The following is a 70350-nucleotide window of genomic DNA, read 5'->3' as shown; positions in this document are numbered from 1 at the left end:
AAGTAAATAACTATCACATTACAATGGTACCTGTCAAGGGCTGGGATATATTATGCCAGTTGAACAAGCAGTTCACAAAGATTGTGTTTTGGAAACCAGAAAATCGGGCAAGTTTAAAGATCTGAGCAACACAAGGGACAAATTGTAATGGCAAGACGACTGGATCAGAGCATCTCCAAAACTTATGGGCTTCAGTGGTTAGTACCTACCAAAGTGTTTCAAGGAAGAACAAACAGTGAACTACAGTGAAACAGTGAGTTAGAATACCCATATGGACTCCTGTCCACTGTCCAAAGCAAATACAATGAGCGTGTGATCAGGCATCAAGTCAGATCCATTAAGGTTCCAGCTTGCAACCTACAGGACTTAAAGGATCAGCTGCTAACAGATACCACAGCACACGTTCAGTGATGAGTCAGTTGTTTTGGTGACATGGGCGAACTTGGACACTATTAGGAAGGTGGTTTTAATGTTATTAATGTTATGCGAGTGCTGTATACTGTATATGAGCGGATGTGGTAGCTCAGTGTTTAAAGGTGTTGGGCTACTGATCGGAAGGTCATGGGTTCGAACCCCAGGTCCACCAAGCTGCCACTCCTGGGCCCCTGAGCAAGGCCCTTAACCCTCAGTTGCTCAGTTGTAAGTCACTCTGGATAAGGGTGTCTGCTAAATTACATAAATGTAAATGATGAGGGTTTTGTTGTAACAATAAATTGAATCTGAATCTCATTAACTCAAAAACTGTCTGCTTACAAATAACGTCAACATAAAGTAAACCTAATAAATAGATAGCAAGAACATTAGTGCATAAAATCTAAAGACCTGAATAACTGGATTATGCTCATAAACTATATCTGAGTGAGTGAGTCAGTAGTAGAATCTATTTTGCTTTTAAATGCTTCATTTGCTGCAAGAGGTTTGAGCTCTCTTGCTTTAAAACAGTAGTAATACACCAGAATAACTCTACTAAGCGCAACAGAGCTCACCATGACTAATGTTTTGTGTACTTCATATGCCAAAGGCTGAAGTAGAAGCTTTATATCATTGTGTCATGCAGTTGTTACCTGAACTCTAAGCTGTGTAAATATGGAGATATGCTCATGAAAAAGAGCTCTTTCCCCTGCAGGCAGCTCGGTTGACAACACAACCCCAACGCAGGACCCAGGCTCGGCTGCCATGGTATCAGAGAATGTGAACACACCCTTGCCACTAAGCAGGACTGGCAAGTCTGGAAACAGGGGGTAGTGCCAATCACATACCTGCAAACATAACACACTGATGTTTTCACTTCCGTCACTCAGAGGTTCATTTAAAACCTTGCAATCTACCTCAACTATAATAATACCTTAGTCTTCAAACTGAAACATTTAAAAATGTTTACTTACTGAACTGAAAGATCAGGTCCTCTATTCAGCAGAATGTGGCTTTGTCCCATAGGGCTCACAGAGAACAAAGCAGTGCTGGGTGACACAGTTTGAGTATTTTGTATGCGTGTGATATTACTGGTTGTGTGTGGATGCGAGTGTGTGAGGTAGACGGAAAGTGTTAGAGACTAGTGATGCCCATTTGTGTATTTGTTTGTGGTATTTTGGGGTTCCGGATTCAGCTAGTGCAGTGGACACCTGGCTTTCAAAAGGGAAAAGTGCCAATGCAGCACAAAGCCAGAGCCCTGACCACCAGCAAAACAGCAGTTCCCCACAGAACAACCACCAACATCTGGCCCAGAGTAGTGCTGTAGAACAGCATTAGCTGCCCTGCCCTTAATCTGAATAGTAAAAATGAGCAACCACGTAAAGCAAAATCAGTGGTACAATCAATGTCACTTAAAAGACACTGTTTTGGAAACCACCCAAACCAGATAAGTTCTAAATGAAACTATAGTGAGTTTCACAAAGATTCTTCTGTGAATTAAAGTCTCAGAAGCATCCACGAGAATAAATGTTTGCTTCTTTGTCAGTTTCCTGTGTATTTATCCAGTTTAGTTATTAGTAACTTCTTTTCAGACACACACACATTCAGAATGTGGACATTTTCAAGATTCAGTGTGTCTAACATTTCATCTTATCTGAGGTGAAATCTCTCATGTATTACCTGTTCAAGTAGTGAATGAGCCTATTTAATCACATCTACTATTTGAAATAATAACCTCAGTTAATTATACACAATATTTTTTTATCCTTATTGTTGCTGGTTTTATGTAGCACCATGGTCCTGGAGGAACGCTGTTTCATTTCACCATGCATCAGCTGTATATGGTTGAAATGACAATAAAAGCTTCTTAACTTGATTTGAAATATGCACATATTAGTACTGCCTTAAGTATAAACAAGGCCAAAAAGACTTTGCTCACCTGCAGGTAAGCTAGAGGATGTCTGGTGTTATTGGTATCATCATTATCGTAATGCTGGCTGCTGTTCAGGATGATGCGCAGATAACCTGGATATGACGGAGCACTGACATGCCCATTTGGTGTAACAAAGAATATCTGTACGCCATGAGGAAGGATAAATAGAACATCTTTAAAGTGGTAAACCAGCTCTGCTGTTGGTGGGGAAGGACAGGTCACCCTGTTGCGCTGAGAAATGGAAACACATCCATCTGTGGCCTGTGGGGTGTAAGCTGGTGGCAGATCCCTGGGCACCTCAGAGGCCATGGCAGGGGAGTGTGGAAAACGCTGAGCTCCACCTAAAGGCTTTGTAGCAAGCACTTGTTTAGTATGGCTGCTAGATGTAGATAGGGATTGTAACGGGACTGGATAGGAATTCTGGGTATCAGAGGCTCCTGAAGTGGACTCAAGGAAAGTCAGCCGAGTGGTGATGCAGCTGAGCATTTCATTCATCTTCACTGGAATCTGCTGGGCAACATTCTGGACAAAGGCCATTTCCAGGCCATGGAGGACGTGCCGTCTTCCCAGTCGGTACAGAGCAATCGCTCGGTCTTTATTTCCCATGTTATCCTCCAGAATTCCTGCATTGAGGCATTCCTGTGCTTTCTGATAGCGCCACTGTATGATCTGTAGCGTGCCAGGTTTAGTAGCTTCCATATCTTTACGCTAGGATGGTTTCAGGATTGTGATTTAGATCATGCCTCAAGAAGAAATCAGAGACTGAATGTGAGGAAATGCACAAACACCCTGCTTACATAGTCCTGTAAACATTAGCTGACATTTATATAAGTGTGAGTTAGTTGTGGATTTCAAAAGATCAAGTAGAAAATGCGATGAATTCTAACACCATCCCTGTCATAATGAAATTCAGCTGAACATTAAACACAAAACTGTTTATTTCTTTTACCCCTGTACAAAACTAAACTGTAACAATTCATGGCAGCTTGTTTAACCTGAAAGACAAGTGTCACATTTCTCTAATTATGCGAAGGATGCAGAAGACAGATCAGGGCTTCCAGATATAACTTCCAACACCCAACACTACCACCACCATAATAATAATAATCATCTATTAAAAAGGGAGCTTATGAAATTGTACCTCCCTTTGAGTAATACGCTTATCTTTTACAACTTTGTCCTTTTCCTGTAGATATGGTTCACCTTTAGCTAGTTAATAAGGTAAATAACTGGACCTTGGATGCCTTTTAGAGCAAAGATTTAAAGGTCCATCATAGTTTAGTTTAGTCTTGCCTGAGGACCTGGAACTGTATTTTAAATAGGTACAAAGACAACAAGAGGGAGATTATACCACTTTCTATGAAGGCTACATAAAAACAAGCTGGCTGTCTATAGTCTGTCATGGATTAATCATATATTGAGTATTTTCAATATTTAACTTTTTTTTCTGTGTGCTGTTCCAGACAAGTTAATATCAAGTTTACAGAATACAATTAAGTCCTAAGAATAATTTAATGAACAGAATAATCTTAACCATAAATGTGTAATAAGGTACCCACAAGGCTTAAAGTGTTTAAGAAAAAAATAAATGAAACCATACCAGGTTAGAGAAATGACAGCTTACTCAGGAGGCTTTTCCCTTGTTACAGCCGCATGCTGAAGGCGCTGCCTGTTTAACATGAAAACTGTGGTGCGGACAACAGAACCAAACCGGCGCTAGAGGGCGCCAATTCAGGTATATTGGGACGGTTTGAATTTCAACCTTGTTTTAAAAAAAAAAAAAAAAAAAAACCCCCACACACCTTGCTAGTAATAAAACAAATATTAAAAAGGAATTGGTGTTCACTATATACCTCTGAAAGAAATGCTTAAAGCATTAACAAAACATGGCTTCCCCTTTTGTGAAGGGGAACAGAAAACCATTTTACATGCTGGGTCATTACAAATTCATCCACCTCTGGAGGATAAATCTCCATGTCCTACAGGACAAATTCAGGTTTAAGGAGACTTTTAAAAAAAAAAAAAAAAAAAACCCTCCTACATCTCCCACAATGCTTTGGGTTTTAGTCACTTATGTAACAATATAAAGGGCTTAAGCTGTTAGTAGTTCTCATCAGTTAAAACCCCTTTCCAATAAAAGCTACTTCAAAATTTAGTTAATGCAGTTAGGGTTTAAAAAACTTAAGCTTTACACCAATAGGCAGAAAGAAATTGAGTTTACAAAAACAGGTGTAAAAAGTCATTAGTTGACCAAGAAAGCAGTTTTAACCACACCAACTTAATTGTCAAACAAACAAAAAAAAACCCACTAGGACAAACAAAGTCAATTATCACCTCTTACACCCTTCAAGAAGTCACACTGGTATTGCAACTTGGTTCATTTATTGAAAAAATTAGCAGTCTGCATTCCATGACAGGTTTGAGGATACAAAAATCATAACCAATGCCTCTACAGAGGAATCCAGGCCCATGACCAGTTACACATTTTTAGACAAGTTAGCAGCATTAAATTGCCAACTTTAAGATCATTTTATGGACTATGATAAAAATCACAAATTAAAATCAATAATTTAAAAAAAGTCTTGACAGTTCATTCAGTATTTACAAAATGGAGGAATAAGCGCTGCAGTTGGTCTTCAGAGTCACTAAACATCAGTGCAGTGGCAAAGTCTCCAGTGGTTTAATCAGGGATACACGGCAGTACCTGAAAATTAAGCAACAAGTCACTGTTTTAGGTGAACAAAGATTTGTACCCAAGATTACATGTTTGACCAATTCCAACTACTGATGCAAAGACAACCCTGACTTACTTTGTGCTCCTGTACTTCTCACAAATGGCCTGTTGGGGCCGACTTTTTGCAGCCAAGTGGAGCTGATGGAGCAGAATCAGACATGGTGCAATCTCAGACAGAGTGTAGCCAGTAAAGGCATACAGAGAGTCAGGCTGTAAGAAAGTTTAATTGATTACTCAATATTGGGGAATAAAAATCAGACAAGGGCACGTTTCCATGAGCAATTTGACATGTTATCTGCAATATTGCAAAAGAGCCAAGCTGGAACAAACTCACCCATAAGGCTCTGTTAAGAGTGTAGTTTGCCAAACAGTAAGCTGCAGCTGCAATCATTGATGGAAGATAATGCTGAAATGGGTCCACTTCAAGTAAGCTCAGTTCTGAAACATACTAAACCAGGATTGTGTGGGTGGGGTTTAGATTAACCAAGGGACAAAAGTTGAATACATTTAAACAAAAAAAAAAAAAAAAAAAAAAGTTACCAAAGCAAGATTTGCAGTTTTAACACAGACAGCTTCCTCCAAGATATACTGCATCAAAAACTGGTGACTTGTTGGTGCAGTCATGTCAAAGGACAGCACTTTGAGCATAAGGTGCTCCATGCGCAGGAGCTGCTTTTTGGTGTAGGTGTCATCAGTGACATAGACGAATTCATTCAACTCTGGAGGATAGATCTCTTCATATTTCCTACAGGACGGATACAGGTTTAAGGAGTTAGGCTTTTTTTTTTTTTTTTATAAATACAAATAGTAGTTTACAGTCCCTATGATGGTACTTACGCAGCCAAAAGAATTGCAGCAGTCCCAACAAGTTGTAGTTTCCCTCGAAGAACAGACATGCAGGAGAGGAAGCGGTCCAGGTAATTCACAGCAAGATGAACAGTTTCAGAACATAGTTTGTATTCCTCAGAAACTTCTACCAACCAGTCAACCAGGATGACCCTCATGCTGTTGGTGATGTCTGGCTGCTTGTTCATGTAGCCAGGCTTTGACCTATATCTCAACTGGAAGAATTTTTTTTTTTTTAAAGTCAAGAAAGCAGACATGGTACAAACTATAGCATTTAATAGCAAATTAACAGTAATTACTGACTTCACAGTCTCTCAGGTGTTGGTGAATCTCAACTGCATACTCAGCAACAGACAAGACATCCTCAGAAGTGACCATTTCATCCTCTGGCAGGGATTGCATAGAAGCATCCAGACTTGATCCTGTATAGAGATAGTTGAAATTTTGCAAGTTCTAAGCTGACTCAATCCTTTACAGCTAAAACTGTACATTTGTTTTTTCTTCATTTTGCAAAGAAACCATAGCTGACCTGATGTGAAATCATTAACAGTAGACAAAATCTGAAGCTCTGAAGGATTAAAAACAGCAAACAGCTCTGCAGGGTGTTTAGCAGCTTGCACCTCATCTGGTTCAACCACACGAACATCAAAGTCTGAAGAGGACCAGGCATCATCTCCATGGACAATCACATTGTGCAATGCTGATCCATGTTTAGATGGAAGGCCCTGAAGAGAAGTAAGACAATTAAAACCTCCTTATTTCAGGATCATTAAAAGGCATGTGTAGATGGAGAAGAGAGTAGATCTTCACCTGGGTACTTCTGCCATGATGATCATTTGTCAAAACACCCAGAACAACCCTCTGGCCAGCCTTCACACGAGGACCAGCCACCCTTAGCTGAGCAGACATGTTCATAGAGGCGGCATATGGAGCAAGGCCATTGGAGCTCATTTTTCCAGATAAAATACCAAGCCAAGGGTTTAACTGCAGGTTCAACCTTTAAAAACAAAACAAATGTCATTTAAAGACAAGGTAGAGCAAATAGAGGCGAAATAAAAAGCTGAAACATCAAGAAACGAGTCGAAACCGCGATAAACCAACCTGTGAAACCTGGTTTAGGCGCAAAACAAACACACTTAAGAACACAACACGACTTGACCAACAGCGCCTACTCTCCAATCCTTTATATTTGCAGCTTGTCGTTTAGTTCAGTAACTCAACCAATAACAGCGCATCTGTAAAGAGAGAACCTCGTGAAGGTAATTAAGTTTTTGTTAATTTCTAAGGCGCTACTGATTGATTAAAGATGGCGGACGGTGACTAGTTAATTGCTCGTCACATAGTGACGTCATAATGACCACTTCCGCTTTCGGTGCTAAGTGACGCTACATGTAGCGACTAAGCCCGAGACTCAATCAAATAAAGATATCTTCTATGTTTAATACGATTTTTAAAATATTTGCCAATTAATATGTTTCATTTTTATTGTAATAAGTAGAGAAAAGGAACACATAGTAAGCTAGGTGGTCATATTTATATTGTTTGTGATGTACAATATGTGATCCTGTATATTTTACCGTGTCACTGTATGTTAAAGTACAAATTAGACCACGCGTTTTATATGTAATAAAAATAAATAAATAAATAAATAAATAAACTGTAATTAAATTAAGTAAAATAATGAAATTAAATAATAATAATTTAATGAACAAAATCTAAATAAATGAATCGTGAATATATATAAAAAATAAAAGTAATAAATATAATAAACACTGCATGTCCTACAAGAACGAATAAATGCACGAATAAATGAAACCACCTATCTGTAGAAAAATTAAATTGATATCAATGGCAAAAATATACATAAAACCTCATAATTTCACTAGATGTAAAATATTAATAACAAACAAATAAATCTTTTATCTTTTAAGTTCTAAATATGGAAAAAAAGACGAAATGAAACAGAATAAAAATTGTTAAGTTTTAAAATTAAAAGACTATTTATTAGAGATGAGCCGGATACTCGGCTGAAACGAGTATCCGGTACGGATAAAGCACTTCTGCCGAGTATGAGTATTATACGAGTAATACAAGTCAATATCTGTGCTCGGATTGAATGAAAATCATCATTGTGTATCTGATTGTGTCAGCGTTCTGTGATAGGCTAGTCACAGCGCCCTTCCCCTACACACATACAGATGTATTGTGTTGCTGTGTCTCGCTCTGCTCACTCACAGTCACACACAGAACAGCTCTCTGTCTCTCCCTCAGTTACTCGGGTTCGCGGGTCTTTTCCGTTAACGTTTAGGGTTTCTTCAGCTTTTTACTTCGGGTTGTAACGTTAATAATACGTACTTACTAACCAGTAGAGTTCTGGTAAACGTGGGTTCGTTCAGACGTGGTGCTTGCTTGGTAGAATGCGACTCGCATTGCGTCTCTGCCTGTCGGAGATTTTTTCTTTTTTAAACCTTCAGCTGTCTCTAACCAGTAACCAGACACTGTGTGTCTGACACGTTTTTGCTGTATTTCATAAAAACATAAAGGTAGTAAGGTTGTGTTATAAATATTACAAATTAATTATTACGGTTAAAGCCCCGCCCATTCAAAGACAAGTCCCACCTACGTCCGGGTTAGGCCCCACCCACTCCGAGTACAGATACAGATACGGATAATTCATATGGTTAACAGATACAGATACAGACTTCAAACTTTCACTGCTGAAGACCCGAGTTTGAAGATGACAGTGTGACAGTCTCCAAGTAGTTCTGTCCACAGTATGGGTCACAGGCTGTCCATGCAGATCCATCCCAGCAAAGTGCACTACCAACAATGAGACTCCAACCAAGGATAGGGCATCTTAGCTTGAGAGAGAGAGAGAGAGAGAGAGAGAGAGAGAGAGAGAGAGAGAATTATTAGGTATGCTTGTAATCATGTGATGGTTAAAGTACTTTATGTGTAAATTCAGGGACTCCAGCAAGAATAGCTATGACAGCATAACTAAAAGCCTGGGACATAATGTGCCCAACCACTCCACAGTCAACAAAACGGATCATTTCCTACTGAAACTTTAAGCAGAAGTATTAGGATCCTTTGATGGACAAAGTGTATATAACAAGTTAGCCAAGACAGGTTTCCCCAGTAAAGGAGCATTTTAACTAGACCTCAAAGTGGAAATTTTCAGTTACTGCAGCAATACCCATGTTGGCTGTCCTTCACAGACAAATAATCCAGTTCCTCGCCTGGCATCACACTTTAAACTTTGTCTGTTTAAACCTAATTGTAAGCCCACAGATTTTTTAAATATTTTCAACTAACTAAAACTGTATTGTAAAGCTCCTGAGTGTTGCAATCGAAAAACATTCGTCCTGTTGTAGGGAGATTGTGAACTGGAATCCCAACAGTGGCACAGCCATCCAAGGCAGGGAGCCGAAGGAAGCTAAATTGGTAACACTCTATGGGTGGGAGGGATGGAATACACTCTCCTGTAAATCACTGAGACACTAGATTTGTTGTGAACTCAGATTTCCACTGAGAGTGTTAAACTGGTTTGGCTTGATTTATTACTGAAAGAACTAATTTTTTGGGAGAAAAATTAAAGAGATTGGATATATAAATTTGATTCATTGGCATTCATTCAGTCTGCTCATGTCATGTTTGCAGGACATGGTCTAGAATCCAGGATAGGATAACATCTACTGTACATAGACCTGAACACCCTGGCTCATACAAAATAATTGTAAAGAATATTAGGAAGCACAACTTTGTTTTAAACCTTATTATAGTCTGTTAATATATTTAACAAATTTTTCTGTAGGGAGGTTTCCAGATGCAATTAATCATTGTAATGTGCTTTGACCAGCACAGTACTCCCTCCAAAATCAGTCAGCCCTTTAAGCACTTAATTTACTTTTAATTAAACTGTATTTGCATGAATTACTGGAGCATAAATGGAAGGCTGCAGCCTGTAACGAGCAAAGAAATGATGGGTTCAAACAATTGCTTGATTGCTGAGATTAGTTTAAAAAGCTCTGTCCTTCTTTATTATTGGATAGCTTATACTGAGGTGTCTTCATTTTCATTTATTTGTATTTGAATGTTTTAATTTTTAAGCTTGCAGTTTAGATATAATAAAACTGAACTACAAAACACAAGGCTATTTGAAATTTAAGAAGTGAGTTTATATAAAGTCTCAGTGGAAACTGGGTTCCTTGCATTTATTTATCTTAATGTATTGGGACTGGTTAGCAGCTGAGACTCTAAAGGTACAAATTGTACCTTCTTTTCATATCTAACAATTGTTTGCACATTTTTGTGATGTCAGCAAGAGTGCTCATTACAAAGAAACGTTTGAATGCTCCCCTGGACTTTTATTCTGTGCTTATGCTTTATGCCTTACTCATCAGACACCAGAAAAAACTTCCATTTCTGTGATTTCTTATGTCTACACTTGTTGGGAACTACTTATTCTTGTGTGTTTTATGACAGAATTCAGGGAGTTTTTCCTTGCCACTGCTGCCTGAGTCACCTCAGACTTGCTCATTGGGGATAAATACATATACATACGTACATACATACATACATACATACATACATACATACATACATACATACATACATACTGTGAACTATATATATCTTGAATTTTTATTATATTAATTCTTTATACTTCTCCTTATGTTTACCTTCTCCTCTATGTTTATGTTCTGTAAAGCTGCTTTGAGACAATGTCCATTGTAAAAAGCGCTATACAAATAAACTTGAATTGAATTGAATAGAATTGTGTACTTTAGATTCAGCTGTTGAATGTGCTGCCAGGCATCTGTGAGAAGGTAATTGTGCCTTCACTGCCACAGACATCCTGCGATTTCTTAGCTTCCGATTACCATGCAGGGAGCAACAGCGCAGAAACATGGCAGCTGGAGGAAGAGAAAAGAGGGTTTCAGAGAAACACAGAGTAAAAGGCAGGGGTGAGGTGTGGTGTGGAGGCTCTGTTCGTGGTCTACTCTGCCAACATGTTCCACTGTGTCAAGCTCGACTCCTCACCACGAGCAATTCATAATGTTGATTGATATGATATCATTTTCTAAGGTAAACCCTCTTCAAATACTGCACTCATGTGAAAGTCAGCAAGAGAAATTTATAGGAAAAAAAACACATCCTTTAAAGGGGCCGTAGTTCCGATTTTTTTTGTTTTCCTATAACAAATGATGTTAATATATGTGGAGATAATGATCAGAAAGATGAGCTCTGTGATGGATGTTAGGTATGTTTGTATATGCTCTCTTTTCATCCACCTCATCTTTACTGCTCAGAAAAGCAAACATGCCAACAGGTGCTAAATGCCTAGCGTCTCAACCTTGTTTTTATTTTTTTTGTTGTTGTTATTGCTGTAGGCAAAAAAACAGATTTTTTTTGCCTTACAAAAAATGTAATGACACAAGAACACAAAAACAGCAGTTACTCTTAGAAACTCTTTTCCCATAGGCCAAAGTTTCAACTATGAGTAAAGGAGGTGAATTCTGATGCCTATTTAGGTAAATTTCTCTTGGAACAGATTTGCAGAGATGCAGAGACACAGATATGCCTTGAGGATATGTCACTCTCTATTTTTCTGCGCAGGTCGTGTCAATGAGACAATCTCTATGTAATATTGATGCTATGTGTTATACTGCAGATTTATTTAAAAAATAAATAAAATAATATATCAACTTAGATTATTTATTTACCATTGGTTGAAAAGGAGTCTGAAAACAAGAATAAGGCCTCCAAGAAGCAGGTGGGGAATGTCAGCAGCATTCAAATGCACATCTCTCTACCTTTATTTGTAGTGAAGATCTTATGTGAGACAGCAAGAGTATCTGCCTTCCACCAAGTGACAGGAAATTATAAATTAATAAACATTCCTTTAAATGTGAGGTCATCAGCCATTTTTAAGTCAGAAAACCTATTAAGAATATTCTGTTCTTCTCATATGCTGGTTAATAAAATATCAGAAGGAAGATCAATCATGGTTTTAGGGGTAAAAGTGAGGGGCATATTTCAATGCTTTAAAAGTATTAAAACAAATTTATAACTCTATTAATCTCACTAAATGTACCTAAGTGATGTAGTGTGGCGAAGCATTGCTCTGAAGTATTGCTCCAACAGACGCAACAAACCAAAAAAAACATTCAGACAGCTTAGTCTAGGACTGTTTTTCCCTGTGATCAAATAGTTTTAAATTAATTTTAAAATAGCAAGCCATTTAAGCTAATTTATACTTCACTTAAAAAGGAACTTGAGCATTTTCAATCATTCCATTTGCCAGTCCAAGTTTCAAATATTTCTGCTTGTACATTCACCCATTTTTAATCAAACAGCACGAAGAGAAGCAAATTGTGCCTACATAAAAGCAGTGCCATGGAGAGTGTCTGACATTTGCACAGGCCTGTTCTTTCCTAGCTTGTTCTCTCAACCGATGTTAATTACATGTTTCATTTGTTTAAAATAAAGAAAGGTGCACAATGTCAGTGGACCAAGAGTGAGGTCTATCCCCTCCTAGTGATGTCTACAGTTACTTATTAATGCATATGGAAGCAAGGCTGTCAAGTGTCACGCATTGAGAGTGACAGTCACGCATTTCGGTCTTTTGTCACGCAGAAAAACTTTCTGAATATTTATCATATAAGCCGCAGTGCCCAAAATGTATCTGTCCGCACCGCACCTCACCGCTGGAACCGGGCAGGAATCAAGCGCGTCTCCCCTGGAGTTCTTAGTCGAGCCTGACACTTATCAGCCAATAAAAAAAAAGAGGCTACACAATAGCCAATCAGAAAATAGCACTATCTGGGTAAGATTTAACGCAACAACCAATGAAAAAAAGCATATTCATTAGCTAGGGTATTTTCGCGCTTTGGAGATGTCACGCTTGCCTGTCTTCAAAACTTGAGAGCCATGTGAAAGATTCATAGGCAGCATACAATGCAACAACACACACACACACAAACACAATATGAAAAAGCATCACATTCTAAACCTAAAAGGGCTATTGAGAGTTTTTCCAAAGTATTTTTAAAATGATAAAACCCAAATAAATCTAAGTTCTGATGGTAGATTGATCTGAAATCAGAAACAGTGTTTTTGTTTTGCAGAAATTACCAAAACAAAAGAAAGAATAAAGGATGATAGTCGGACTGAAGAGATGATGTGTGAGCAACTAAACATTATGAGTTGAAGGGGGGCTGAGGAGGAGAAAATAAATGTATGAGAGGAAAAAACAGGAGAGGGAGAGAGGAGGGAGAAAGGGAGGGGAGAAATTCAGAGTACAACAGCTGGATAGACAGAATCCAGCTCACAGCTGAGGATCGGTACAGCAGAGCAATCTTCCTCGATATCCATAAAGCCTAGAGTGTCATCTGCCTCCTGTGTGCATTTCTCATTCCCACAGGATATGAAGCGTTTTCTACTGGAGCAGTGACTCCAAGATAATGGACTTTTGTGTGCAGTAGAGGACACGACTGTCATCTGCTAAACAAAAGGTCAGTCTCTGTCACTCTCTATTACCACATAGAAATATTCCTGTATATGTGACTATCTATGTGATGTATATAATCTGTTTAAAGTCATTACTGTTGCAGATGAATTATTGTCATAAACAACTGACAGAGAGACAATTATGATGGCAGGTGTTTTTATGAACAGGGTACATTAGGAGTAATTTGATTTCTTCACTATTTAACAGAAGCTGATATGAGAATTGAGAAGACATAATGAGCAACAGCATATATCTCTCACATTTACATCATCTGAGTCAATGTCATTCTGTACTTTAATTCTTTAAAATATATTCTAAATAAATTCTTTTAATTCTTTATTTATTTCTAATAAATTATTTTATTTAGAAAAATAAAACGTAATAAATCTTCTAATAAAATCTCCTCCACTTAAAAATAAAGTGCTTATATATAATGTATTATTATGAGAATCCTAATACAATATAAACTATGCAAAATAAAGCAGCACCAAATGTCATGAGACACTTGTCTCATCATGGGTGTCAAGCATAGCTTCAAAGTGTATTGAAACTGACATTTATGAGCTCTGTTCACATCAAGCCCTTGGTGACAGAGTGGAGTCTAGGAATGTGAAGCTGCAGACGCAGGTCACAGCATCCTGTGTAATGTGAATGGATGTGTGGTCTGCTTTCTGAAATCATTCATTCTTTAAGTCTTTTTGGCATTAAGAAACTAATTATTGAACTGAAACCGCTTTTTCAACAGTCTTACCTCCACCGTGTAAGCCATTTCATTAGTGTTGATCAGACTTGGAATTGGAGCTTTGTCTGGCCCTTGTACAGATTACTGATATGAAGAGATGATACTGCCTATCTACAAGTACTGAGGTCTGCCAGTCACTGGTCTCTGATCCAGGTGCAAAGTGGTTTTGAGATCCTGAAATTTAGTGTTACACTTGGATCACACTATAGTGTTGCCAAGCTATATTCCACAAATAATAGCCCAGTCCAAGTGCAAGCAAGAGCAAGAATAAAAGCCCAAATATGATAATGAACTGAATAGGGTTCAGATTTTTAATATGTTTTATGTTCAAATGTATAAATAGAGTAAACAAAATTGGGAACAAACAATCAGTAAAAGATTTTAATGAAAGGAAAGAAACAAAAATTGGAGTTAGTCTTCATCACAGATATATTGAGCCTGCTTCTCATACACAAATTGAAAAAACCTCAAGGGTTCACAACGTTTGAGAGGATTCAATTGATTTTGTAATGAAGAAGCTTGCAAGGAGCACCCTTGAGAACAGGGACTGCCTTATAAAACAAAATGACTAGTGCCCAGATGGTAACCAGGTGACTTAAATAAATCTTGGCTCCAAATTACATTTGAGGGAGTGTGGAAAGAATAAACACTATTATTTTTCACCAACTGAAAAGATGAACAACAGATGTTATAAGGTTACAGGTTCCATGAAACTAAAATAATGAGCAAAATGCTCATTTTAGGTCACAAAAGTGAACAACATTGTCAGACGATTGAGGCTTAATTCCTGTGGCATTTGCATTTGATTTTCTCTATTCAAAACTGAGGCATTCCTGTAGCATTTCATTTGACTTCTCCAAAACATACAGACAAAAAGTCAATAAATTTGCAAAAACCCACACATAAAAATTTAATTGCATTCAATTGAGACTGATGAAGAAATGAAGCAGTGAGACACTGAAATAGTTCAGTTTGATTGCATCTGTTATTTTATCTGTGCTATAAAACCTTTTAAAATGATAGTGATTGTGAGCAATTATGATTAAATAGCTGTTTTTCCATTAAAAGGCAGATGTGGCAGATGTGTCTGCTTCATGTGGACATTCTGAGCTACCCATTGTGTAGTTCAATTAGACAGAGAAGATGCTTCTAATTCTCATGCTGGAAAGCACACGGCTCCCCGCACACATGAGCTAACTAATGAATGTAATGATGAAGATGAATCAGATTCAGAGCAGCAGAATGAGCCCCTGATGTCAAATGTGTAATCTCAGAGGACATCACTCCTCAGTCCTAAAGTCTTGCATAATAACCTCCACTCTTCTGGGAGGCTTTGCATTAGATTTTGGAGCATTTCTTTAAGGATTTACACATTTAGCCACAAACATAAGTGAGATTAGTTTAGTTCAATGCAATTTTATTTGTATAGCTCTTTTAACAATGGACAAAAAAGCAAAGCAGCTTTACAGAAATCTACAAATTGAGAATAAAACAAAGTTAAACTTAATTTATATGTATTCCTAATGAGCAAACCAGAGGCATCGGTGGCAAGAAAAAACTCCCTGAGACGATATGTGGAAGAAACCTTGAGAGGAACCAGACTCAGAAGGGAAGCTTTTCTCATCTGAGTGACACCAGAGAGTGTGATTATAAATAATGTCCTTTTTACAAGTGTATATAGTCAACTGAAATTGTCTAATCAAGAGCTTCTGAGGAATCAGTGTAATTTCTGAATTCATTATAGATTTAAGACTAATTCCTCCCTGCCAGTGCCATCAATGATAAAGACCAGAGCACAAGCAAACTGCTGCAACAGCACTGCAAAGCCAGCGCCATAGTCTGGCAGCACTGAGCACCACCAAGTGATGTGACTCCAACCATATAAAACTGGGATATATACCAACTCCAACCCTGTGAACTTGGGAGTAGCATGTATAGATCTAGAGAGAGAGAGAGAGAGAGAGAGAGAGAGAGAGAGAGAGAGAGAGAGAGAGAGAGAGAGAGAGGCACTGATGTCCGGTGATGAGTCCTGAGGTGAAGTTGGCATCCCAGTAGTGTTCAGTGGTTGTCTTGTCTTCATGGAACTTGCTTTGTGCACAGGTACATTGTCATTTTATTGTCTGGGTCCTGTAGTTCCTTTGAAGAAAAAATTAAATTTACTTTTGTGTGCTTCCAACTTTGTGGAAATAGCCATGTAATGTACAGTATGTGTGAAAACCTCTATTTCAGACATAATGCCAGAATTGGTAACAATTGCAATATTTCAAATATAAATCACCCAAAGGCTTATTATTTACATCATATCATTATCATTTCATCAAGTGCCCAAGGCACTACATATGACATTTTTGTATCATAATTTGTTCAGATATCTGTTTCTAAATTTCAGGCTTTTTCAATAAACAACCCTCCCAACATTTCTCTTACAAAGACCAGAAAGCCATGACATTTCCCCACTCAGGTGCTTCACAATCTATTATTCATAGCATGCTACTGGTTCGTGGACAGTGTTAAAAAAGTGACCTTCTCTTATTGTGTGTGTGCGTGTGTGACAGACAGACAGAGAGAGAGAGAGAGAGAGAGAGAGAGAGAGAGAGAGAGAGAGAGAGAGAGAGAGAGAGAGAGAGAGAGAGAGAGAGAGAGAGAGAGAGAGAGAGAGAGAGAGAGAGAGAGAGAAAGAAAGAAAGGGGCTGACCCTTTGTGGTCACTCAGGACTTCTAATGCACCAGCACTCTGACACACCAAATCACTCACTGGCTAATAATCACACAAATATGCATGTTGCCAGGATACAAAAAGCATAATTAAACACTATTAGTGACCTCTACAAACTGAATCTGGAGTATGTAACTGTCCTGTCCAACAATAACAGCTACAGATATATTAATAAATGATTATATAAACTGAGTTGTAAGAACTATAATGGCTCAAAAAAATCTTTGATTAATGTTTGTGATTGAAAATGTGTTGAAATTGCAATGGTAAAAACAAAAGAAGCAGAAAATAGTGTGCAACATTGTGGAGTGAGAGATAGGTTAAATATTTGAGTTAGGTTATTACACTGTGGCACTGTAGCTTAAAGCTGTTTAGAAAAGGGTTTCTCAATCCCATTCATAGAGATCCACTACCCTGCTCTCACACAGGAACCAGACCTTGAACACATCATCGTGCACTCAGTGAGCTGGAACAGGTCTACAAAATATCTAAGAATCCATGTCCTAAACAGCTTTATTAACTAAATTAGTTAATAAATACAATTAAACAAGGAACCATGAAGTGACTTAGCTCAGCTGGATGTTACTGCAAAACTCTCTTTAGTAATTTCTCTGATTGATGCTACACACAAAAAGTATACGTTGGTTTGGTTTGCCAGTGTTTCTTACTGAGTCACTGAAATGATGCGGTGTTTTAGCTGTGGCCACAAATCAATATACAAGAATGTATATTGAGGCCACAATAATATTCATTGAGGCTACAAACTAAGTATGTTGTGGTCACACCATATAATTGACCACTGTGTCACATCAGTGGCTCTGCAGTTATAACATTCTTTTAATTAGAGGATTAAAACAAGTGGTTAAAAAAACTGCAGTTACAACAGTGAATCTAAAGCTCCCAAACCTCTTAACATCTTACACACAGATGTCAGAAGCATTATTAAACACTCCATACACACAGGACACAGAATGTTTGTCCTTTTACCTGCTGAAAAGACATCAAGTCAAGCCATCACGTCCCAGGCAAATAGATTCTTCCCCGAAGCTTTAGCTGCCATCACCCACACATTATCCCCCTGTATGCCTTAGTTTTTTACATCTTGTAAGGATTAAAGACTTTAAACTGTAATGTAAGCTTACCCGTTGCTGGTCTAAGAATTTTGGACTACAGTACACTTTGTATGCACAACAGTTCACTTTATGCAGTATAGCTTTTCAATGCATTTCAGTGTGCAAAATACACATCTAAACATACATGTCAATAATCCATCCAATATATATACATATATATATATATATATATATATACATATATATATATATATATATATATATATATATATATATATATATATATATATATATATATATATATATATATATATTTAAATATACCAATATATTTATATATATTTTACAGTGTTATTTTTCAGTGTACTTTGTTTACTTGGGTCTTAATTCTTTTCTTTTTTAACATATTAATTTCTAAACCTTGCAAGAGTGTTATGTTTAAACATTCTTCTTGCTCTCAGAGAGTTGCCACACAATATTTAGTTATATTTAGTACATACAGACAAAGATTAAAGAATACAATGCTGACCCATCAGTCACTGAATGCCTTGTGTCTTGGCTGTAGGCCTTTGTGAGCATCTGTCTGGAATGGATGGCCAGGTGGAGGAGCTGAATGGGACTGAGTTGGAGGGACAGAGCTTTCTGCACTTTAACCCAACAACTCTTTCCACTGGTGCTGCTGCGGCCTCATCTAGCCGCACTGAAAGTGTCTACGTCTATCTTTCTATTTTCCTTAGCTTGCTGCTCTTCCTCCTCACCCTCCTTGTCATCACCCTGCACAGGCTGAAAAACATCATCTCTTCCAGTTCGTCCTATCCAGAGTACAGCAGTGAGGCAGGCAGTTCATTCACCAACATGGAGATCTGCAGCCTGTCTTCACAGAGATCAACAGTGTCATCGTTGTCCTGATAATGACACACATAACTTTAACAAAAAATGGCAGTTAAGATTATAATAAATGCAAATGTTTTCTAACATTAAATCATTATTTTTATGACTTATTGCTATAATGATAGTCTTATGTGACAGACCTTAGAAACAACCAATAAACATATTTAAACCAGTAATACATAAATAAAAATAAACAAAAGCTACTGTTTGAGCAAATAATTTAATTTTGGAAAAACATTACAATTCAAATGAACCACTTACGCTACTTAATAAAGAATACAATTCAGAAATGTGTACTGACTTCACTGTTTGCACTTATGGAACAAATTTCAACCATAAGACTTGAATAAAAGGTCTTTAATTTTAACAAAAATAAATATTCAATACAGTGTGTTCACACTTTTGACTGATATAGTAAAATTACAGTTTGTGACCCAGAAAAAAATAAAATAAAAAAAGGTTTCAACTGTAGCTGTCAAGTGTATAAATGTAGGTGAATTGATTATTGAAGGAGAGCGATGAAGGATAGCTATAGACAATCTTTTTATAGAAAAAAAGAGAGAAACAAGAGTATGATCCACAGTTTTGTGATACACCGGGAATGATAATTCTGATGTAGACCTTATGTAGATTCTTCCCAGGGTACACAGAAAAGCCTCCAGATCATCCACATAAAAACCCGACCCAAATGCATGCATAACCAAAACACGATTTATTAACGAAAACATGAAACATAGACGGAAAAAAATCAGGAGAACTAGGAACCTGACACAGAACACAGAACACAGAAGACACAGACAACGAAAAGACGAAGACTCCATGAAGCCACATGCAATGCAGAGTAAATAAATAGACAAGGTAATTATGACAATTAGGAATAGGTGAGTAAAGATGAGCAACACACATAACACCAACACACTGCTGAAATGCTCCCTAATGTTCCAGCAGAGAATGTCGAAGCAGAGCCCTGACACCACAACTATAATTAGGATACAGAAAACAATGTGGACAAACAAATGGATGAGTGGAAATTAAGATTCCTGTACTTCAGGCTGCCTCTAGCATACCAAATTTAATACTGTTTGCATTTTAGTTCTCTTAACCAATATACTGTTTGCTCTGGGGAAAGGTAGCTAATCACCTAGGTTTCAGCAGGGTGGGGACTTTCTTGGCCTGATGGTATGAGTTTGGTGAGATTAAAGAATATTTGAAAATATGATTTCTAAACTAGGGGGGCACGGTGGCTTAGTGGTTAGCACGTTCGCCTCACACCTCCAGGGTCGGGGTTCGATTCCCACCTCCAACTTGTGTGTGTGGAATTTTCATGTTCTCCCCGTGCCTCAGTCCAAAGACATGCATGGTAGGTTGATTGGCATCTCTGGAAAATTGTCCCGATTGTGTGAGTGAATGAGAGTGTGTGTGTGCCCTGTGATGGGTTGGCACTCCGTCCAGGGTGTATCCTGCCTTGATGCGATGACGCCTGAGATAGGCACAGGCTCCCCATGACCCGAGGTAGTTCGGATAAGCGGTAGAAGATGAATGATTTCTAAACAATTATATACACATAGGGCTTAAAAAAGTCATTATAAAATGCACTTTTGTAGTGTTATAGTTATACTGTAGTACCTTACCTTATTTTCTACCATGATTATTAAAAAGAAACTTTTTAAAGCATTACAGGATTATATTTCAACATCACCTCATCAGTCAACATCGCTCTTGTGGAATTTTCCAAATACACTCACTCACTCACTCATTTTCTACCGCTTATCCGAACTACCTCGGGTCACGGGGAGCCTGTGCCTATCTCAGGCGTCATCGGGCATCAAGGCAGGATACACCCTGGACGGAGTGCCAACCCATCGCAGGGCACACACACTCTCATTCACTCACACACTCACACACTATGGACAATTTTCCAGAGATGCCAATCAACCTACCATGCATGTCTTTGGACCGGGGGGGAAACCGAAGTACCCGGAGGAAACCCCCAAGGCACGGGGAGAACATGCAAACTACACACACACAAGGTGGAGGCGGGAATCGAACCCCCAACCCTGGAGGTGTGAGGCGAACGTGCTAACCACTAAGCCACTGTGCCCCAAATACAGTGTTTTTGTTTTTGTTTTTTTTAAAGGTGTTTAGGAAACATGGTTGAATGATGTGCCAGTACATATTTCATATTATATCATCAGTGACAGATGGAAAGTTTTTTTTTAAGCATTACATGTTAAATAGATTCACATAATATCCCATGGGATATTATGTGAATCTATTTAACATGTAATGCTTAAAAAAAAACTTTCCATCTGTCACTGATGATATAATCATCAGTGAGTTCCATCTGTCACTGATGATATAATCATCAGAGCCACCGTGCCCCCCTAGTTTAGAAATCATATTTTCAAATATTCTTTAATAATTAAGTATTTTAATGATTGTATTTAAAAATATTGTATATTAGTTGGCTGGGGCAGGCAAGATGCTGTTTCCTGTGCTGTGGATACTTTTTTTAATTTAAATATGTTATGTTATTGCTGGGGGCACGGTGGCTTAGTGGTTAGCACGTTCGCCTCACACCTCCAGGATCGGGGTTCGATTCACGCCTCCACCTTGTGTGTGTGGTTTGCATGTTCTCCCTGTGCCTCGGGGGTTTCCTCCCCCAGTCCAAAGACATGCATGGTAGGTTGATTGGCATCTCTGGAAAAATTGTCCCTAGTGTGTGATTGCGTGAGTGAATGAGAGTGTGTGTGTGTAACAGACTAGATGATGTTGAGTTCAGGGCTCCATGGTGCCAAACCATCACTAGCAGGACTCCTGGTTCTTTACGCTGAGAATAGTTCTTAATGACATTGGCTGTATGTTTGGGGTTGTTGTTGTTGTCCCGCTGCAGGAAAACATTGGGGCCAATTAGATGCCTCTCTAATGGCATTGCATGATGGATAAGTATCTGCCTGTATTATCAGTATTTAACAACCTACTTCCTGCCACAGCCAAAATATTTCAAATTCAAATGTAAGTGAAACTGTTGCAAAGTATAATGTTATAATACTGTAGAATACAATAGAAGTGAAATCATTTTCCACCCCAAAATGTGTTTTTCATTTTAATCGTGTCAAACATTAACACTGTTTTTATAACTATTTAAAACATAAAATCTTTATGGTCAGTATATTTCAGAAATTAAAGTGCGGTATGTGTATGTAACTATATACGATATTTAAACGTAATGTATTTTTTACTTAATGTAAATTGTAGCTTTGGTGACTTTAATTTTGACACAATCCTACAACTACATCCGGAATATTAGCGGCTAATTCGCCTGTTGTTGCTATGAGCATCATACATATAAACTGCACCGACTCTGATTAAACACCTTGTTTTTAAGAATTCTATTTAGCCTTTTTTTAACCCATTGTTTATTTGTACGTATTGAAACGAACAGCTTTCCATGAAGCAGGGGATGTGTTTTGTTCCGTTAGCTTCATGCTAGACGCTAGCTGTCACTTCTCACTTTGAGTTTGTTTATCAATCAAAACGCAACATGAATGAGAACGACAGCGTAAATTCTGAGGCCATTGTTAATAAAGAAGCCATCTCCGGGAACAAAAGCAGGAGTGTTAACAGTTCCCCTCCGGAGATGGACGCTGTGTTTGACATGGACGAGGAGGAAGAAGAGAGCGACGCGTTGGACACCGCCGAGCCGAGGGAGAGCGCGCCGAGCCCGGCGGAGCCATGTGACGAGAGCGCGCCTAAGCGCTGCGTTTATGACGGCTGCTCCGAGACCAGTGCTCTGGGTGCCAAGCAGAGGAAACCATGGATGTGCAAAAAACACCGCAACAAAATGTACAAGGACAAGTACAAGAAGAAGAAGAGCGACCAGGCTATGGCGACTGGGAAGATAGACGTAAGCACGCTGTTTATCTTGTAGTTACAATGTAGGGCACTTTATAGTGTACAGTTACTGACCTTTTACACTGAACTAGTTTCATGCTGTCACATGTGGCATAATGTAACATAAATCAAATAAATTGTGTTCTTAAAGTGCCTGAAGTCCAACATCATAGGGTAAATCTTTATACACTGATGTATTTGAGAAGGCAAGAATAAAATCTGAATAATATCATTCATACAAATAAGTGATTTATTATTTATGTGTCAGATATTTGGTGTATGAAAATCTAAGGAAGGTCAAACCCACAAACAGGTTCACAGTCATAATTAAAATGTCTTGTTATTCAGTGTTATGATGTTACACTTACAGTTATGCATTTACCAAGTGGGGGAGAAGCGTTTAAAATGAGGGGGTAATCGCAAAGGAAATAAGATTTCCTGCTGTAAACAGTTGTGAGAATATGACTGCTAGATATTTTAATGTGGAACAGAAAAACTAAAGCTGGCGTCAAGTAGGAACTTTGCTGAAACACTGCTGGTCAGATCCATAATTTGGTTCAAGGTCCATTGACATTACAGCAGTGACACTGATATGGTAGTGTCTTGTGTGGCTCCTGGTGTATCAGATGCAGCATGCTAGGATTCTGAACACATACTGGACACTTTATTGGACACAGGTGACCGCTCATTCACTGTGTGTTAGTTATCCATCACTTTATCATTAGGTCGTTTTTGACCACAGCTCCACTGCTGAATAGATATTTTTATTTGGCAAAATGTTCCTCACCCTGGCGTAAGTAATACAAAGTGTAGAATCTTTTCTATTTTTTATTGATACTGTCACTGATAAAATGTGCTGCATTATTATGTTCTTCACATTATACTATGTGAAGTATTTATCATGTATGAAACGGTCTGCTAAAGCTTAGTAAATGAAAAAAAGGCTATTTTTTTTGCTTTAGAATTTATTTATTTATTTATATATTTATTTATATTCAAGCATAACTACGCATCATATTAGTTTAGTAGTTGGTTTCAGTGAAACACTCGATCATCTCAAACAGCTACAGAAAAAGGAGATCCACCAACCTGACTTTTAACTTATCAGACTTATAGCAGCAATCAATGTAATATCATATCATATATAAAAAAAGGCAGTCAAGTTACCTTTAGACAGGCTGGGTTTAGTATATTAATGTACTTTAATATTTTGTATTTTAAAAACCATACACACATGTATATGTATATTTACGCATATGTATATACAATATTTCTCCTCCTATATTTTCATATTTTATATAATTTTTTATATAGTTTTTCTTATGTAGTTTATACCTTTTTTTTTTATTTATCTATCTCCTTTTGTTTTTTTTTATTTTTTTTTTATCCTAAATTGCATTCCCTATTATTCTTATACCGGACAGTTGCATAAAGCATTTCACTGCATGTTGTACCCTGTATGTATGTGTATGTGACAAATAAAATTTGATTTGATTACTGTATAAAATGATAAGGTGGGTGAGATACTCCTAAAATAACGTGCCAGTGTCTCATGGCATGAATGTATTTCTATTGAATTGTAGGAAGGCTCAGAGGAGAGGCCTGTGTCTGTGACAAAGCAGCGGCTCGGCACTATCGGAGAGAGACCTACAAGACCTTCGCTCATAGAGCAAGTGTTAAACCAAAAGAGGCTGGTGAGTTCCTTATTCTTGGCGTACACCAACATTCCAAATAATGTGACTTATTTGTAAGATACATAGATAGTCATGGATTTGGGAAGATCTCAACAGTTCAACAATACTCCCAGTATTTGGCTTACATGTTCCTATTTTAAATAGTAAGAAATAGCTGACAAACTGTGTGTATCTATGTAGAGAACAGTAGAAGAGCACATTAGGTTCTACTCCTGCAAGCCAAGAACAAAAATCTGTGATTATCATGGGCACAGACCCACAAATACTGGACCTTATCTGTATGATTGTATGCATTATGCTGCTGCCACATGATTGTGAGATTGTATAACTGTATAAATGAGCAGGTGAACAGGTGTTCCTATTAAAGTGGTCAGAGATTTGAGTATTTATTTAGCAGCTGAGCTCCATGGATTTTATATATGAGAATCACATCTGATAAAATTTAATACTTATGTATCTAAAATAAATAAATGAAATACTCTGATATACTCAACTGCCAGTTTATTGTAATGCCTCTACTGGGCAGAGGAGGCTGAGATACCGTGTAGCAACAGATGGCTACATTCACTAACACTATACATGCAAACAGTTGCTACATGCAAATTTACCTGATAAACTGGAAATGAATGTAATAAATACAGAAATTAAGCCGTTTACATACAAAAAAGTAAATAAAGCGATAAAGAAAAGCGTAGATAAAGAAGTACAGGATGTATAAAAAAACGTTAATACATAAAAAATCATTTATGAAAGTATTTACTGAGCTGTTTGTTGTCTTTTTAATTATTCATTCATTCATTTAATCCACTTCACACAAAATTCTAAACTATACTCCTCTTTTGCAGTCTCTTTTGCGAAGTCCAGAGGTCATCAGTTTCCTCCAGCAGCAGCAGCGTCTCCTCACCATGCAGACACAATCTCAAAGACATGACCAGCAAAGCTACTGAGCACTGTGTGTAATAACATTTTTTAAAAAGCTTAAAAAAATGTGAAGGATCTGGACTCAAGCTGATGATAAAATGACATGCCACCACTATGGAACTATGGTGTGAAATCACATTTCATCAGGCTATCATGATCATCATTAGTAGCAGTTCTACTGTATATAAAATCATTTTTAAACTACCATGTGGGTCTTTATCAGATGCTGTTATTTTATGTGCTATGATGCATGTAATTTAAACCAATTATGTGAAAACTATAAAGTTTCAGTCTGATTTTTTTAACACTAGTGACTTTGTGTGTTCATAGGAATTTGTTTTAACCACTTAATTATGATGATATCATTAATGCTCATATATAAAGAAGATTGTGTATTCTTATTTGTCATAATGTCAAATATATTTGAATAATTTATCATTTTTGCCCTTTGATGTTCATTTGAGTTTAGTTTTATTTGCATGAGGTTTGGTTTGTTTGCGGTTTCCTTTCAATCACAAGCCAGTTACCACAAGACTGAGAGGGAAAATCTGTATTTCAAAAAATAAGAAATATCAGGCATGTAATAGGATTCAAAATGTAGTCATGTTGCCAACACAAAACAAACATCAAGCTTCATTGCTACTACTGTTGCTTTGCCTTTCTGCGTTCCTTAGTTTTTCATCACTGTGTTGCTGTCTGAACTATTCAGATTATTAGACAGTGATCATGATTAAAAAAAATCAAAGACTAAATAGACACAGTTGTAATACTTATTTTAACAATTAGATGCACAAGATGCTTTAAACATTCTTTGTCTGTGACACTGGTACAATGAACCTGTAGTGAAAACTGCCATTTTAGACACTGCTTTCTCCTCTGCTGATCCTCAGGCTGTGCTGTGAGTTACGGAGTGTATTTTCAGTGTTAGGACACAGATGAGATAGGGTTGTGTGGGGAACCCATTTGGGTCAGAACTTTATCAAGCCATTGCAGAGGTCCATGCAAGTGGATCTCTATCCAGCAGGGAGTGCTTGTGACATCCTGGCGGTGGTATTCTGCACCCCAGCCCTGAGGGGGAAAAGACACCGTGGCATAATGTTACTATACTAATCACAATAGTATGTACAGTATGCCTTTATCAATTAGGGGTAAAAAAAATATGAAATTAATGTTATGAAACTAATAATAAAATGGCAATTTATAAAGATATATGCTAACAATTTATTGTTTATAAGGATGAAATGAAATAGAATATTTACATTTACTCTTTCAGGGTTATAGCCATAAGTATTTTAGCTTTTTTAAGCTTTTTTTTTACTGTGATATTGTGTAGACTGATAGCAAGGTAACACACTGTATTACAAGTGCAGGCATTAATTTTCTGCAAAAGGTTCTGTAAATATACACAGATATACAGTTTGAATTCACAAAATTCTGCAATCATTTGGAGACACATTTGCCAACATAATTTCAGATTAAATAAATATAACTACGGAATCACTTCAACAGGTGTAAGCAACGGTGTATGTAACCTCTAGACTCTGTATGTACACTAAATCCAATTACCTTGACAAAGCTCATTCTGATGGTGCACATCTTAGTGAGCTCGTACACCACCTCAAAGCCGTGGTTGACTGACTGCGACAGCAGCTGGGCAAACAACTGGTTGTTGAAGATCTTGAGGCTGCAGCCACTGGGGATTTTACACACGGTGGTGGCATGGAAGCCATGCTGGTAGTTGCAGTTGCGACTTTGTACGAAGATGCTGCTGTCACTCAGGCACTCGGCATACACCTCACCCCCTACATAATACAGGTGCACACCTGCCAACATTAAACAAGGTTCAGTTTCAGTCAAGGTTGTGTATTAATTATAAAAAAAAATCTGTCATCCAATATCCAGAATCTTCTATTTTAACTCTGTAACAAGACATTTCTTGCCAGATTAAAACTGAGAAAGCTCTTTTTGATCTGATTGATTCACTGGACGATGGAACCATGATGTAATAAATTAAATTGATAATGGTCATTTTTATGTATGCCTAATGTATTTTCAGATAATAACTAGAATTTTACATAACTCAAGGTACAGATGAGCGAAATGATAGATGAAAGTCATCAGGAAAGTCCTAATGGTTTAACGTACAAGATGCATTATAATGCTATGGGTTTTAGCAATAGCCACAAAGTTTAAAGAGAAAAAACATTAACAGCAAGAAAAATTTGAAAGTGGAAAAACTTCTGATTCTGAAACCAGGATAAAATGAGACCGTAAAGATGTGGGATTCATATACTCTTTCAACTCGTTATTTCGAAATTGTTTCATCACATGCCAAGCAGAAACCTTAAAACCCTTTGTTTTTCAACCATCTTGCTCTGGTTTATGTCTCTCTCAACAATGCAGCTGCAGATAGGACACACAATTGGCAGACATCCAGTTAGTGTGTGTGTGTGTGTGTGTGTGTGTGTGTGTGCATGTGCTAAATGTTGCTTTTTCTCTGTTTTTGGGACTTTCAGTGACAGAAGACAGAAGACTTTCAGAAGACAGAATGAGAAACATAATCCTAAACATTAATCCTTTACTATGTTGATGCCTCACACGAGCAATCTTGTCAGCAGATTTCAATTAATAACCCATAGTTATTGGCACAGGGGAAACTCTGTGACTTGCCCAGGTTCTGTTACACTGCACTTCCTGACCCCTTGATCATGACCCTTGTGATGACCTAACACTGGGTTAATAGGCATAAAAACAACTGTCACGATGTAAAAAAAAAAAAAAAAAGGTTCGATAAAGGATAAGGCCACCTTTGCCTATGTGCCGGCGGGTGTGTTCGATGGTGGAGTTGCGATTGACATTGGATAGCAGCCCTAAGCAGAACCGGGTCTTGTTGTTAGATGGATCTGTGAAGCCGTCCACTAGAATGCTCCGTGATGACGCGTGGAAGGTTTCACCGACTCGGTTGTTCAGTTCATAGTAAGCCACAGAACACCAGTGCTCTGGCTCTTCATAACACACCGGTCTCAAGTCTACACAAACACAACACAGTTTACTTTACTGAACAGCAAAACATCAACAGCTTTTTATATAATGTGTGAGTTCATGAAAACCTCTGTGTGGAGCAGACAGAGTGAGTTTAGTCTTGGTGTTGGACGACTCTCCAGGTTTCACATCCTGTGGTGGGCTCGTTTCCATCATGCTGTAGGGTGGTGGTGGGGTCTCTGATATTTCATGAAAGAAATATTAAGCATTCTTTATTTTTGTTATTCTTTAATTTAGCACAAGAAGACAAACAATGCAACCAATGTATAACGTAGAATAAAATGAGATACTACAAAATTACATTCTTTTTTGCCATGAAAATCAAATCCACATTTTCCACATGAAAAAATACGTAGCTGTCACACTTATGGGTTATGTCCCATTTCTAAATGTTTGATGATTATTAATATATTTTAAATAATAAACAGACCTGTAATATGGTAGGGGCTTGCAGGGTCAGACGTACTGCTTGGGGAGTTTGGGTGGCTTTGTGCACTTGGGGACTGGAGAGAACTGGATGGAGATGAAGAGAATGAGCTACAAGGCAGCGGAGGAAATGAGTCTGGGAAAGTGGCATTCTGGGGCATGAGTGGCTCATTGTGGAGAGAGGCATGGCGGAATTTGGCCAGCAGACTGTGCTGAGGGTTGAACTCACTGTGACGAGGAACCAGGACAGGAGGCAATACTGAAGAAAGAAAGAAATTAACACACGAATGAAGAAAAATACTCATCACACTGTTATAATTTTATATATAAAAAGCTACACCTTAAAACTGTGAAAACAACAACAAGAATATTGTTACATTCGGTTGGCTCCAAGCTAAGGTTTGTAAGGTAAATGAACTTGTTCTAATATATTATAGTTTCTACTGTAACAAATTATACAGGGAATAATTTTATGGGTAAAAAAAGGCTTAAGGCTTAAAAACGAATTGTCATTGCTTTGAAACAGTCAGAGGTAAAGTGGTAACCGTAAGACTTCTGAGGCAGGAATTTGATGGCATCAATTTTTAGGAGAAAAAAAAGAAACTATATAAGAAATTAACATTTGTTTACAGGCTGTTATTAAAAATTCTTAACTTTGGGATGACAACACGATTATATCCCTGATTATATCCCTCTTCTATATTTTTCTATGAAAGCACATTCAGTCATGTTATGTCCTTACTTATGTTTGTATACATACACACACACAACATGGCCAAAAGTAAGTAAACACCTGGCTTTCACATCTGTATGTGTTCTTCACACCCTATTTCAAAAATATGGATATTAATAAGCCCATTTGATGTTGCCTCCACTCCTCTGGTAAGGCTTTCCACTAGATTTTGGAATGTTGTGTGCATTCAGTAGTGAAGTAGTAGTGAAGTCTGAGCAGTAGTGAAGTCTGAGATTTGTTTCATTTGAGGAGAACTGGCACAGAGATTTAGTGGTGTTCCAGTTTAGCACCTTTAGGCAAACCATGTCTTTATATATCTCACTACATGCACAGATTCACTGTGTTGCTGCAATGAGAATGGGCCTCTTAGTTCCAGTTTAGGGAAACTGTAATGTTACAGCATTCATAGACATCCTGTATAATTGTGTGCTTCCAGCTGTGGCATGTGATAGTCAGGTGTCCAAAAACCTTTGGTTAAAAGAAATAACATGTGTTGAGGTTTTACTGGCTTAAACCTGCTTAAAATGTATTTTCTTCAAGTAAAATGACTGAAATCTACGAAAATAATATATTATAAATAAACTGATATGTAATTGTATTGGCATGTCATGTTTTATTTTATTTTTGTAGTCACTGACTATTGTTAAATTCCTTTCACTGATTTTACAGTATATGTGGGATTTGTTGGCAAATCTATAAATCTATCATATTTCATATTTAATTCTCAAGTATAACAACATGATATTTTTGCAATGTAGCTCATGACTGCATCAAAGCTCCACACACTTTGGAACAAATTTAGAGGATTTTTTGCAATTCAGCACAATTGAAAACCTGTCCTCAATGTGCTTTGTTACATCCCTTCATGAACAGAGAGCAGAGATATGATACATGAACACAGATACCTGGGGTCTCCACACGGCGGTAATGGTAGGGGTTGACACAGATGTCTTTTTGTTTGGAGCCGAATGGAAACTCACAACAGTCCAGTGCTTTAAGCTCATGGTGTGACTGTAGGTCAGGCCAGCGCCACACACGGCAGTAAATGACATGTGGCAGGCCTTTCCGATGCGAGACCTGCAGCCGTCCATCCAGGGAGCGCGGGATGGTCACACACTTGCTCGGCTGACCTGGACAACTCAGTGCCTTCTCCAGCTCCTCCATTGCACCTTTCTTTTTTTTCAGCTTCTTCACTAGTGAGTCCACAGCCTTCTCTGCCCATTTCTCCTCCTCATCGCCTTGTTTCCAGCCCAGCAATCGCTTCACAGCTGGACTTGTAAAGGAAAACAGTGATGTGATAGATGTAGTGGAGTGCATTGCCACAAGGTGAGGGAAGCTTTTGAGAGAATTAGAGAAGGAGGGGTGGTAGTTGATGCCCTGACGATGGAAATGTTCAATTTGTTTTCTCTCATCTAAAATCCAGGAGAAGTTGAGGGTGAATCCCCTGTGAAAGGGATGTCTTCTTGGAGAAGCCAAAGGTCTGGGTTTGTCCTTTAACTGACTGCAAAAACAAAACATTCATTCAAGGGGACAAGGTTAAAATGTAATCACTTGTCAAGAATGGAAATGCTTTAGGCACAGTTTGTCCAGATAATAACCATTAAAAATTGCACAAGAGGGCAAAATTATACTCCCCTCCTCATTAGACATTCAGTAGCTCGCTCTCTCTCTGGAACAACACTGGGATCTCAAGAGAATTGCTCAGCTATTACCGCTGCTGTCAACAGGTGGCAACTTCATCATTAATCATCAATACCAAAACTGATCTGACCCTCAGAAATGTAAACAAGTTGAAAATGTGATAGTAAAGGTGAAGAGCTCCTGAAGTCTCCTGATGAATGATGGTGTACAGCAACTAACCACTTTTGACTAAATAAATAAAAAGAAAGCCAGAAATGCATAAAGAAAGAAAGTAAATGGGCAAAGAAAAGGTAAAGTAAACACCTAGTAAAATGTAGTGAGTGCATTGTTGGCTCTCTGCTCTGTGAGCCAGTGTCTGGTTGTGAAAGTGGCGTCTGTGAGTCTGAGAGCTCAGATACTCTTCATCACCTGACTCGCCTCTCCCATCATCACTATCATTAACTGCACATTTCTCTCATACACACACAAACACACATGGGGTTTTACACTCATTTAAATAACAAGCTTTAAGGTATCTTCGTGTATGATGAAAATTAAGAGACTAGTAAATAAAGTTAACTGTGTGTTTTACACCATCACCTAAAGTTCATATAGAGAAATATAAGCCCTATATATACAGACAGTGTAGTTATATACCATATGGACGCACTTGTAATCACTATTCCACAAAGCCAATATTGCTTTTTTTATTTGCTCCTTTTCCCTAAACAGACTTATTATTCACCTTAAATAACAATAATACCGAAAGCACAGACTATATGTAGGTGAATGCTTACCTGTTTTAGTTCGGTGTAGAACTTCCGTGCACTGGAGCCTATTCCAGCTATGGCCGCCTTGTGTGTGTGTGTGTGTGTGTGTGTCAGTGCGTGTGTGTGTGTGTATGTGTGTGTTTGACTGGAGGTGTAGCGCGTGTGTCTGGATGGAGCCGCGGCTCCGGCTGCACATCCCGGCGTCAGCCAGGCTGGAGCCGCACTGCCTGCGTGCCGGATTCATCCGCGCCGCCGGAACTTTACACAGCGCGTGCGGTACACAGTGCACTGAACTGAAATTAACCAACAAAACAAAAGCCAATCAAACGCATTAATGTGGAGCTGACCGAAATAAACAAAGTGTGTTTTATTTGCACGGTTAAATCATTACGACAGACTGGAGAGCACTGGGGTTGGACATGAAGCTCTATATAAGCTGCACATGGCAGTTATGTCGCATCACCTGACTGTAATGAAGCTCAAGAACAGTTTATGCATTTATTACATTTTTTTTAAGTAAACCAATGCAAACATCTTGAGAAGGTATGATACTGACGTTGTTCAGTTTGGACTCACGTTTTGGCTGCGTGCCAAAAGGTTTTATCGATGGTTCTATTCCTGCTGCGGATGGATACACTTCGATTTGGCGTCCGCGCGCAGTCTGTTCTAGTTAATGACGCAAGCCCTGGACGGCGACAGAGAGTCTACAAGTTTGACATTTTCACAGTTTACAGCAACTGCAGGGGAACGAAACAATACTCCCAATAATGACAGCGCCCATATTCAAGCCCAGTGAGTGCTCAGCCGCGCTACTTTACACCACACACAGGACGGAGACTCGGTGAAAGATGATATTGGACCCTCAAGCAAACAAGCGCACGGGAAAGTGAAACGAAATGATTAAAGTCGGCCGGCAGAAAAACGGACAGATGACATTTGGGTTTTTGGAGCTTCGTGTTTTGTTGTTATTATTAATGCATCCAGAATAATTTAATAATGGTCCGTGTTTCTTAGAGAAATTGAAACTAACAGAGCAAAAATAAACACCTGGCAGCGTTTTTGATGTGCGCGTGCACTAAACAACTCAATCTGTCGTCCTAAAGGTTTCTACGATGTTGAAAACTCTTAAAATTCAAAAACCGATAAGAAAATATCGAGCAAATATGTCCGCAATGACATGATATAGCGGCTGAGAAAATGCTTAACGCTTTAAAGTAAGAAAATCGAGCATATATTGGAAATAATCAATAGATAATACCCTGTAGGACCCTATAATAAAAGATCAGAAATGTAGAACCCATAAATAACCCACCAAAGAATTCAAAGAAAATACTTGATTGATTTGTAATGCTCTCGTAATCATCTCATAACTGTGCAATGCCTATGCAATCTTATAGAGCCTTAGGTAAGCAAAGCAGCTCATGAAAGGGTTGATCAAATAGTTCCATGTTGTCTAAACCATGAATTTAATTATTCATGCCACAAAGGTTGAAAGGTTGTTTATTTGGCTGTGCACATTCAGCAAGTTCTTTACAAATGAAAACCACCACATTATTCAGAAAACAACAACAGTTCACCTGACCAATACCATAACATTATAAAAAGTGATTGCAGCTACTTCACAGTTTGTAGTAAACTCATTCATGGACTACAAACTGCACCAGTTTGTCATCATCACTAGTAGCAATTGTTTGTGGGAGTTACACACATGGCACACACTGGAGCATAGTCTTGTAAATCCTCACACCAACAGCAGCTAGGACTACTGGGATTTCCGTGGATACTCCAACCTCCAGGCACCAGTGATGTAACGCAATCTGATGAAGATGAGGTCTTTTCCCATCTGTAGCCAGCTCCAGAATGGCACTAGCTTAGACCCTGGAAAGGCCCAATGAACAAAATACACTTTAAGGACAATACCAATTGTATCTTTTCAATAATAAACATGTTTATTACATACCACTAGAAAATAAAAAAGGTAAACAGAACCCGTGTCATTAAAATTGGACACAAAATTTTGATCATAGGAAATGAATATAAATAATAGATAATGAATCAGTCTCGGATATAAGTGGCTGTTCCATCTCTAACCTTCTATCTCCGTCCAGTTGACTGCCACTTCGGCTATTGGAATCTTAAAGCACTGAGCGATATACAGAAGCTCCACATCAAATGCCCTGTTGTAATGAAAGACCAGAATAAGTAAGAAAACAAGTGCAAAACCTTAGTTTTATTTATATATATATATATATATATATATATATATATATATATATATATATATATATATATATATATATATATATATATATATAAATGGATTCAATTTTCAGTTGAGGTAGTAGAAACTTGCTGACTAACAGATCAGAAACATGCACATCTTTTTAAGTTAGTCAATATAAAATCTATTCACATCAATGTTAGTAGAATAGCCATTTTTACAACAGATTTTACTAAACAGCTTTTAGAAATCTGGATGTAGAGATAAGTCTTTAATGAGTACAGTACGTCAGGGGCGATGGTCACAAAACTCTCTGACAAACAGAGGAAGACACTATAAGAAGAACCAAACTTAAAAACAGAACATATCCTTACACTGCAGTGGAATTATTGGAATTATGATTTCAGTTGGAATTGATTTTGTTTCTAAATGTTTAAACACATCAATCAATGCCTTTATATATTATTTTTTAAGTTATAGGCATTTAAAAATCAATCCAAGAACAAATACTTTTCTGGCTTGTGTTTCCACCCAAAATCAAACCCAAAGCAACAAGCAGGTATAAAAATAAATACAGCTGCAAGCAACAATTATCAAGGTTCAATCACTTTAAGAAATTGAAATATAGACAAAAAAAAGATATGTATTATTCAGCAAGCAGGTAAGCATTTAAATTGAACAAGACAATGGCACTTTCCAAGTTTCATAATGTTTTATGTTGTAACACAGCATCTTAACATAGAATTCAGAACTGGCTGCAGTCATGTTTTTACAGCCATTTTTATATATTTCGTGTGTTTTAATCACTGTAGCACCACCATGTGGTTTAACAGAGTCAGACTGAGTGCTGTTAAGGTCTGTGGAGTATTACCCCAAGGTGTCTAGTCTAGGCGTTAAGGTTTGGTATACACAGTTTTAAGAAAAACACTACTACTATAACGATAGGCTGTCAACACTTCATACTTGAATGCCTTAAAATATAAAAATAGAGATTAAAAAATGCTTAAAAAAAGGATTTTATAAAGGATGATGTCTAAAGCAATGCATTCACAGAATAGAGAATGCTTGAGATAAATGTTATAAAATTAAAGCACATTGTGTGCACAGAACTGAGGGTTAAAATTCTTTGTAAACTGACTAAAACCATGTGTCAAACATGTGCTCCAGAACTTTTTATATTATATCTTCATATTACATTAACAACACGTGTGTTTTACCAGCGTTCCACATGCAGACTGCTGAATGTCCTCAGCGCTGCCTCACGAGTGAAGAGCTTAAAACCACACTGTGTGTCCTTGATCCCTTTAACGCAGAAGAACCACACCAAGAAGTGGAAGCCATACATCAGGAACGTCCGGAACAGAGAGCGCTGTCACAAGAACAGCAAGCAATAATATTTCAATCTTTTGGAATTCATCTTATACAATCATCAAGCATTAAAAAAAAATTAAAGAATGAATTCTGCGCCAGCGGTTTTAAATACCTGAGCCACTGCTTCTTTTTCCAGGTGAGCCCTGGACCCGCAGGAAATAGCCATGTACTCCTGAGTTAAGTAACAAAGATAAGCTTCTTATAAGAAAAGATGACTTTTACATTTCCATTACATTTGGTTTTTCTACATAGTAATTCAAACTGCAATGCAGACTGGAATTCTAGCTACATCTAGAATCTTCTTCCCCTCAGAAAAGAAATCGTTCTTTAGAGAATCACTACATTACCGTCTATTTTTATCTTTAAAAATGATGCTCACCAGTTTTGGACTGATATTATGTAATCCAGCCTCAACCTTCGCAAGGTCAGCAAACTTTGTGGCTCCGTCTGCATCAGCCATCAGGATGAGATGTCCGCGAGTGCGCAGAGTCCCCTGAGGAGAGCAACACATTACACACGACACAATCAAAACTGCAGATTTAAACATGCGATAGCTTTGCAGAAACCAGTACATTCACCTTGTGTTCACTGTGAGTTCACTCATGCACCTGATTTACTTTAGTTTGCCATTTAAAACTTTTTAGAACAGCAATACAAGGGCTGTTATTGTGCAAGTCCATTGTTACATGGAATAAAGACTTACCATGCGTACAGCACCTCCTTTCCCCCGGTTCCTCACTAGTGTCAGTACCCTCACTTTATCGTCACCGTATTTCTTTGTGTACCCTAAGCCAACCTGGAAACAGAGCATACAGTACACAGTAAAATAAACAAGACCTTATAAAAGGTGTTCTTAAGTCAGGAATAAATTCTAGTGTGTGAACAAGTGTGCAGTTTGATGCTAATTTGATCCTTAATCAGCTCCACAAAAAAAAAAATATTTAAAACATACAACTAACAGAGTGTTGTATTCAGAAATTAACCCAAAATGAAGGAATAAAGGAAGACTAACCCAAACTGTGTGCAGAAAAAGAGATAATTATATTCTCTTACTTGAAATATATTGAAAACAATTAAAAATAATTGATCTATAATAAGAGGTGGACTAAAATTATAGATTGATAATCTAATATTTTCATGAAAAAAAATCACAGTTATAATAACAGGTGAATGGCAGTAATAAAAAAATAAAAGCAAAAGTGAATGTGCTTCTGCCTTGTAGTCTGGTTCTGCTGTTCAAATTCAGCTTGCAGAAGCCTAAACCAGGTCATCAAATCAAATTAAGCAGCAGAGAGAGAGGGAATGAAAGCTGCAGCAGATCAGACAACTGACTTTTTTCAGAAAGGTGAGCCTTTGATATGCAACTTACGGGAGAGAAGCACAAGTGTTCTGATCCCCTTTACCTCAGGATAGTAGCATTGTCAAAAGTAACAGTACCGAGTAATTAGTATGGAGTTCTTTTGCACTCTCAAGAGCATTAAAGGTTTGTGTACAACATGTTTGGAGCACTGATTACTGTAGCCAATTACAGAGAGGTTGGTTGAGAGCCAATCAGAGGTGTTCCAGTCAAAATCTACACAATACCAATCAAACGCCTGAGTTTTTCTCTGTGAAAAGGAAGCAGTAGCTTTACAAAAACATAAACATTTAAAATACAGACTTTAGACACTTAAGTTCATTGGCATAGTGCAATGGGAAGATGGTGGATTGGGACATGTGGTGAGGGACACACCCCATGATTCTATGAATGGGGGCCAACATTTGGTGCTATGGCCCTGGTAAAGGAACCTCTTTGAACCGCTCATATACCAAGTGAATTAATCAGTTAGCTTTTGTTAAAAATATGAAGTCTATTTAAAATAGACGGGAGTTCTACTGCATCAGAAACAAAATACATCCAGTGATCCATTAGTGCCAGAACAACATCTTCTACCATGCCACTTTTGTGTCTGTGTGTGTTTGTTGCTTTGTATGCAGCATGTGCAGATAATGGTCCTCTGTTAATGAGTGGAAACAAACAGGCAACTTTATGGCATGTGCTCAATGAGGCTAACTATAAGCTAGCATAGCTGACAGTGATTAGATGTACTTGGTCAAAAACAAAGAGAAAAATATTAACATACCTCTGTGGTTTTGTCTTTGCTGCCATCATCCACTATAATGACCTCGTAGGAAAATGAAGGATTTGTCTTCTGTATAAATTGGATTTCAATCACCATTATTTACATAAATGTTAACAAAAACTGTCCACTGTTTAATGTTTTCCTGCTTCAGTATACTAGATTCTACACACAAGATAAACATTAGTCTTAACAAGTCTGGATAAGCTTGATAATCTAAACTTTAGCACACTGCACCACTTTTATCCGTTCAGTTTATCTGCATTGCTGCAATGCCACCTGCTGGTGATAACCACACACTGCAGTTATAATCATCCGATTCATCTTTTCTGGTCTAAATAACAGAAAGTGTGTATTTAATTTGCAAATGTATTCCAAAGAATCTGGAAGAAGTTGCATTTACAGGATTATTTATTTGATTTTTTTTAGCATGAGCATGTATTCTATCATGAGATGGAAAATAAAGATAAATCACAAATTTAGATGCAATGTACTCATTAATATTAATGTAAAACTATGGGCAAATACATAAAACACAAATATACGTGCAAAAGTAAACACACCCTTCTATTCTCGAGGTACTCCATAGCTTCTTCCATCATAGCAGGCACTGGGGAAAATAAGGAAGGATAATGAACATCATTGCAACAATGTATTGCCTCCACTTTAGAAAAGGTGCCAGTCATTAAATGGTCCTTTACTAATTAATTGCATAATGGAACGGATTAACGTGTCAAATTTGAAGGATATTAATACCATGCAATAAAAAGGCAAATCAGTGTTTTTGATCTTTCCTGTGAAATGTAGGATTTTCTGCAATCAACATCCTGCAATCACACAGCATGTTATATTGGCAAAAAAATATACAACATGTAAAAGAATGAAGCAAGCTCAGGCAGATTTCTGCTGCTGCTGCTTAACCTGAGCCTGTTTTATTTGTGTTCCAGTATCATTAACGTGATGCTGCAAAAATGAAGCTTACATCTGGATTCCTCGTTGTAGGAGGGAACCACCACAGACAGCGCCAGCGAAGGAGGATCAGACAGACTGGGGAATGGTTCCTTCAGGCCCGCTGCAGTTTGGAAGTACTTCTCCTTCTCATCACACCTCAGATCCATCATCCCAGCAGTGACATGGGCAATTACAACAAGCTACAGAGTAGACCAGACATGTCAGATAGCACTGTTCTACGGCATCCTAACACAGAGCTCCCTAATTACATTTCTGGAAGGCCAGCATCCAGAGTTTGTGGATTAACTAACTTACAGGTAAACATCAGCTTTAGCAGGTGTGTTAAAGCAGGCTGGACTCAGGTCCAACATGCTACAACTGAGGAACACTACAAGGAACTTTTTCTGAAAGACAAACCTTCGGTTACAGGCTTCTGCATACAGCTGTTAATGGTTCAACCAAAACAAAACAAAAAAAAGCTAAAAGTACCCTTAAAAGGTGCTAAAGGAAAACTTGTTTTTGTGTAAAGTCTTTAGTCTTTAAGAAGAGCCTCAGATCAGCTATCACCAGGTAATATCTGGATATTCACCATGTACCGTTTCCAAATCGTCTGTACTCATGTTTACGTCCTCTATCAGACACACAATGTTCAGCATCACTCACTCTACTGAATTATAGTAAAAGTTTTGGGAAGAAAAAGGAGCTGTGGCTCAAAAAAACTGCAGCTACATAACACTAGCAACCCAGGCTAGTGAGCTGTTACCTTAATGTTAGTTAAAGAAATAACCAGCAGGAAATTGTGAGGTGAAACTTACCAAGAGCAGGACGAAGACAGCCAGGGCCAATAAACAGTGGATTAATTCACACAACTCCATTCCAGAGTGAGGAGCACAGAGAGGGAATGTCAGTGGGCAGGAAGCACTTCCTAATAATTGTCATGCATTTAAAAAAAAAAACAAAACACGAAATTCAGGTTTAAGTCTATTGAGCACAGTGAGTTAAAGAGGAGGAGCAGTTAAACACCCCATGGTGATGTTTTGTTTCCACTCAGGCTAAAACACCTATGCGGAAGTGAACTCTGCATCTTAAACCACATCATCACAGTAAAACAGGAGAGTGATATAGAGCCGGAGGTGAGGCTGCGCCACCTGCTGGTCGGAGGACCTACTGGCGTTAAGAGGTCATTCATCATGCAAGCGTCTGGGGTACGTCAAGGCGTCCGCCATATTGGAAGGGTATATATAATGTTAGGGTGTAGAGAACATAAGGGGTATACTATATATATATATATATATATATATATATATATATATATATATATATATATATATATATATATAAATATATATAAATAATGGTACATTTTAGAATTTTTTATTTGTTACATATGTAAATATTAGCGTGTCGTTGTTTTTTATTAATTAATTATTTTCAACTTAGTAGCTCGATAGAAATAAATCTAGCTGTGCGTGTAATCCTTTCCTAAATATGCGATACGATTTAGATTCGTTAGTCATCAGAGTTAACTTGAGCTATAATTGGCAATATTCGATCACGATACACATTCATTCACGCACGAGTTCAAGGAGCGTTTTCCTTTTTCGTCGCGTTTGGTGACGTCACTTACCGTCACCACGTGGGGTTTCTTGGCGTCATGGCGGCTGGTTTCAAGTAAGTGCAGTGCAATGGCACGGATGCAGCGTACATACGATCTCCACGCTAGTAAATAGCGGACGCAAGTGTTTTCTTTGTCTCATATGATCGCCTAATGTTATGAGTTTTTGGACATAAGGTTATGTTGGATTGTAAGCAATGTATTTTGGCTATAACAGCCACCCAGCTAGACGAGGCCAGTGGCGGAACTAGAGTTTTATCCAGGGGGTGGCCAAGGCAACTTTATAACTAGCACAAATGTCAACGTAATGTATATTATGGCTAAACTGGGGAACGAACCGATCTCTCTTGTCCGATTAACCTTTTAATAGCGACGTAACTTTCGGAAAACTATTTTATTTTTCTGGAAAACTAAATCCTGAGGTTTAATCTCAAAACTTACCGAAATTTGATGTTACAGTTATTCTCCTCTACCTCTTAACCCTTTCTTGTCATTGATTGATGGATTTGAAATGTTGAGCGGCGCCGCGACCAAACGTCAAACGAAGAATTCTTTTGATAGGTGAAATGAGATGTCAATCAGCATCAAACTTCCAATACTATCAAATAAAAATTTAGGGTGGCACCTGGGGTGGCCAATCAGATGTCAGGGGTGTTCAGTGCCACCCCGGACACCCCACAAGTGTGACGCACTGTGGATGTACACACGCGTCCTCTACTACATCATTGGATCGGTTTGTATTAAAGTATTTGTGATGAGTTCAGTGATTCTGGCGCTAATTGGATGCAGTGTGTTATTGCTGTGCTGGGTTGAAATTGTGCTACTAAACCTGAAATTAGTGCTACTGTACTTTCCCCTTTCTGACGTAAGTCGATTGAAGCACAACAGCCAGGATTTGCCTTAATTATTACTTAGCATTTGACACTGACTCTGAATAAATTAATTGCGATGAGAAATTCACTGTAGCAATAGGAGAGATGGCTGCACACTGCTACACTGCACACAAATGTTCCAGAAAGAGCTGGAAACTGCATCACGCTTTATGTAGAGAAGTAATGCTGTATTTAACTTACATCGTTAGTGGTAATGAACCACAAATGATGTAGTTAATTAAGTGGTTAGAATTAAGTCATTTTAAAGTTCTGCTTGATATATAAAGTGGAACAAACATGGATGCTTTACTGTTTCATTTGTTTAGCAAAAAGAATAAAAACGTGTGTACACCTGACCATCACACCCATATGCAGTTCTTTACCAAACTGTTGGAAGCAGTTTTCTCAAATGTCTTTGTATGCTGTTCCCTTTGCTTGAACTAAGTGACCTAAACTTGGTCCACCATGACAAAACCCCTGTACACTAAGGGAGGTCCATGAAAGGTTAGAGTGGAAGATCTAGAGTGGTCTGCACAGAGACCTCAACCGCACTGAACATCTTTAGGATGAAATGGAATATTGACTGTGCCTCAGATTTCACCACTGCTCTTGTGGCTCAAGCACATCGCCAGAGCCAAACGCCAAAATCCAGGAAAAAGCTTTCACAGGAGAGCGAAGGTCAGTTATAACTGCAAAGGGGTGAACTCTGGAAGGGAAAGGAAGGGTCAAACACACATGGGTGTGATGGTCAGGTGTCCACAAAATTTGGCCATAAAATGCAACTGTCATGAGTGACGTATTTGCCTCCTTAAAACACGCACTTGTTATAGATTTCTCTACCAAATACTTCTATACAGCATGATCCATTGAAAGTGCTACTTTAACTGCTGATGCTGTGATGTTGATTTGCTGTCACATCAGAGTTGAGTACACATCGAGTTCTTGAGTAGGAGCTCCAAGTGGAGGGGGTCCAGAAGTAAATCTTTTGCATAACTGAAAATTACATATTATTTCTAAATATTAATATACAGGTCATTTAAGTTGGATTATCTCTTTAAAAATAACGGGCAAACACTGATGGCTTTGTTTTCTAGGACAGCGGAGCCACAGGAGTACCACAGAAGCTTTTTGGTTAGTCCCTCTGATGAGCTCAGGCCTATCAGTGCATGTTTTGTACATTTGGATCATAAAGCAGAAAGTGGCTAATTGTTCCATTGTAGGCTCTAATTTACTGCTACATAATACTTTTTTCTTAATTCACAGAAAGAAAAATGCCGGCCAGATGGGAGAGAACTGGGAGAGTTTAGACCAACAACGCTAAACGTTGGTGAGCAGTAATCATGTGGTGTATAGAGTACAAATTGTTTAGAACCACTTTAGTGTAGCTATATGATTATCAGCAACCTCAAAAACTAAAATGAAATCAAGAAGTTGCACATTTTTGTCTCACTCATCAATGGCAGTATTTGAGAAATTGGATTGTCTCTTTTGTACCTCATTGTGTCAGTGAAGATCTCACCTCTGTGTGGCTGCATTTTCAGAATTTATACAACGTTTCCATTGCTCAGTGGTTATAATTTGGGCTTGTACGTGGTGAAGTTTCGCATGTATAGCAGGAAGCATGAAATGCACAGACAGCGTCAGAAGCGTCTCACCTGGGCTAAAGACAAAAAGGACTGGACTGCTGCTGAGTGGTCCAAAGTTATGTTCTCTGATGAAAGTAAATTTTGCATTTCCTTTGGAAATCAGGGTCCCAGAGTCTGGAGGAAGAGAGGAGAGGCACACAATCTACATTGCTTGAGGTCCAGTGTAAAGTTTCCACAGTCAGTGATGGTTTGGGGTGCCATGTCATCTGCTGGTGTTGCTCCACTGTGTTTTCTGAGGTCCAAGGCAAATGCAGCCGTATACCAGGAAGTTTTAGAGCGCTTCATGCTTCCTGCTGCTGACCAACTTTATAGAGATGCAGATTTCATTTTCCAACAGGACTTGGCACCTGCTCACAGTGGCAAAGCTACCAGTACCTGGTTTAAGGACCATGGGATCCCTGTTCTTAATTGGCCAGCAAACTCACCTGACCTTAACACCACAGAAAATCTATGGGGTATTATGAAGAGGAAGATGCGATATGCCAGACCCAACAATGCAGAAGAGCTGAAGGCCACTATCAGAGGAACCTGGGCTCCCATAACACCTGAGCAGTGCCACAGACTAATCGACTCCATGCCACGCCACATGCCACGAGTGCTGTAAATGCTCATACTTTTCACTTGGCCCAGATTTCTAAAAATCCTTTATTTTCTGAGATACTGAATTTGGGATTTTCCTTAGTTGTCAGTTATAATCATAATTTGAAATATATCAGTCTGTGTGTAATGAATGAATATAATATACAAGTTTCACTTTGAATGGAATTATTGAATTAAATCAACTTTTTGATGATATTCGAATTATATGACCAGCACCTGTGTGTTTTTTATATATATATATATATATATATATATATATATATATATATATATATATATATATATATATATATATATATATATATATATGTGTGTATTTCTATTTCTAAAACAAAATAAACACTATGTGCTAAAATAGAAAGAGATACCTGAAAATATAGGATTTAAGCTGTTGTGCTTAAATGGTGCATTTCTGTCGGTGTCTGCTCTTATAGAATTTAGCTGTAGTTAATAAGGCAGAATTGTACCTGTCTATTACTGCTGTGAGAAGGCAGCATTTTCTGAAATACGCTCCCAATAATGTGTCCTGACAGATTATTAGGTTACAGTTTATTTTGTAGTCAGTTAGCTCCTTAACATCCACCCACGTCTGCCAATGACATGCTTATACCTTTTCAGATTTGTAAGGAGTGTGTATCTTGTCTCTTTCTCTCTCAGGATCAATAAAAACAGCAGATGGCTCAGCATTGGTGAAGATTGGAAACACCACTGTCATCTGTGGTATAAAAGCAGTAAGTAGCATTCTGCACTTGAAATCAGATTAAAAGTTGAAACCTTTTACTGAACCCACATATTTTCCACACAGGAACTAGCCATGCCCACTGCTGATGCTCCCGAAAAGGGGTTTATTGGTAAGAGTGGGTGCATCATTATTAAAGATATTTTTTTTGTGGTTGTCGTCTTTCTGAATAATGTTTTAAATATTTTGTTTGGTCTACAGTTCCAAATGTGGATCTGCCTCCCCTGTGCTCGTCCAGATTTCGGCCCGGTCCTCCAGGAGAACAGGCTCAGGTTGCCAGCCAGTTCATCGCTGATATCATTGATGAGTAAGTCTACTAAGTAAATTAGTAGATCAGTTTTAGGATTTTGCTTGAAGAAACGAAGTGTAAATGGCAGACAAAATGAGCTAGGCATTTTGAAGTACTGTACATTTGGCTATGGAGGAAACGTGTATGAATAATGAGAAGGTTTGTGTCAATTCCTTCACAATATTGTTACTGTTGAATTGAATGTCAAATCAAGCAAACTCTGAGATATTTGGTGGAGCGGGAAATTTTTATTTATTTATTTATTTTCGAAATTACTTCACATTTAGGCCGATATGCATTGTACGACGTCATCACCACACACATTCAGCCAAAGCTCTCTTCCATTCATGTGTCAAACCTGAGCTATCATAGAATTACATGTTTTTTCACTGCTAGCAGTTTAAAAGAAGAATCCTGTGCTTGCAAGTTCACTAGTTCAATTATTTTTTTCCCCAAAATTACAAAATTCTTGGCAAGTTGCATCATTAAAAAAGCTGCAGCAAAATCAAGCATTTTCAGCTGCAAAAATAACAAAAAAAAAACTTCAGCAGAATCATTGAGAGATTGGTCAGACTTTGTTCTTGTCTGCACCGTATAAAAGTATCACTTCTTCAAAGAAAGGATAACATCCTGAGGTATAATTTCCAAAAGACAGTGTCGCTTGAAAGTTTGTGAACCCTTCAGAAATTTCTAGATTACAGCATAAATATGACTCAAAACAACATCAGATTTTCACACAGGTCCCAAAAGAAGACAGTGAACCCAATCATACAAATATATTATAATTGGTAATTTTTTTATTCAGCAAAATGTTCCAATATTATATATCTATGAGAGGCAAAAGTAGGTGAACCTCTAGGATTAGGTCTCTGAGTGTCCAATTTTATTTAAGGAACACAGAGATATCAAAGTCTGAAGTTCATGACGTCTGTTTGTGGAAGGGGATCATTGCAAAAACAATGGAGATTTCTAAGGATTTCAGAAAGAGAGTTTTGTCACTCATCAGGCTTGAAAAGGTAACAATCCTCTCTAAAGAGTTTGGACTCCAAAAATCTATAATAGACAGATTCTGTACAAATGGAGGAAATTTAAGACCATTGCTACCCTCCCCAGAAGCGGCCAACCAACTAAGATCACTACAAAAGCAAGACACGTAATAGTCTGTTGGGTCAGAAAGGAACCAAGACTAACTTCTAAGCAACTAAAGGCCTCCTTTAAATGTTTTATTAATGTTCATGAGTCACAAAGAGAGACACTACTCTCCAAAAAGAACATTGTGGCCCATTACATTTGCTAAAGATCATGTGGACAATCCAGAGGACTATTGGAAAAAAAATTTGAAGGAAAGAGACCAAAATAAACTTTTTTTAAACATGAGAAGCATTATTTTTTGAGAAAGGAAAAATACTGAATTCCAGCATAAGAACCTTATACCATCTGTGAAACATGGTGGTGGTAGTATCATGCTTTGGGCTTGCATTGCTGAATCTGGGCCAGGACAACTTGCCATCACTGATGGAACAATGAATTTAGAATTCTGGCAGTGAATTCTAAATGAAAATGGCAAGACACCTGGCTATGAACTGAATCTCAAGAAAATAAATTGGTCATACACCAAGACAACAATCACAAGCACCCAAGTCTGTCTACCAAAGAATGATTAAAGAGGAACAAAGATAATGTTTTAGAATGGCCAAGTCAAAGTCCTGACTTTAATCCGAAAGAAAAATTGTGAAAGGACCTGAAGCAAGCAATTCATATGAGGACACCCACTAAAATCCGAGTGCCAAAGCTCTTCTTTACTGAGGAATGGAATAAAATTCTGAGCTGTTGTGCAGAATTGATCAAAAGTTACCAGAAACGCAGCTCTCATCCTAGCCTGTACAGAATAACAGGCAACTTTGTCAAGCAAGAGTGCCACATACACAACAATTATTTTACCTTATTACCTTATTAGAAGGATCTTTGCATTAAGACCCAAGTGTGATTTTAGCTTCTTGTAAGTACTCACTTAATAGTCGGTAAGATAAAAATAGATGAACAGCTACATTGTATAACAAACTAACAATTTGTATGAAATGTATATTCAGTACATTGTATTTGCATGGCTGTTTTGATGATTTTCTTTTAATCTAATTGAATGTTTGCAAATTGCAGCACTAACATTATAAAGAAAGAAGAATTGTGCATTGAGAAGTCAAAGGTAAGAGAAACAAATATTCTGAAATGTACTTTATTTGCAAAAAACAACTTCATTGTCAATAATTGACAGAAATGTCTTTGTATTTAATCATTCTTCTTCTTCTAGTTGTGCTGGGTCCTGTACTGTGATATCATGTGTTTAGACTATGATGGAAATTTACTAGATGCCTGCATCATAACTTTACTGGCAGCATTAAAGAATGGTAAGCAATGGATCAAATATTATACCTCTATTTGTAAATACAATTTGAAAAATGTGTTTTTTTTTGTTTTCCAGCACAGCTTCCTAAAGTCACAATTAACAAAGAGACTGATTTACCTGAGGTTGATATGCAGCACAAGACACATCTGCAGATCAACAAGCACCCTGTTGCCTCATCGTTCGCAGTATTTGATGAGTAAGTAACATACAGTCTTCAGTGTATAGCAAAACCAGAAGAATTGGCCTTGACATGCTAATACTTTGAGAGGCTGAATGTATTTTCTTTAACTGTTCCTATTGATTATTTCTCTAGCATTGGACTTGCTTTGTACCACTTATCTTTAGACCTAAGGACCCTATAAAGTTTAATACTAAGTACCAGAATGAACAACTATTTTTTTTTTTAAAACCTGTAATTTAAAAATAGTTGACTATTCGACTTTACCATAATAAAAAACTGCTTCAGTGCATCACTTTAGATTATTTTATTAGTGAATTACCTGCAGATAAACATCAAGGACAATCATCCTTCTGTTAACAGCCATATGCAGGCTTAAAAGCAATAAATTACATGGTCCCGATTCAATGCTTGCATAGTTTAGACTATGAAGAAGGAAAATAAATAAATCCTTACAATAAATGTGCAAATCTGTATATTACATAACACAATTTAAGGAAGTGTGAATAACCTGGCAGCAGACATGACTTGGTTGAAATTGTTGCTTTTGGATCGGACAGAATTCCTCCTGGATCAGGCGAGAGTGGGTTTTAAAAAACAAAAAACTGAAAGTGCTAATGTCCATTAAAGCTTATGTCAACTAGTCTGCACTACACAGAATCTACTCAGCTACTGATTTCAAGGGCATATCTGGTTACATAGTCAGGTCCAGTTTTTCATTTTACCATAATGGATTTGAAATGAAACAATCCAGATGAACAAAATATTGCTTTAATTGGTTAGGAATAAAAATTAAGGCCTTAATAAAAAAAAAAAGAAAAGACCTTTTTCGAGGTCTCAAAAATTGGAAGAATTATTTAGATTCTCTGCAACACGTGAATTTAAAGCCTTTACCTGCCTGAAGTCTGGTTCCTGTGGATATCAAATGCTTGGGATGCTTTGTCAGGCTTCTTTGTAGGTCTGCCTTCAGTTGTATCTTCAGTAAATGAAAATGCATGATCGACTGGGTTTACAAACATTGTTTCTTTGCCATAAGGCACTCTTGGTTTGCTTTAGCGCTTTCAGTTTTTGTTTAGATCATTATCCATCTGTAATGTAAAATGTTGTCCTATCAGTCTTGCTGCTGAAATCCAACAATTCACTAAAAATGTTTTTATATTGGTCTTAGGAAGTATTCAAATTTTGAGTGAATTGGTGGGTTTTTGTTAAATGTGAGCCGAAATAATCACAATTAAAAGAACTAAAGACTTAAAACTACTTCAGTCTGTGTGTACTGAATTTATAAACAATATATTTATATACAACTGCTCATTACATTTGAGCCTGTGAAAACTGAGGGACTGTCTTAAAAAATGCAATATTTTTGTTTTATCTATTAAAGCTGAAATGCTACATTTCCTTCACGTTGATTTTTTTCATTCTAAATCCATTATGGTGATATACATAAGCAAAATTCCAAACATTGTGGCTGTTCAAATACATATGGACCTGACTGTAAGAGAGACTAGCATCACTTTCTCTGAAAGACAAACAAAAACAGAGAAAGAATATGCAGAACTGTTCTGTTCGCTGTATATAATGTAAAACTATTGTCCATTTTCTCCATGCAGTGAAGTGATTATAGTGGACCCAACAACAGAAGAGGAAAGTTTGGCTACAGCATTAATAACTGCAGTCACAGATGAGGATGATCAGCTTTGTGCTTTCCATAAACCAGGTTAATTTTCTACAGCTTATTTATGCCATTGTAAACTATTACTTCTATTTATTACTTACTAAATTTAAAAAGAATTACAGTACACCATTTGAGCTTGTGAATTTTCTTTCAGGGGGCAGTTCCTTATTAGCAGAGAAGCTGCAGGACTGTGTAAGTCGAGCTGTGACCAGAAATCGAGAGATCAACAAACTCATTGACAAAGTCATTGAGAGCATAAAGTCATCAAAATAATTACAAAGAGCCAAGTTTCTTATTTAAAAGTTGTATTTTTTCCACTGTCAATATATATTTTCTTTTTTTTATAACAATAAAACTGCTGACAAAGACCATTTACAAAACTTCTGCCTCAGTGTTCAGAAATGATTTTCACACCCCTGATCCTGTATTTTCACGCATAAGAATATACATAAACTGCAGCTTCAGTACAACAAAATGCCATTTTAAAATGTGCTGTAGAAAAACTGCACATAATTGCATGTTGGGAGAACAAGACCCATCACTTAATGGCCCAGTTCCATGTCCAGCTGCAGAAAGGTTTTCACAAAACTAAATGGCCAGCAGGAGATTTTCAGGCACATCTCAATGATTCTCTTCACAATGGGCTGAAAGGCTCCCACAGAAAAGCATGATAGCAATGAGAGAAATTAGAGCATGCCGCAAAGAAATCTCATTTCTTTTAAAAACGACCTTCAATAAATGTCCCAAGCTCTAAAAATCCTTGTTCAAAAAATAGGTTGGTTAAGCCGATATGTTACATCCTTAGCTACAAACTCAAGAGGTAAAAAAAAAAAAAAAAAACACCTTGTACTTGTCACAGTCAGGGCAAGAAAAAAAATGCTGACCAAGCACAGTGTGTTCCTCATGATGTGCAGGTGAGGTCATGATTTGGGGAGGGGTTGGGGCATGCTGCGCTTCCTCTTACTTCTTGGTTGGTTGGCGGAATGTTGGCGTGGCAGTGCTGCCTGAGGCCCCGCCCCCGCTGCCATAGCCATTTGCTGCTGCATTTGGTGTTGCAAGAATTGTAACTGCACATAAAAGAAAATACTGAGTTTGTGTGTATGATGCTTCAGTCTCCCCTCACAGACTGCCATCTCTACCTAAATTACTTTCAGAAAGGCTAGGACTTGCATTAAATCTGGGTGGATAAAGAACTTGAACAAAAGGACTCAAACCTGTACTTTTTTCCTATAATCATTACATTGACAGAATTTAGCAGACACCCTTAATCCAGAGTGACTTGCAATTTATTTCAATTTATGCAATTGAGGGATAAGGGCATTGATCAAGCAGTGGCAGCTTGGTGGACCTGGGATTCAAACTCATGACCTTCCAATCAGTAGTCCAACACCTTAACCACTAGGCTACCGCATCTCACGTTATAATTATATTATCATTATAAACCAATACTGAATGTTCACATCCATGCCAGCTAAATGATCAAGTGGAGCAGTCTTTACACAGCTACTGTGAGAGGAGACGTCAGTTAATATTGCTGTATTTACATGAAGCTGAAATGCTGACTGAATTAGCAGAAGCTGGATGAAGCAGAGAAAGAGCGAGCAGGGAGCAGAGGATGAAGGTTATAGGCGTTTGGGTACAAGCAGATGAAGGGAATAAAAGATGAAGAGTTTAGCAACACCAGTATATAACAACTGCTAGAACTTATAAAACAGCACCAGACCTACCAACCTTGAATGAGTTTTTTTAATATGGCCTGAGAATATCTTTACCATCTGTAACATAATTTAGTCCTTCTGTTTCTTATCTTTGATATTTGACAACTGAAAACAATTAGAAACAGGTCAGATGTGCTAGGTGTTGTTCATCAATAAGTAAAACATTTTAATTGTTACAAATGGCTGTGGTATAAGCAGAATAACACTCGAGACTGAAGTTATGCCCTTATTTCTCTGCATTCACTTTAAGATAAAGAATCAATATTCTAATCAGTGTTAATTATATACTTGCCTGTTGTTAGCTAAATCAAAAGATACACTGGTTTTATTTCAAGAAAGAAATAAAGAACTTCCTTGAAAGGAAAGCAAAGTGACCCAGTGCCAGTCACTACCTGGACTTGAGGGGCAGAGACATAAAGTGAGTGTCAGATCACACTGGAGATTTGAAAAAATATTATACTATGCAATTGTCAGTCATTTCATACTCATGTCTTAACTGGCATATTTATAAATGAGAACTTCAGTACACATGTCAAAATACTAAATTAAAACCATAATGGGTAAATGTTGGCAGGTCTCTAGTACAAATCTGGTACTAGAGTCTGTGTATAAAGTCTCACAAACACAAACTGCCTTAACATTTGTAATGGTATAAATGCTGGCACACTATTTTACTTGTAAAGGGCATCAGGAAGACAGTAACTATAATTGATATATTTTGGCACTTGGCTTGAGATACCTCAATAATGAACTGTCTCATACTAATAATGTCTTTCTAATAATAATCCATTATAAATAGTAAAATGAAAACCTTTAATTAAAAAAAAAAAAAAGAAAAAGAAAAGAAAAAAACACAGCTTTGCTGACTCCTACTTGAATGTATCAGTATTCAAAAGCTTCTACATGAGTGAATTAAAAACATGCATGGTAAAGAGTAAATCAAAAATCAAACTTTGTAAGAAAACCACTGTTACAGTTTATCTAGTAAAACAGGAAACAAAGGGGGCAACTATGGAGATGTTAGAGGCTTTTTGTAAATCACAGTAGCAGATGCTGCAAGCTGTCCAGCAAAAGGCAATCTAAACAGTGGATACATAGACATCTTATATACGAGACGCACATCCCTTTTTTTGGGTAAGACTTTCAGATAAATTAAGGCTAATTAAGGTGGCCTGTGAGCAGAGGGAAACTTTTTGGTTTCTGTAAAGCTGTCAGTTAATTACTGGTACTTGTGGTTTATTTAAATCTTCCAATAAAATGTTAAATAAGCACCAGTTTAAGAGTCAGGCCTGAAAGTCTGAAAGCTGTCAGTCTGATATTAAGATGTCTATGGGTGGATAATGTCAAAGTTGCTGCATTACTTGGATCTGTGGCTGGTGCTGCTGCTGGAGCCTCGGGGACGGCAGGCTGGACCCAGAGCCCTCCAGACCACAACCCAGCTGGGAAAGAACTACCATGCCAGGAGGAGGAGGAGGAGGAGAAGGAGAGGTCAGAGGACAGGAAAAAGTAGAGGGAAAAACGGGGAGGAATGAGGGACAGATGAGGAAGGAAACAACAGAAAAAGGTAGAATGTAGCAGAAAAAAAGGGGGAATTGGCATCCTCCTCATGTAAATTAAACATTAGATTGAAAAAATCAAGCTAAAATAACCGCACTCATTTGTTCCTGAAGGATCAGTGGAGTATGATACAAATTATCAGCAAACTATTAGTGCACCTACTGTTTGTTAGTGCCTGTTAGAAAGATCTTCCAATGTAAATACATGTCAGTTACAGAGACCAATAAGGAAGAAGAAAATGAAACACTAGATATGAGTGTGAATGAAACCAGTTTTTGTATATACACACCTGTCTGCGAAGGCATAAATCCCCCCATTCCAGTGAGGTTGATGACAGCGGTCTGTTGTGCTGCTAGGCCCTGCTCAGCAGTCAGACCCTGTTCAGTCTGTTTAAAGAAGATTTTACAGTACTGAACTGAAATCTATATATACACCTTTATATATTCATTTAGTATGGCCCTATTTTTTGGAACACATAATTCATCTTTGACCTCAAACCCAAAGATCTCCAATATGCGGCTAATTTAGCGGCACACCCATGTGCTTTCTGAACATCTCAAATCAGATCAAGCCTCTGCTTTTGATGTTATAATAACCTAAAGTCTTCTTGAAAGGCTTTCCTTTAGATGTGTGGCTGTGAAGATTTACTCATTTATCTACAAGCGCATCATTGTGGTCAGACATTGATATTGGGTGAGGAGTCCTGGGGCACAGTCAGCATTCCAGTTCATCCTGCCACTCAAGTGTTCATCCTGCCACTCAAGTTTTCCATTCCAACTTTGGCAAACCATGTGTTCATGTACCTTGCTTTTTGGATAGGGCAACTGACCGGCTGTGTTTCAGCTTGATCCCTTCAGTTCCAGTGAAGAATCATTCCAAATATTCTACAACATACATCAAACCCATTCTAAACAAACTGTGTACCTCCAACTGTTTGGGGAAGACACGTAGTCAGGTCCATAAATATTGGGACATCATATTAGGATACAATTCTAACATTTTTGGCTCTATACACCACCACAATGGATTTGAAATGAAACGAACAAGTTGTGCTTTAACTGCAGACTGTCAGCTTTAATTTGACGGCATTTACATCCAAATCAGGTGAACGGTGTAGGAATTTGCATATGTGCCTCCCACTTGTTAAGGGACCAAAAGTAATGGGCCAATTGGCTTCTCAGCTGTTCCATGGCCAGGTGTGTGTGTTATTCCCTCATTATACCAATTACAATGAGCAGATAAAAGGTCCAGAGTTCATTTCAAGTGTGCTATTTGCATTTGGAATGTCAACTTTGTTGCTGTCAACTCTCCAAGATGAGATCCAAAGAGCTGTCACTAACAGTGAAGCAAGCCATCATTAGGCTGAAAAAACAAAACAAACCCATCAGAGAGATAGCAAAAACATTAGGCGTGGCCAAAACAACTGTTTGGAACATTCTTAAAAAGAAGGAGCGCACCGGTGAGCTCAGCAACACCAAAAGACCCGGAAGACCACAGAAAACAACTGTGGTGGATGACCGAAGAATTCTTTCCCTGGTGAAGAAAACACCCTTCACAACAGTTGGCCAGATCAAGAACATTCTCCAGGAGGTAGGTGTATGTGTGTCAAAGTCAACAATCAAGAGAAGACTTCACCAGCGTGAATACAGAGGGTTCACCACAAGATGTAAACCATTGGTGAGCCTCAAAAACAGGAAGGCTAGATTAGAGTTTGCCAAACAACATCTAAAAAAGCCTCCACAGTTCTGGAACAACATCCTATGGACAGATGAGACCAAGATCAACTTGTACCAGAGTGATGGGAAGAGAAGAGTATGGAGAAGAAAAGGAACTGCTCATGATCCTAAGCATACCACCTCATCAGTGAAGCATGGTGGTGGTAGTGTCATGGCGTGGGCATGTATGGCTGCCAGTGGAACTGGTTCTCTTGTATTTATTGATGTGACTGCTGACAAAAGCAGCAGAATGAATTCTAAAGTGTTTCGGGCAATATTATCTGCTCATATTCAGCCAAATGCTTCAGAACTCATTGGACGGCACTTCACATTGCAGATGGACAATGACCCAAAGCATACTGCAAAAGCAACCAAAGAGTTTTTTAAGGGAAAAAAGTGGAATGTTATGCAATGGCCAAGTCAATCACCTGACCTGAATCCGATTGAGCATGCATTTCACTTGCTGAAGACAAAACGCCCCAAGAATGCCACAAGCAGGAACTGAAGACAGTTGCAGTAGAGGCCTGGCAGAGCATCACCGGGGATGAAACACAGCGTCTGGTGATGTCTATGCGTTCCAGACTTCAGGCTGTAATTGACTGTAAAGGATTTGCAACCAAGTATTAAAAAAGTGAAAGTTTGATTTATGATTATTATTCTGTCCCATTACTTTTGGTCCCTTAACAAGTGGGAGGCACATATGCAAACTGTTGTAATTCCTACACCGTTCACCCGATTTGGATGTAGATGCCCTCAAATTAAAGCTGACAGTCTGCAGTTAAAGCACAACTTGTTCGTTTCATTTCAAATCCATTGTGGGGGTGTATAGAGCCAAAAATGTTAGAATTGTGTCGATGTCCCAATATTTATGGACCTGACTGTATATGGGTGTGATGGTCAGGAGACCACATGGTTCACCTATATCAGAAGGAAACAGCTACTGTGCACAGAGAGGGTAAAACTGCTTAAGGTAATACAAATTAGCACTACATTACTTTATCTAGGAAACTGTTAATTATTATTGCTATATATTATTTAAAATGATATTTAGTTCACTGAACATCTATGGTTATGGCTCCTGCATATGTGTGTTTATTATGTCTAACTCACAGAATCGTTCTGCTGCTGGGGACTGGAAGTAGCAGACTGACTGCTCTGCTGTTGGGGAGAGAATTGAGAGATCTGCTGTTGCTGTAAAGGGTTAAAGATCAATGGGGTAGCAGGGATCTGAGCCAAAAAAGAAAGAAATGGAGGCATAATATCAGATGAACACCAATACATTTTTCATGCTACAATTAATTTATTACTGCTGTAGTTGACTTCATCGTGTTTTCTGAGTAAAATGAACAGAAAATAAACATAATGAAAGTGTCATTTTAAGTCCTGTTTTGGCTCCAGAAGCCTCACCTGAAGAAGATTGAGTGGCCTCAAGCTTTGGGTGTTGTTCAGACCAAAAGGTGCACCTACAGGAGAAGAGCATGGAAAACAAACTTATAGGAAAAGCTGTGAGCACAGACTATACAGTAAAAAAACAACAAACAATGCATATACTTCTAGCATAAATGTGTGAGAGGGATACCTGCAGACGCTGCAGGCTGCATTGTAGGAAGTGCACTGGGCATCAGGCTTCCTGAAGGCAAAATGCTACTCAGGTTTATTCCAGGACTACAACCCAGCATGGGATTAGAGCCAGCCATCAGAGTCTGAGGACTGCTGTGTCCCACACACACACACAAATGTAGACACACAAAAAAATTAAAATCATGCTAATATATACTGTATATATTCTAGACTATATATATGATATAACGATAATGCATAGATTAATTTATTAAATGTAAATGTAGCACAAAATTCTGCGCAATGCAGTTCCTGCTGAAAATAAATCAAGTGATAGGAAAAAAATAAATGATTAAATGACAGAATATGAGAAAAGAACATATTCTGTTCCCACTTTAAACAGAGCAAAAATACAGGTGGAGAGAGTGAGAGTGTGACAACGTAAAAGGGTAGAAGGTTGTACCAGACAGAGCCAACCACGTTGATAAAGTTGAGGCCAGCAGTGTTGGTCATGACCTGCGAGGAAGTCGTGCCTGTGCTGATGGAGGTGGGAAGAGGGATGGTCATAACAGGCAGTGCCATTTGTTGTTGTGAGAATGGAGCAAGCAGTGTTTGCTGCTGGGGCATAGCTGAGTCCTGGGGGGTGGGTGTCACTGAGGGTGTGGCACCCTGAATGTCCACTGGGTGAGGTGTTGAACATGGGGTATTGGTTGGCGTAGGTGTAGATGGCTTGGGTGTTCCGGATCCTGAGAATGAAAAAGAAACTGGATAGAAAATCAAATTCTTCATGTTCATTCTGAACAATATTAGAAATAGTAAGGCCTGGACAAGAAACACCTGTCAGTTACAAAATCCTTAATTTTCGATCACATTAAGAATGGGTGGGTTTAAACATGGGTCATTACACACCAAATGTAAATATCAGAAAATGAAAGCTGAAACTCTGATCCATCATCTCTTTCAGCTTTAGTCTCAAACCCAAATATCAATTACTTGCCTTGCTGTTCCAAAACTTTCAGAGGCGACTGTATGTGTAGTCTTTTAAAAATGGTAACCTTCTGAACCATGTATAAAGCACAAAATCTTCACCTGTTGAACTTACTAAAAATATACCAGTCAAATTTAATTCAGTAAACTGACAGACAAAAAGATTTTTTGCACTTATCATGCACCCAAAAAACAGCACAGCATCTTTATTCAAATATATCACAGCATGAACAGTCATATTAAACACATACCTGTGTGTAAACCATATACATTTTCCTCACCTATATGCCCCTTGGACAATGTTTTATTTCTCTCTTTTTTTGCTTTTGGTTTGTTTAATTATATCTAGTGTGAAACCAAATAGCAAAAAGCTGCATTTCTGCCCTGATCTGAACTCTGAAGTGTGAAAACACTTAAAAATGTTTACTGTTATTAAATACATTATACACCTATAGCAAGCCTAAAACCTTTGAAACTGTGTCAGAGTTTATGTTTACAGTATTCAGCAAGTTAACATCAGCTGAAGTTACAGCATTAGAATAAAATTATTAATTCTATTTAGGTGGATTACTCTCTATGGGCTTTAGCTTTTCAGCTAGGTATAAGCTGTTGTAGGAGTAAGAGACACTAAATTATGTGGTATTTAGACTTACTTTGCATGGGAGAGAGGGCAGAAGGAGACAGCAGGCCAACCTGGCCCAGTTCAATGGAGTGCTTCCGCGACAGAGATTGACCTTTACTGGGGGGAGGAGTTGGACATTTCAGATGACCACTGGGTGCTTGTGTACTGTAAGGATTACCTAAAGAAAATGTGTGGACACGGAAACACCGCAACAATGGAGTGAAATCACATTTATCAGAACCTGAACCTTAATGATGCTTAGGAAAAATGTACCAGTGTCATGTTTTCTTTAGAGGCAGAAAGTCCAAAATACAGAACACCCAATTATCAGCCTTTATTCCATTCTCCTGTGGTCTCTTGTGGCACTAGTCATATTACTAATATACAACAATCTTAAAGAATTTTCAATGCTTAAAGAAACAAAAGGACAGCCTTACATGTTACACAGTTAAAAAGTGCTAAACAAATGTTTCCTCACAGAAAACAATTTTTTCAAATTATTTATTCATTCAATTATTTATTTCTGAACTGATGAATTCAGAGCCAATATATGAAATATCCAAGATGTGTAAGGAATAACTTCTGTAATATCATGTATGATGTTCTCTTAAAAATAATGATAAATCTGATTCTGAATATATTACTCTACACAAAAAAAGAAACACTAGGCTCTAGCACTATCTCTAAACACAAATGGAGTCACATAACTGCATATCCTCCATAAACAGCTGCTTACCTGAGGAGCTGGTGGAGGAACCAGAGGGCAGTTTGATCGGGGAAGGTTTGTGCTTAACTCCCTTTCCCAACACTGATGACTGGACCAACGATGAGAACCCATCCACCTTACAAGAACAAGACAAAAATTAACCAGACACCAAATGCGATTCAAAATTAAAAATTTTTGTGATTAAAAATTTCTCAAGCCATAACATGCTTTGTGAAAAGCTAAATAATAAGGCCTTCATTATTATTTTGAAAATCAATTAGGAGTCCTTTGATTAACATTTTAGAATTTTGTTGTTTTCTTCTTTTGCTCTTGATAAGTGTTACGTGATATATTAGGCAGAAAGTGATTTTTTTTTGGAGATTATGCATTAGAAGCAGGATCTTGGCAAATGTGATGAAGGAGCAGATGATGGCTAGATGACTAGATCAGAGCATCTCATGTCTTGTGAGGTGCTCCCGTTCAGTATGTAGTGGTTTGCACCTACCAAACGTGTTACAAAAAAGGACGACCAGTGAACTAATGATAGGGTCACTGACCGCCAAGGCTCACCAATATGCGTAAGAAGTGAAGGCTAGCCTATCTGGTCCAATCCACAGAATAGCAGCACAAAAGTTATTGCTGGCTATGACAGAAACATGACAGAACACACCGCACAGCACAGCATACTGTGCATGGGGCTGCAGACCAGACAGAGTAACCAGAGTACCCAAAGTCCACAACCAAAGGTACCTACATGATGCACTACAGGAAGAAGGTAAATCGCCAGAGACAGTGTGATGCTCTGGGCAATGTTCTGCTGGGTAGTCCTGGTTCCTGTGAATGTTACTTTGATACATTCCACCTACCTACATCCCTTCATGACAACAGTACTTGCTAATGGCAGTGTTGTTTCAAGTTGTCTGAAAAATTTAAGTTGTTGGCTTGGCCTCCATATTCTCCAGATCTCAATCCGATCAAGCATTTTAGGAGGTTCAGAACTACCAAGTTATGGAGACCCTATAGCAACCCCGACTCTTAACTTACTTTCAAGCATGATGACTTCAGCCATTAGGCTGAATGGGCTTCTTGTGAAACCAATTTTGCTGCACATTATCACCACCTACTGGAGTGTCATTTGCAATATTTGATTATGTGAAATTTTAAAGTTACAATCATAGTCATAATCAAGTACAGACCTGCTAAAAAACAGAAGGGCTATTGCCCCAGAGACTCACCTCTGCCTCCCTTGGTGGAGAGAGCTGGCTTTGGGCTCCTACGTTACTAGAGCTGTGCAATATCTTCACCTCACACTTTAAATCTGTCTCATAAACATCCTTGTACTGAGACAAAAACCTAATGAACAGAGGAGCTTTTTAATCACAGCACTAATCTTTTGAATACAAAGGACAGTAAGTACATATAGATAATAATAACGTGCATGTCACTATAAATTATGATATACCACATGCCTACAAACTGTTCATTTACCATGGATGTGTGTTAAAAGAACAATTAAAAAAGGTATCAACCATCACAATACTATGCAACAAAATAAAATGATCTTGACAATGAAATTCAAATACAGTTGCTGTACTCACCGATCAGCATCTACCTTTGAACCTAAAAGAAATCTGTAAGATTGTACAAAAAGGAAATAAAACATGAATAGAACATCAGTAGTACATCAGCAGGAACAATAGCAAAAAATCTGTTCTGCTGTTGTACATTTCTAAACTCTAAAATGTTGCCTCTTACGGTGGGTGAATGAGGTGCGGGTCAGACACATCTTCATCTACTTTTGGTTCATTGCTGCTGTAGATTTTTCCATATACCAACGGGTCACCCATAGACTGAAAGATTGTGACCTTTGTCCTCTGAGGCTGGCCACCGACTTCACACTCAAAAATGTAGTCATCCTTCATGTCCTGCATCCAGAAAAAAATTGAACAACCATCAGGTGAACCATATTACAAATCTCTTAACAGATTTATAAAATAAGAGTAAGACATCACCTGTGCAGGCCAAACTTGTGGTGGCTGAGAATCCTCTAGTTTGATTGATTTCTCAACTACCGCATACTTTTCCACCTGCAACCAAAGGAGAAGCCAAAGGTCTAGAACTGCATTCAAATAAACAACCTTTGCCAAATAAAGACAATTCAGACAAGCATCTACATACAAGAAAGGAAAATTCTCCTTATATACCAACTAAGAAGAGACTTATTGGCTAAGTGAATTGGCACAAATAGGTGTGTGTGTGTGTGTGTGTGTGTGTGTGTGTGTGTGTGTGTGTGTGTGTGTGTGTGTGTGCACGAACTCACATCAATCTCTGCTGGAGTAGTTAGATGGCAGCCATTTTGTTTCCACATGTCTACACACTGTACGAAGAAAACAATAGATTTAAATATCTCACTCTTTGCTGCCAGCTGGTACCAACTACTTAATCATATAACTTTTCAAACCCATTTCTACATTAATAGAAATAAACAGAGTCTCACATTCCCAGCCTTGGAAATTTTAAGATCTACAACAGGCGGTGGTTTCCTCTCCTTCCTCTTGTGCAGGTAGTCCAGCAGGCGAAGCTGAGGAGGCACGGGGAGATTAGCCAGTTCCTGCTGCCGATTCAGCGCTGCTCGCGAGTACCTTTTAAAATGTCTGCAGCACAAAACAAAAGCAAAAGTAAAATCTGGAGCCTAACTGTTCTGTAAAATATATAGTTTTTACAATACATAAGTTCAAAAATCGAGAGTTCAAATCGCTGCACTTCCAAGCTGCAAAGACTTGCCATTCAAGCATAGTCCTTAACCCTCAACTCAAGAAAAGTCAACCATTTGTATAAATCTAAGTGTATGTTTACCCCAATATCTTAAAGGTTTTTAAAATATTAACATTGTTAATTGCTACCTTTTTTATGTATAAAAACTGTTTATGATGGTTACACCATCAGAAACTATTCTGCATATTATGTTGCTGTCAAGTATTATGATACAAGTCTGTATAATAAGGCTCATATGTGTCTCCTAAAGTAGCTCAATTACTGTCATTTAAATCTGTTTTAAATATATCTTTGGTGCATTGATGTCATTATGTATAAAATTGCAAATTGTACTAAATTCCTTGCACTAAAGCATACTGTTAAAACTTTCATTATAGATCGCTCTCAGAAGCTCGCTCTCCAGGCAAATAACTTTAAATATAACCACATTTAGTAAAACTTACAAATATATATATTTCTAGTCATAAAAATGTTGTAACAAACTGGACTTCTGTCAGTATACAGGAAGCGTACAAGGCAAAATCAGACGGATAAAAAAAGGCAAAAAATTCTTAACACATTGAACAGATGACCAACACACTCTTCTGGCTGGCACTAGCAACACAAATAGAAATGTGTAAAGAATTCCAAAATGACACAAATATTAATTTTCACAAAGTCTGCTGCTTTAGTGTTTTCAGCATTTCATACTTGTCAAAAGCATTTATTGACAATTATATTAATTCTTGCATAATCAATGCTTGGAGTTTGTCAGAATTTGTAGGGTTTTTTTTTTGTACACCCATCTTTTGAGGATTGACAAGTTCTCAATGTTATTAAGATCTGGCAAGTTTCCTGGCCATGGACCCAAAATTGTGATGTTTTGTTCCCAGAGTCACTTAGTTATAATTTTCTGCCTTATGGCAAGGTGTCCTTCATGCTGTAAAAGGCATTGTTCCTCACCAAAATGTTCTTGGATGTTTGGGAGAAGTTGCTCCTGGAGGATGTTTCTGTACGATTCTTTATTCATGGCTGTGTTCTTAGGCAAAATTGCTGAGAAGCAACCCAACACATGACTGGTCTCATGATGCATTACTGTTGACAAGACACAGGACAGATGATAGTGCTCTCCTTTTGTTCTCCAGACAATGTTTTTTCCGGATGCCCAAACAATCGAATTGGGGATTCATCAGAGAAAATTACTTTACCCCAATCCTCAACAGTCCAATTCCTGTACCTTTTGTAGAATACCAGTCTGTCCCCAATGTTTTTCCTGGAGAGAAGTGGTAGATCTTTGCTGCCCTTCTTGACACCAGACCATCCTCACTGTGTGTGAAGTTGCACTCACACCTGCCTGCAGCCTTTCCTGAACAAGCTCTGCACTGGTGGTGCCCCGATCCTGCAGCTAAATCAACTTTAGGAGACGGTCCTTGTGCCGAGAAATGGTTGATTTAGGTGCAATCTTATTAGCAGCAATATCCTTGCTTGTGAATCCCTTTTTGTGCAAAGCAATGGTAACTGCACATGTTTCCTTGTAGGTAACCATAGTTAATAACAGAGGGAAAAACAATAAATTCAAGCACCACCCACCTTTTAAAGCCTATAGGCTGTTATTCTAACTTAATCAGCATGACAGAGTGATCTCCAGCCTTGTTAAGGAGAGAATCACTGACATGATGTCAGCTTTGTGGCAGAGCTGAAATGAAGTGGAAATGTTTTTTTTTGGTGTTGGGGCCGAGTTCATTGTCATAGCAAAGAGGGACTTTGCAATTAGTTGCATAGAAAGAAAATTAATATTTGTGTCATTCTCAAAACTTTTGGCTACAGCTGTACAACCACATTTAGACGACATGGACCAAGATATATTACAGTCACATATCAACACTGAGCACATCCACAAGGTCAATGTTTATGTGAATCCATAATTTCATTTAATAATGCAAACTGTCTAACGTGTAATGGATATGATCAAACTTATAGAGCCCCACAAACACACACTCATTGAAACACGAGGATAAGAGCATAAGTCACCGTTTCATAGAGCATGTGTTCATCTTCTGTTTATTGTATAGTAGCCGGTTGGCAGTGCAGGTGACAGTGATTGAAGGGTCCAGGCACAGAGGCTCTGCTGTGGCCAGGATCAACTGACTCTCCAGCTGCAGTTTATCATCCTATAAACACATACATTAAAGCACTCAGATGAATGACAAGCCTTCAACCAAATCACATGGCATCAGCTATACTTGTATGATGACACACTGCCATAAGGAAATTATTGCACAGTTAAATGAAAATGAAGCTTTGCTGTTATATATGTGGTCACAACAATAATAGCTTTAGGTAGAGCAAATTTAGCAAAATTGATCAATATCCTTAATGAACAGGTAAGCAGGTAACTAATGGTTTATGCACATATCAATAAGTTATATATATGAATAGATTTTTAAATCCTCTTGTTCTAATAAGAGCCTAGAAACAGCAGTACACAGGTTAGTGTAACTCAACTCATTTCATTTGTTTTTACCTGCGTCCACTTGTGGTGATCGCTTGTCATGGAATGGACATCACAGATCAGGGTCTGACATAAAAGTAAAAAGGTCCAAATTCAGACAAAGTGCCCATAGTCTCAAACTGCCAGAAATGTTAAATCAGCAACTCTCTATGAGATAAAACTCTGTAAAATATCACTGAAATCTGTCATTTTAAGCACTGTTCATAATATTCACCTGCATAGTGGGTCTCAGCAGTACATGGTGGCTCTGGTAAGATGGCATCTTGGTGTTACCTGACTGTCTGTAATCTCGAACCTCTGTGATGACACAGCCACAGTGGAATATGTTGACCTGAAAAAATGGGTTTAGATAAAATACTCAATAACATTAACATCACCAGATTTAACATCAGAAAAGTCACTCTTAAGAATAATCACAACACAATGTCAAAATGTACATCTCATGGAATACTGCTGCAGATATGCAGAAAGCAAAAATAAACTTGTGCTACAGCATCAAGGTTCTTTACAAAAGTCAATAAGGTGTTCTCTTTTTCTAGTTATTGGACAAATGACACTGGTAACATATTATAAGCTTACTATTATTGCTTGTACTAATGAGTAAAGGATACATAAAGGATAAATAACTTTTTTGTACACAATCCTACTAAAGTGTCCACCAGTGGTGAAGCTACAGTGAGGAAAATAAGTATTTGAACACCCTGCTATTTTGCAAGTTCTCCCACTTGGAAATCATGGAGGGGTCTGAAATTGTCATCGTAGGTGCATGTCCACTGTGAGAGACATAATCAAAAAAAAAAATCCAGAAATCACAATATATGATTTTTTAACTATTTATTTGTATGATACAGCTGTAAATAAGTATTTGAACACCTGTCTATCAGCTAGAATTCTGACCCTCAAAGACCTCTTAGTTTGCCTTTAAAATGTCCACCTCCACTCCATTTATTATCCTAAATTAGATGCACCTGTTTGAGGTCGTTAGCTGCATAAAGACACCTGTCCACCCCATACAATCAGTAAGAATCCAACTACTAACATGGCCAAGACCAAAGAGCTGTCCAAAGACACTAGAGACAAAATTGTACACCTCCACAAGTCTGGAAAGGGCTATGGAGAAATTGCCAAGCAGCTTGGTGAAAAAAGGTCCACTGTTGGAGCAATCATTAGAAAATGGAAGAAGCTAAACATGACTGTCAATCTCCCTCGGACTGGGGCTCCATGCAAGATCTCACCTCGTGGGGTCTCAATGATCCTAAGAAAGGTGAGAAATCAGCCCAGAACTACACGGGAGGAGCTGGTCAATGACCTGAAAAGAGCTGGGACCACCGTTTCCAAGGTTACTGTTGGTAATACACTAAGACGTCATGGTTTGAAATCATGCATGGCACGGAAGGTTCCCCTGCTTAAACCAGCACATGTCCAGGCCCGTCTTAAGTTTGCCAATGACCATTTGGATGATCCAGAGGAGTCATGGGAGAAAGTCATGTGGTCAGATGAGACCAAAATAGAACTTTTTGGTCATAATTCCACTAAACGTGTTTGGAGGAAGAAGAATGATGAGTACCATTCCAAGAACCACCATCCCTACTGTGAAGCATGGGGGTGGTAGCATCATGCTTTGGGGGTGTTTTTCTGTACATGGGACAGGGCGACTGCACTGTATTAAGGAGAGGATGACCGGGGCCATGTATTGCAAGATTTTGGGGAACAACCTCCTTCCCTCAGTTAGAGCATTGAAGATGGGTCGAGGCTGGGTCTTCCAGCATGACAATGACCCGAAGCACACAGCCAGGATAACCAAGGAGTGGCTCTGTAAGAAGCATATCAAGGTTCTGGCGTGGCCTAGCCAGTCTCCAGACTTAAACCCAATAGAGAATCTTTGGAGGGAGCTCAAACTCCGTGTTTCTCAGCGACAGGCCAGAAATCTGACTGATCTAGAGATGATCTGTGTGGAGAAGTGGGCCAAAATCCCTCCTGCAGTTTGTGCAAACCTGGTGAAAAACTACAGGAAACATTTGACCTCTGTAATTGCAAACAAAGGCTACTGTACCAAATATTAACATTGATTTTCTCAGGTGTTCAAATAGTTATTTGCAGCTGTATAAATAGTTAAAAAATCATACATTGTGATTTCTGGATTTTTTTTTCTCTCACAGTGGACATGCACCTACGATGACAAGTTCAGACCCCTCCATGATTTCTAAGTGGGAGAACTTGCAAAATAGCAGGGTGTTCAAATACTTATTTTCCTCACTGTATTTTAGTTGCAGTATTAACAGAACAATATTATATGATTTCCTGATTAGAGGAACAAGTCTGGAATTTGTCAAAAATGTGAACAGTATATATATACTTATGTAAAAATGACAGCATTACTGTATCTTACTTGTGATTTTTCTAAAAGATCCACTAGAATAGGTGGCAGCTCCTCAGCATCCAAGTAGTCCAGTAACTCTGCTTCTTCATATGGAAGCCGAATGGTCTCTGAATCTGGATAATTAATTAATCAAAGGAATTAATAAAAAAAAGAAATGTAATTCATTCATATTAATTAATTATAAAAGTATGAAACAAATGAACCAACCAGATCCATTTTTGCCTCTGAGCATGAGAGAGTATCCTTCATTTCCAGGGTACAGATTGACCACCAGGCAAGACAGTGATTCCTGCGAGACCAACTTCTCTAGTAGATTCACATTTCTTCTAAAGTTCTGTAAAAGAAGAAATAGCAATAATAGTGTGGTGTCACAGCTGTTGCTAGTTTGTCTGAAACTGCTGAAACCCTTATACTGATTTTTTTCAGTGATTATTGTACTATAAGGACACAGCTATGATTCAACATAATTCAAATCACAGGTTTATATTACTGTGTTCAGTATAGTAACTACTCAGTTCCTTAGTAACAACCCTTTAACATGCACTTGTAAGGCAAAAAAAGTTAAGAGTGAACTAATTAAAAAATGTCTGCATGTTGAAAACACAACCATTTTCCACCATAGGTAAGTCTTGGCGGATCGAAGACAGCGCAGTGCTAGCAGCATTCTGTTGTAACAGCTCTGGAAATTAGTTGTACCTTTTCGTGTTTGTAATTATATTTATTTTAGCTTTATGACTTGCACTGTTCTTTTCCTGTGTACCTGCTCATTACATTTATGCCAAGATGCTTCTTCAGTGGTTTGGATACTTTTTACCACTCTATATTGTATTTGAGTTGTCGCTAATAAACAAAAAGCATTGCCTGTAACACCACCGGCATTGTTTATAATCCTGACAAGCTGATTGTACTGAGGCCACAGGCTCTTGTGGTTTGAGAAAAACCCACCAGAGGAGTTAAGGAGGAGACAACAAGGCTGCAGAGTGGGTGCTAAGCCAACAATGAAACAGAGGAGATTTAAACCCTGCATCCCTTCGGTCATTACAGGAAATGTTAGATCCATGACGAATAAAATGAGCAAACGAGATAAAGTACAGTGCAGTATCATGTGTTTCACAAAAACTTCACAGATACAATGCTCTAATGTGAAAATCCAAGGCTTTTACATGGTTTGAGAGGTCAGAGACAACCGTGAGTGGCACAAAGAAAGGCAGGGGGCTCTGGGTGCTTGTAAAAATTAAGATTGTGTAACACTCCATCAAAAAGTGCATCTGCAACATTATTTATTTTCTCAGTAGTTTGTTATTACATTTTGTATATTTTTAACCAGTTTTCTTGAACCCTTGCCTATTCTGCACATCATCTATTAGTCCATTTAGCATGTCTGTCTATTCTTGCACATATGACTACCTCAGTATTTTTGTACTTTCTTTTGTACTTTTTTACAGATTTTCACACCGTGTATATTGCATCCCCAATGCACTGCACTTTTTGTTTATTATTCTGTGCCCTATCGCATTATCCTTTTTTGGTTGTTTTGTTTTTCTGGGTATTAATAAAGTTATTCTAATCAGGATTTTGCATTTTCAGGTTTCTCAGTAACATGATAAAGAGCTGGTTTTGGCTTTAAAACTTTAAAAGAGATAATAATAAAGGCTGGTGAGAGAATGAGTGTTTATGAAGTGTTTTTGCTAAAAGGTAAGTGATGACAATAACATGGCTATTCCAAAACATGTTTTACTCCTTATCAACACTAAATTGGCCAAAGGTTTGTGAACACCTGGGGTCTCATTTATGAAGCGTGCGTACGCACAAAACGGGGCTGGAGACGTGCGTACGCCAGTTTTCACGCAAAGGTTGTGATCTATAAAAAACAAACTTGACGGGAAAATGTGCGCACCTTTAAGAAAACTTTGAGACGTGTGTACGCACATTCTGGAGACAAAGGGAATTGGCGACACAGATGGTGAGGTCGTGAACTGAAGTTAGATTGTAGAAAATACATGTGAGAAGAACGATTATAAGAATTAATGATATTTAATTTTCACTCCATTTCATACGTTATATTCACATTATCATGAAGATTAAATCCAACAGTGTTATTTGTGCTGATTGTTTTAGGCTATATACATCTAGTAAAATCCAAACGTAATTCAAAATGTATTAAAAATAAATTAATAATAATAATCAGCGCTACTCCATCCAGGGTGTATCCTGCCTTGATGCCCAATGACACCTGAGGATAGGCACAGGCTCCCCGTGACCCGAGTAGTTCGGATAAGATGAATGAAGGAATGAATAATCAGCGCTGCCTTACAGTCACATTGTCCACAACGGGAGCGCAGGAGGAGACGGTGCGACTACATGTGATACAGAATAGCATGAAATACCCTTTTACCATTTCCGTCTTAAATTTTCGCCCACAAATTAATTCTGTGATTTTGTCAAGGTGTTAACGATCAGTCTAATTGCTAGAAACATATAAATCCTCCGGTGACCCGGGTATGTAATGATTCATGATGGCACTGCTGGCACTGTTGGAGGATTACGCCAATGGCAGAATAAGGAGAGAACGAGTTTTCAGGGACCATGATGACATCCTGGCCCATTATGATGACTGGCTAATAAGCCGATTTAGATTCCCTAGAGCTGTGCTCTTAGATCTATGTGTTGAATTGGGTTCAGTATTAGAGAGGGCAACACGCTGGAACCATGCCATCCCAGTCCAAATACAAGTCCTCACCACACTGGGGTTCTTGGCAACCGGCTGTTTCCAGCGGGAATTGGCAGACAGGTAAATAATTTATATAAAAAAAAATATAAGTAATCCTCAACTTTGTGTCTAAGGCCTTTTTGTATATGAAATAATTCTATTGGAATCTATCATCTCACCCTATAGGTCTATATATCACAGCCATCTCTGAGCGCCATAACATCTGTCGTTTTGAATGGTATACTTAATATGCGTAGTCGATACATCAGGTTCCCTACACTGTGCGAGAACAGGCCGAAATTAAAATGCAATTTGCAGCAATGTCTGGTTTCCCAAATGTAATCTGCGCAATTGACTGCGCTCATGTTGCTATAAGTTCACATCTGAAAATGAATTTGCTTATGTTAATAGAAAGCATGTGCATTCTATTAATGTGCAAATCATATGTGACTTCAACATGACCCTCACAAACATTGTGGCACGCTGGCCTGGTTCAACACATGATTCCTTTGTCTTGACACATAGCAGTGTAGGGAACAGACTAAATGCAGGCGCAGTACGTGATGGCTGGCTTCTTGGTGAGTTTAACAATATTAAAAAGTAGAAACTGTAACAATTTTGTTTTTAATATAATTATAACAATGTTGGCTCCTCACCCCATTTTTAAACCCGCAGAGCGCAGAGGAAACTCATTATAACGAGGTCCACTCTCGTGCCCGCGCAGTGATTTGCATTGACTATTTATGGTTAAAAATGGGCGTGTACAGGGCGGGATTTCACGTACGCACATCTGCGGGTGATCTGTGATTTATAAAGGGAACATTGCTTAGAGGAGTGCGTACGCACGGTTTTATAAATCGGAATTTTTTTTTTGCCGTACGCCATTTTTGGCTTTTGGGCGTACGTAAACTTTTAGTAGGGATCCTACGCACAGTTTTATAAATGAGACCCCAGATCATTACAGCAAAAAGTGTTTCCCCCCAAAATGTTGAATGTAGAATGTCTTCATATCATGCAGCATTATAGTTTCCCTTCACAGAATAAGCCCAGGGTCTCACATGACATCAGTGGGTGATGTCATAAATGCTTTTGTTGATCAATGGACAAAAATGTCCCCCACAGAAACATTCCAAAATCTAAAACAAACTGTTAAAACAATATATCTGAGGTGCACTTGGGGTATGAGTATTACCTTTAACTCAGGCTCTTTTTCACACTCTTCCATGTACAATTCATGAAGTTTCTGATACAAGGATTTTCTCACACTGGAAGACACCCTCCTTCTAGCTGGTCGCTGACGAGCACTTTCAACAATGTACTGCACAAAAAAAAAAAAAACATAACATGTATGACTTCTAAATACCTTGCTTCCAGCCACCTGCTGAAGATACGTATAATGAATCATATCGTATTAAACCAACAATCACAACACAAGGGTCATACCTCAGCCCGATCCAATGCATATTCTAGGTCTTGTTGCTGCAAAAGAGATCAAACTTTCAATGCTACATATTCATGACCATCACAGCACCATGTAAGAAAACCTAAGAGTTAATCAAAGAGAAAGCACTGCTTACCATTGTGATCCACCACCAGTTTGTGTGTGACAGGAGGATATACTGTCCTTACCCCAGAACTGGCACGTCCATTGACAGTCCATTCAAACCCTAAGCATAAAAAAGATTCAGAAATCTTACAAATCTTTACAAATGTGCTATTTAAATCCGTGATTGCTTAAGTCACCCATAGTAACAGTGCTAACGTTAAAAATAAATAGAATATTAAAAGAAAGTAGTGGTTCATTAAATTAGCTACACAGCTAACAGCTTACATGATGATTTGTCTCACATTTCTTATGCAGTAGGACTAAATGTCGGTAAAAACACACGAAAGTTCAGAATACATTCTGTGCATCTATATTTCCAGTGGGGTTTAATTATCTTATACTGTGGATATGAGCGAATTCCCTGTGCTCGCTCTCATGTTAGCTAGCAGTTGCTAACTGGCTAAATGAGCACGGTTAGCGCCTCCTCTGCTAGCAGCTCCGTTAGCTTTGGCTTCAAGAGAGCTGCAAAAGTTTAACACAGCACTGCAAGCGGGGAGACTGATGCATTAAGTGTACATTATGACTAATAAGAAAGCACACTTGCCAAACAAAGCGCATCTTCACAGCTCGAAAATGCAAAGCAATGAGCAAATATATTCTTCCAGTGCCTTCAATGTAAAAAACTCATAGCAGCCATTTTCTTCCAGTGTAACAACAAAATCCAAACTTCCGGTGAGTGTAGTAGGCGGAGACGAGGTCCCTTTCTGAATGTAGGCTGAAGTGCAAACAACCTCTGGATACCTGTTTAAGTGCACTACATAGGGCACGACATAACAGCTTCTAGGGGTCATCGTATAGTTCACTACATGTCCAGTAGGAGGTATTTGGGATTCAACCGTTGTGTCCTGCTGAAAAAAGAGCAAGTGTGCTTCAAGTCCTGAATT

The 70350-nt window shown here is 38.1% G+C and overlaps 8 protein-coding genes across 10 annotated transcripts in view; 3 read left to right on the top strand and 5 right to left on the bottom strand.

The window, feature by feature from the left end:
- sparta (spartin a) overlaps positions 1 to 4019 on the bottom strand; it is a 9423-nt gene extending 5404 nt beyond the window's left edge. Inside the window, exons 1-3 of the mRNA XM_060896542.1 lie at positions 3945 to 4019; positions 2351 to 3087; positions 1065 to 1259 (exon numbers count right to left, since the gene is read on the bottom strand). Coding sequence (XP_060752525.1) covers positions 1065 to 1259; positions 2351 to 3043 — 888 coding nt within the window. The 5' untranslated portion in view covers positions 3044 to 3087; positions 3945 to 4019. The remainder of the gene's footprint in view (positions 1 to 1064; positions 1260 to 2350; positions 3088 to 3944) is intronic.
- Positions 4020 to 4728: 709 nt separating this feature from the next.
- ccna1 (cyclin A1) lies at positions 4729 to 7149 on the bottom strand. Its single transcript, XM_060896012.1, has 9 exons — positions 7026 to 7149; positions 6735 to 6921; positions 6454 to 6649; positions 6228 to 6346; positions 5916 to 6139; positions 5619 to 5823; positions 5413 to 5526; positions 5155 to 5288; positions 4729 to 5048 (listed from the first exon to the last, which is right to left on the bottom strand). The coding sequence occupies exons 2-9, from the start codon at positions 6873 to 6875 to the stop codon at positions 4997 to 4999; spliced, it is 1185 nt and encodes a 394-aa protein (XP_060751995.1). The 5' UTR covers positions 6876 to 6921; positions 7026 to 7149; the 3' UTR covers positions 4729 to 4996.
- Positions 7150 to 13258: 6109 nt separating this feature from the next.
- On the top strand, positions 13259 to 19106 carry LOC132863422 (serine-rich and transmembrane domain-containing protein 1). Its single transcript, XM_060896218.1, has 2 exons — positions 13259 to 13441; positions 18533 to 19106. The coding sequence occupies exon 2, from the start codon at positions 18556 to 18558 to the stop codon at positions 18874 to 18876; it is 321 nt and encodes a 106-aa protein (XP_060752201.1). The 5' UTR covers positions 13259 to 13441; positions 18533 to 18555; the 3' UTR covers positions 18877 to 19106.
- A 3049-nt stretch (positions 19107 to 22155) lies between these two features.
- Positions 22156 to 25803, top strand: rfxap (regulatory factor X-associated protein). The gene is made up of 3 exons (XM_060895689.1): positions 22156 to 22765; positions 24336 to 24446; positions 25292 to 25803. The coding sequence occupies exons 1-3, from the start codon at positions 22403 to 22405 to the stop codon at positions 25391 to 25393; spliced, it is 576 nt and encodes a 191-aa protein (XP_060751672.1). The 5' UTR covers positions 22156 to 22402; the 3' UTR covers positions 25394 to 25803.
- Positions 25804 to 25902: 99 nt separating this feature from the next.
- smad9 (SMAD family member 9) lies at positions 25903 to 32138 on the bottom strand. The gene is made up of 7 exons (XM_060895688.1): positions 31986 to 32138; positions 30474 to 31069; positions 28840 to 29094; positions 28478 to 28588; positions 28175 to 28396; positions 26934 to 27190; positions 25903 to 26435 (listed from the first exon to the last, which is right to left on the bottom strand). The coding sequence occupies exons 2-7, from the start codon at positions 30883 to 30885 to the stop codon at positions 26292 to 26294; spliced, it is 1401 nt and encodes a 466-aa protein (XP_060751671.1). The 5' UTR covers positions 30886 to 31069; positions 31986 to 32138; the 3' UTR covers positions 25903 to 26291.
- Positions 32139 to 33442: 1304 nt separating this feature from the next.
- On the bottom strand, positions 33443 to 39728 carry alg5 (ALG5 dolichyl-phosphate beta-glucosyltransferase). Its single transcript, XM_060896469.1, has 10 exons — positions 39437 to 39728; positions 38653 to 38821; positions 38234 to 38280; positions 37674 to 37742; positions 36254 to 36346; positions 35930 to 36043; positions 35663 to 35722; positions 35397 to 35548; positions 34050 to 34135; positions 33443 to 33836 (listed from the first exon to the last, which is right to left on the bottom strand). The coding sequence occupies exons 1-10, from the start codon at positions 39494 to 39496 to the stop codon at positions 33721 to 33723; spliced, it is 966 nt and encodes a 321-aa protein (XP_060752452.1). The 5' UTR covers positions 39497 to 39728; the 3' UTR covers positions 33443 to 33720.
- Positions 39729 to 40199: 471 nt separating this feature from the next.
- exosc8 (exosome component 8) lies at positions 40200 to 49019 on the top strand. Its single transcript, XM_060896470.1, has 11 exons — positions 40200 to 40292; positions 42203 to 42239; positions 42372 to 42435; positions 44012 to 44085; positions 44160 to 44205; positions 44295 to 44400; positions 46540 to 46585; positions 46691 to 46787; positions 46862 to 46982; positions 48575 to 48681; positions 48794 to 49019. Exons 1-11 carry the CDS (start codon positions 40276 to 40278, stop codon positions 48910 to 48912), a joined length of 834 nt encoding a protein of 277 aa, XP_060752453.1. The 5' UTR covers positions 40200 to 40275; the 3' UTR covers positions 48913 to 49019.
- supt20 (SPT20 homolog, SAGA complex component) lies at positions 48928 to 70107 on the bottom strand. 3 transcript variants are annotated; one of them, XM_060896466.1, is made up of 24 exons: positions 70011 to 70107; positions 69438 to 69527; positions 69304 to 69339; positions 69053 to 69178; positions 65358 to 65484; positions 65160 to 65263; positions 62985 to 63101; positions 62783 to 62836; positions 62290 to 62429; positions 60002 to 60158; positions 59825 to 59881; positions 59517 to 59591; positions 59260 to 59429; positions 59103 to 59135; positions 58740 to 58857; positions 57535 to 57640; positions 56830 to 56976; positions 55653 to 55935; positions 55209 to 55342; positions 55037 to 55092; positions 54740 to 54856; positions 52204 to 52300; positions 51719 to 51807; positions 48928 to 49706 (listed from the first exon to the last, which is right to left on the bottom strand). In XM_060896466.1, exons 2-24 carry the CDS (start codon positions 69438 to 69440, stop codon positions 49560 to 49562), a joined length of 2493 nt encoding a protein of 830 aa, XP_060752449.1. In that variant the 5' UTR covers positions 69441 to 69527; positions 70011 to 70107; the 3' UTR covers positions 48928 to 49559. The 3 variants fall into 3 exon arrangements, with proteins under 3 accessions (XP_060752449.1, XP_060752450.1, XP_060752451.1); XM_060896467.1 differs by having other exon boundaries at positions 55209 to 55339; XM_060896468.1 differs by lacking the exon at positions 51719 to 51807 and having other exon boundaries at positions 70011 to 70106.
- Positions 70108 to 70350: the final 243 nt, after the last annotated feature.

The sequence above is a fragment of the Tachysurus vachellii genome, chromosome 20 (genome assembly GCF_030014155.1).
Source record: "Tachysurus vachellii isolate PV-2020 chromosome 20, HZAU_Pvac_v1, whole genome shotgun sequence".
Taxonomy (NCBI): Eukaryota; Metazoa; Chordata; class Actinopteri; order Siluriformes; family Bagridae; genus Tachysurus; species Tachysurus vachellii.
The sequence above is the reverse complement of the archived record's forward strand: the minus strand, read 5'-3'. Positions and strand labels throughout refer to the sequence as shown.

Bases quoted from the DNA above. Each gene is read 5' to 3' on its own strand.
- smad9 (XM_060895688.1), bottom strand. From the start codon at position 30,885: ATGCACTCCACTACATCTATCACATCACTGTTTTCCTTTACAAGTCCA. The intron at 28,589-28,839 runs GTCTGTTTATTA...ATGAAATATCAG, and splicing joins AAGCCCCTACCATATTACAG to AGACCCCACCACCACCCTAC. The intron at 28,397-28,477 runs GTTTTCATGAAC...GTGTTTGTGTAG, and splicing joins TCTGTCTGCTCCACACAGAG to ACTTGAGACCGGTGTGTTAT.
- rfxap (XM_060895689.1), top strand. From the start codon at position 22,403: ATGAATGAGAACGACAGCGTAAATTCTGAGGCCATTGTTAATAAAGAA. The intron at 22,766-24,335 runs GTAAGCACGCTG...ATTGAATTGTAG, and splicing joins TGGCGACTGGGAAGATAGAC to GAAGGCTCAGAGGAGAGGCC. The intron at 24,447-25,291 runs GTGAGTTCCTTA...CCTCTTTTGCAG, and splicing joins TGTTAAACCAAAAGAGGCTG to TCTCTTTTGCGAAGTCCAGA.
- supt20 (XM_060896466.1), bottom strand. The intron at 63,102-65,159 runs GTAAGATACAGT...CCATTTTTTCAG, and splicing joins ATCTTTTAGAAAAATCACAA to GTCAACATATTCCACTGTGG. The intron at 55,093-55,208 runs GTATCCCTCTCA...CTTCTCCTGTAG, and splicing joins GCAGCCTGCAGCGTCTGCAG to GTGCACCTTTTGGTCTGAAC.
- LOC132863422 (XM_060896218.1), top strand. From the start codon at position 18,556: ATGGATGGCCAGGTGGAGGAGCTGAATGGGACTGAGTTGGAGGGACAG.
- ccna1 (XM_060896012.1), bottom strand. From the start codon at position 6,875: ATGAGCTCCAATGGCCTTGCTCCATATGCCGCCTCTATGAACATGTCT. The intron at 5,824-5,915 runs GTAAGTACCATC...TCCGTCCTGTAG, and splicing joins GCTGCAATTCTTTTGGCTGC to GAAATATGAAGAGATCTATC. The intron at 5,289-5,412 runs GTGAGTTTGTTC...ACTTTCTTACAG, and splicing joins CTCTTAACAGAGCCTTATGG to CCTGACTCTCTGTATGCCTT.
- alg5 (XM_060896469.1), bottom strand. From the start codon at position 39,496: ATGGAGTTGTGTGAATTAATCCACTGTTTATTGGCCCTGGCTGTCTTC. The intron at 38,822-39,436 runs GTAAGTTTCACC...TCTACTCTGTAG, and splicing joins CTGTCTTCGTCCTGCTCTTG to CTTGTTGTAATTGCCCATGT. The intron at 37,743-38,233 runs GTGTGTTTACTT...CAATTTATACAG, and splicing joins AGTACCTCGAGAATAGAAGG to AAGACAAATCCTTCATTTTC.
- exosc8 (XM_060896470.1), top strand. The intron at 42,436-44,011 runs GTGAGCAGTAAT...TTTCTCTCTCAG, and splicing joins ACCAACAACGCTAAACGTTG to GATCAATAAAAACAGCAGAT. The intron at 46,983-48,574 runs GTAAGTAACATA...TTCTCCATGCAG, and splicing joins TCGTTCGCAGTATTTGATGA to TGAAGTGATTATAGTGGACC.